The sequence below is a fragment of the Lynx rufus genome, unplaced genomic scaffold (assembly GCF_022079265.1).
Source record: "Lynx rufus isolate CCGP_SWC_20201006 ecotype Redwood Valley unplaced genomic scaffold, mLynRuf1.p SCAF_2, whole genome shotgun sequence".
Taxonomy (NCBI): Eukaryota; Metazoa; Chordata; class Mammalia; order Carnivora; family Felidae; genus Lynx; species Lynx rufus.
This window is the reverse complement of record NW_025814834.1, coordinates 110,355,318-110,408,100: the sequence shown is the minus strand read 5'-3', so window position 1 is coordinate 110,408,100 and position 52,783 is coordinate 110,355,318. Positions and strand designations below refer to the sequence as shown.

The window sequence follows — 52,783 nt, the reverse complement described above, 5'->3', positions numbered from 1 at the left end:
ATCCTTTACTCCTCTGTCACTTTCAATACCCAGTCTGTCAGCAAATCCTGCTCTATCTTCAAAATACATTCAGACTGGAACCACTGTTTCTCTCTCATCTTTATCCCCACCACCCTAGTAAAGCCTGCAATTTCTCAACTGGAGTACTGCAGTCATTGCCCTTGACCTCGTAAAGGCTATCTTCAACACAGCAGCTAGTGTAGACTGACTTTTTAATATTAAATCAGATTGTCATTTCTCTGCTCAAAACTCTCCAGTAGTTTCCTATTTTGTAATAAAATCTGTAAGTTTTTGCAATGGCCTATAAGGCTCTATATCAGTGGTTCTCATCTTGTGGATGACAAGACTGCTGTGCCCCTAGAGTTTTACCATTCAATAGGTCTGGGGTGGGGCCGGATACTTTGCATCTGTGCCTCTCTCATCAGTTTGAAGCAATTTCCGTCTGACGGCGATGCAGCCAGGGGACCCCACTTTGAGAACCACTACCTACATGTACAGTAGTGGGTCCTCCCTCTCTCCTTCCAGCCACACTACTCCCCTCTCGCCTTCCTCTTAGACGCCAAACTTGTATGGCCGAGTCCTAGGCTCGGACTGCTCCTCTCTTGGGGGACAGCGTCTGGCTGTTCCAGATCTTTTGCTCAAGTAATGACACTTCAGAGGGGCACTGGGGGGGGGGGGGTCTCTCTGTTTGGAATGGCGCTGTTACTCTGAGCCCTGTTTTCTTCTTAGAGTACAGAACGCCGTATACGTTTACTGCCCACATCCCTGTCACAATTTAGGGCCTTTACTTTGTTCACTATCCTACCGCAAGACTAAAACAGTGGCTGGACGCTTTATGCGCCTGGACGCATAAACATGCTCAATAAATATTTCATTGACTGACTACAGGAAAGAACGGCTGGGGAAAAAGGGCCTGCAACACGGGAACACAACAGACGCCCCTTAGTCTCCCGGCTAGCTCGCCCACCCAACGACCCGGCGCCCAGAGGCGGGACTTCCTGTGCGTTTGCCGGAAGAGCGTCCGGTGTGAACCGGAAGCCCCGTTGGGAGTAGCCGCCGCGGAGACTCGGCGGCACCGGCTGTGTGGTGCTGTTGCTGCCATGGGCAAAAGAGACCGGGGAGACCGCGGTGAGACGTGGCGCGGGCGCTCTGGGGCCTGCCTGCGCTCGCCTTCCCCGTCGTCCTGTGTCGTAGCCGCTCCGGGCTTCTCAGCGGCTGCCGGCCCCGCAGTGTCTCGCGGCCTGTTCATGCTGTCGCGACAAGCTGCTGGGCAGGGGGCGATCCCTGACCTTTGGGCCGCCTTGCGTCGTGGGCCGGGTGGGAAGCGTTGGAGGGAGAGGACGCCAGCGGCACGCAGGTGGCTCTTGGCTAGGGGTGCATGGCGTTGGTGAATGAAGTACGGCTGCTGCCAGGTTCCTTCGAAATGTCACTCAACAGTGCGGAGGGAACCTTAGGCTCCTGCTGCGCTCACTTCTGTGTCCGTCTCTGCAGATAAGAAGAAGTCTAAGAAGCGGCACTACGAGGATGAAGAAGAAGATGACGACGACGTCCCCGGGAACGACTCTCAGGAAGCGGTCCCCTCGGCGGCTGGGAAGCAGGTGGATGAGTCCGGCACCAAAGTTGATGAATATGGAGCCAAGGACTACAGGCTGCAGATGCCGCTGAAGGACGACCACACCTCGAGGCCCCTCTGGGTGGTAAGCATACCCTCCGCCAGGGCAGAGCCAAGCTGGTTCGATTTTTGGACCCCAAATGGAAATGCAGGGTACTGCCCTCCAGAGCTGGCTGGGAGACGGCTTTCACACATGCTGTTTGAGCAGCCTGAGAAGGAGCAGGTACCCAGGGCACACTAGCCTTCGTTTCTAGCCCCTCCTTCTCCCTTTCCCTTCAGTTCTACCACATGCGTGGAAATACTTTTTTATTTACTGAGCAAATGCCGTTTATTGTGTAACATTTTAATTACCCATCTAGAAAAAGTAATGGAAGCTATATATTTGCTAGGCCACTCTGTTGCTCAGCTCGAAGTAGGTAATAGTCTACGTTTGTTTGAAAACTAACCTAAAGGTACATTGAAGATAGCCAATAAGGTGGGCTTTCCCTGTGAAGAAGAGTGGAAACCGACTTCGGAAACCTGCTCTTCTAATCTCTCCATTCCTTGGATCTGATTAAAGTTACAGGCCCACAGTTGGCTGAAGGAGGGCTTACAAAAATATCCTTGGTGTTAAAGATCCCTTTTGGGCAGCTTATCTTTTCTGGGTAATGGTGTGGGAAAGAGTCTAATAGTCTCTACACTTCATTTGGCTTTTTTGTTTTTTGTTTTGTCTGTCATGTCCATTTGGTGTTTCTTAGGCTCCTGATGGCCACATCTTCTTAGAAGCCTTCTCTCCAGTTTACAAATATGCTCAAGACTTCCTGGTGGCTATTGCAGAGCCAGTGTGCCGACCAACCCACGTGCATGAGTACAAACTAACTGCCTACTCCCTGTATGCAGCTGTCAGTGTTGGGCTACAAACTAGTGACATCACTGAATACCTCAGGAAGCTCAGCAAGACGGGAGTCCCTGATGGAATTATTCAGTTTATTAAGGCAAGTGGGGAGCTAAGGCCAGCGCTTTTGCCTTCCTTGTGAATGTGTTAATAGTGGACAGGTACTACCCATTGTCAACCTGTGGCCATCATGAAGATGCCATTCAGATCTCGTGTGGAGAGACATAACTGATTCCCACAGCTGCTTCTCTTCTGGATCTCTTCTTGCTGAGGCCACACTTCTCATGAGCGCTCTGATACAATGAACACTAACACATTGGGGATACTAATTCAGGCCCATTCTGGCCAGGGTTATTTGGGAATGCAGCCAGAAGTGAATGGTGTTTTGGACTGAATTGTGTCCCCTCCAAAATTCATATGAAGCTGTAACCCCTAATGTGATTATATTTGTAATGAGGAAGTAATTAAGGTCAAATGGGATCATAAGAGTGGGGCCCAGATCCAATAGGATTAGCATCCTTTTAAGAATAGTCATCCAGAAAGCTCAGGTGCTCTCTTTGCATGTGCACAAGGAAGAGGTCATATGGGCACATAGTGAAAAGGTAGTCAGGAAGAGAGCCTTAACTAAAAACTATTCACTGGCACCTTGATGGAGGACTTCTAGAAATGTTTCTGTTGTTAAATCACCCAGTCTGTGGTGTTTTGAACAGCAGCTGAGCAGACTAATATAAGTGGTAAACTCTGTCTAAGGCTGAATTCCTGCACGGGACCAATAGTCAACACTTTCCATTAGGGAAAATCAAAAAGAACTTGCAAATGTTGAAGTGGATAGGGTTCCATATGAAGAGCATTGGACATGCTTGGGTTTGTCCTGAGAGACAGGTCCATGCCATTCAGAATAGATGACAGTGGCTTTTGTCACCTTCAGCTGATCTAAGGGAGTTGGATTCAGACCCCCAGATCTGGTGAGTGCCACAGACCGTCAGTACAGTGATGCATCCGATCTCAGGGAAGCTGACAGGAGCCCTGGTAGGAGTTCTGTCTTCTTGTGATATGGAAAGGTGCCCAGGGAGAAGGGCCTCACCTTGCTGGAATGAACCCTGCATTAGCACACTGGCTGTGCTCAGTCTTGGCCTGGAGCCGCCTGCAGGAATGTAGGTGTTGGTATAATGCAGCAGGGGATCCAGAAGGGCAGCAGCAGGGGCTGGTCACAGCCTGAGAGCTGAGCGGCAGATCTCCACGGCCACCACACAACCTCTGCTGCTTTCCGTCCTGAAGATTGCTGGGAACCTAGAAGATTTCAGCTGTAGTCTCTTCTGTCAAGAAGCTTCCATTCTGTTTTTTTAATTGTTATTTTTAAGTAGGCTTCATGTCCAGCACAGAGCCCAGTGTGAGACTTGAACTCCTGACCGTGAGATCAAGACCTGAGCTGAGATCGAGAGTCGGATGCTTAACTGAATGAGCCACCCAGGCACTCCAAAGCTTACATTCTAGTTGGGAGAAATAGGAACATTGGTGAGGAGGCCAGGGGGTTTTGCATTTAATTTACAGAGCAATTACTAAATACATGCTCTGTGCCAGTTTTGTGCTGGGACCTGTAATAATGCTGGTGTGGCTGGATGAACCATTGGATTAGGCTGGGGCCTGTGGGAATGGAGAAGAAAAGGGAAGGGAAAATAAAAGAAAGATTTTACGTAGCATTTTATAAATTAAGATGTGCATCAGAAAGAGCCAGGCAAAAGCAAGGTTTTACTCTCAAGAGTAGAGTTTAATAAGAAAAAGCTCACTTTTGGCAGACCTGACTTCTTTAGGATTGCACATTGGGTAAACTGAAGTCTTCACTTGGTAGGTAGTAAGACATGCCCACTAATGAATGTGTCCCTAGTGAGCCGAGTATTGCTAATTGTGCCTGTTGGATGTTGTCACTCTTTGCAGCTGTGTACTGTCAGCTACGGAAAAGTCAAGCTGGTCCTGAAGCACAACAGGTAAGGGATCCTGTGACAAGCCCCCCAAGGCACTTGTGCCCTGTGCAGAGCAGGTGGCAAGGAGCTGTTGTCTGTGGGCTGTCTGTCTGCACCAGCACCTGCTCCCCTGAGTAAGGGGATAGAAGGGATGAGCGAAGGGAAGTGACCAAAACTGGGAATTCATTTACTGGCCACCATGTTCCCCACTCCCGAGCAGTGACGCTGAGGCTCAGGCCACTCCTTATTTGACCTCAAAGCCAGATTTTGTCCACAACCTCATTTGTTATATCTTGGCCAGTAGCTCGCAGCTCAGATCTGGCCAAGGGTATGGGAGACTAAGAGATTGAGAGAAGCACAGAGCCACTATTTCCAGCCCATCTGATCAAATGAGCCACAGAACCTTCTGGAAATGGTGTACTGCTCAGTAGTCACCTCCTTCCCTCCCCTCTTTTAGGTACTTTGTTGAAAGCTCCCACCCTGATGTCATCCAGCATCTTCTCCAGGATCCGGTGATCCGGGAGTGCCGCCTGCGGAACTCTGACGGGGAGGCCACGGAGCTCATCACAGAGACGTTTACGAGCAAGTCGGCTGTAAGTGGGCTCCTGGGTCACCCTTGGTAGTGGGAGCATTGGGACATTCAGTTCAGCATTTGCATCTTGGGACCCTGCTGTCTTACTATTTTTTTTTTTAATGTTTATTTATTTTTGACAGAAAGAGAGAGACAGAGCATGAGTGGGGGAGGGGCAGAGAGAGGGAGACACAGAATCCGAAGCAGGCTCCAGGCTCTGAGCTGTCAGCACAGGGCCCGATGCGGGGCTTGAACTCACAGACCACGAGATCATGACCTGAGCTGAAGTCGGATGCTCAACCAACTGAGCCACCCAGGCACCCCTCCCATCTTCTTACAGCTGCAGTTGCTTGTTCAACTTTGGCTCTTGCTTGGTGGCATGAGGTTTGGTTGTTGCACAGAGGTTCAGATCCTGCCTTTCTTACAGATCGCCAAGACTGCTGAGGGCAGTGGTGGGCCTTCCACTTCCCGGGTGACGGACCCACAGGGAAAATCTGATATCCCCACAGACCTGTTTGACTTCTACGAACAAATGGACAAGGATGAGGAAGAAGAAGAAGAGACCCAGACAGTATCTTTTGAAGTCAAGCAGGTTAGTGAATGTACCCCTCTCCAAGCAGCCCAGCCCTGCATGGACTCTGTGGTCTGTGTGAGAGGAAGGGATCCCCGTGTCTTCCTGAAATTGCTTTCTCCTTTATGGTGTCTGTGAGCTGTGGCATCGTTCCTCCTGATGGGGTTAGATCTGAGTGTCCTGTGACTCTGGCTGCTGGGTCAGTCTTCACAAGTTCCTGGGAGATGTGGGAAGTGTCTGAGGGGCATTTTGGTGGTTTTGGTGGCATTTTGGTGATTGGATTTAATTTTGTCTGTGTCCTTAACTTGAGTTGCTTTTCTGTGCTTTAACCCAGCTGTTATCAAGCAGATATCTACTTGATATCAAGCAGATCAAGATCTGAAATTGTAAAAGCCTACATAAAATGCTGTCTTCTTGACCATTAACCCCCTTGGATTATGCATAGTTTATGAGCATGCTTTGGATTTAACAAGATTATAAATGTCTTCCATGCTCACTCCCCAGGAAATGATTGAAGAGCTCCAGAAACGTTGTATCCACCTGGAGTACCCCCTGTTGGCAGAGTATGACTTCCGGAATGATTCTGTTAACCCTGATATCAACATTGACCTGAAACCCACAGCCGTCCTTAGACCTTATCAGGAAAAGAGCTTACGGAAGATGTTTGGGAATGGACGTGCCCGCTCAGGGGTCATCGTTCTTCCTTGTGGTAAGTGACACCTGAATGAAGAAGGTGGCCAGACTCTTCTGTCATGGTCTGCCAGCTTTCTGTCGCTCTCCTTTGTGTGCCCGTCTCTAAATCATACCTGGCCAGGGAGCAGCTGAGGTCAGATGACGCCCTGATCCGTGACCTAACAGATATTTGAGTGCCTGCTGTGTGCAGGGCTTTGACCTCAGCAGTGGGGATACAGTGGTGGATAGAACAACACTTCCAACCTCGGGGAGCTCATTTTGTTTGTAGAGAGACAGATGGTAAACACATAGACTAAGCAATGTGTACAATCTTGGGCAGTGACAGTGATATGGGGCAGGTGCTGTCTTTTTTTTTTCATTTTATTTTTTATTTTTAAAAATTTACATCCAAATTAGTTAGCATATAGTGCAACAATGATTTCAGGAGAAGATTCCTTAGTGCCCTTTCCCCATTTAGCCCATCCCCCCTCCCACAACCCCTCCGGTAACCCTCAGTTTGTTCTCCATATTTATGAGTCTCTTCTGTTTTTATGTTATTTTTGTTTCCCTTTCCTTATGTTCATCTGTTTTGTCTCTTAATGTCCTCATATGAGTGAAGTCATATGATTTTTGTCTTTCTCTAACTATTTTCGCTTAGCATAATACCCTCCAGTTTCATCCACGTAGTTGCAAATGGCAAGATTTCATTGTTTTTGATTGCCGAGTAATACTCCATTGTATATATACACCACATTTTCTTTATCCATTCATCCATTGATGGACATTTGGGCTCTTTCCATACTTTGGCTATTGTTGAAAGTGCTGCTATAAACGTGGGGGTGCATGTGTCCCTTTGAAACAGCACACTTGTATCCCATGGATAAATGCCTAGTAGTGCAATTGCTGGGTCATAGGGTAGTTCTATTTTTAATTTTTTGAGGAACCTCCATACTGTTTTCCAGAGTGGCTGCACCAGCTTGCACTTGCAGGGGCAAGTGATATCTTGTACACTGGAGTTAGGGTCTCATCCTTTGCAATCAGCTTGTGAGTGTGTGTATTTGGAGACTTCATAGCAGAGAAGCTTTGCTCGTTCCTGGATGGCTTATTACATTGTGCACATCCAAGAAAGGAGAGTATAGCCTCCTTGGCACCTGTCTGATATCATTTGTCCTAAGTCATGTCAGGTCCTGGCTGAGGTTCTTGGCCAGAGGTCACTGCACATTCACTTGGGGGCCCTACCTCAGACTTGAGGAGGTTAGAATCTCCAGGGGAGAGGCCTGTGCCTCCATATTCTTTTTTTTTTAATCTCCCTGGGTGATTTTGATGCACATGCCTGGTGAAGGAGGAAATGCTGTTTAAAGGAATAGCTTGATTTTTATCTTGATCTTCAAATGGTGGAAGATAGTAAACTTGGAAGCCCTGGAATTTCGCCTCTGTCTTTGCCAGTAGTGTACACATCTCCCGTATGCCTGAATTCTCAGCCCAGCACGTTGTGCAGTCTAAGAGCTGCCTTGTACTGGGCCCTCGGTGTGGTCTGTGTGCCGGGCACACTTTTCCTCCAAGGCACCACCTTCCCATGGCGGGGGCCACGTGTACCTCCGCTTTCGTTTCCTCGTGTTCACAATTTCAGCAATAAGAGGGTCTCTTATCTCTGGTGAGTTTTGAGATTTCAACATTAGAACAAAATTCATGGAAAATGCCACAGGAGGGCCTGGTGCCTGTCTCTCTTAATTGTCACATTTGTGCGTGAGCTGGACGTGTCTCCTTTTTATAGAGAAGAAAACAGACCTTGGAGCAAGAAGTGCCTCATGGTATCGGCTGTGAGGGTTATTGCAAGTAATTCACCCAGATTTGTGTGTGGATTCTGTCTGTGTCCTTCAAAAAATTTTTTTAAATGTTTACTTTTGAGAGAGAGAGAGAGACCAGCATGAGCAGGGGAGGGGCAGAGAGAGAGGGAGGCACAGAATCCGAAGCAGGCTCCAGGCTCTGAGCTGTCAGCACAGAGCCCAATGCGGGGCTCAAACTCACGAATCGTGAGATCATGACCTGAGCCAAAGTTGGACGCTTAATCGACTGAGCCATTCAGGCACCCCTGTCTTTGTCTTTCATTGCAACCTGGCCTTGGGTGGCATTGCCCTTTGGTTTCACATAGGTGCCGGCAAGTCCCTGGTTGGTGTGACAGCTGCTTGCACCGTGAGAAAGCGCTGTCTGGTACTGGGCAACTCAGCTGTGTCTGTGGAGCAGTGGAAAGCCCAGTTCAAGATGTGGTCCACCATTGACGACAGCCAGATCTGCCGCTTCACCTCCGATGCCAAGGACAAGCCCATCGGCTGCTCCATTGCCATTAGCACCTACTCCATGCTGGGCCACACCACCAAAAGGTCCTGGGAGGCTGAGCGAGTCATGGAGTGGCTCAAAACTCAGGAGTGGGGCCTCATGATCCTGGATGAAGTACATACCATACCAGGTAAGCAGGCTGAGAGCCGAGTTACCTGCTCATTGCAGAGACAAAAATTGATTTCTATTCGTTGGGTGGAGGGAAGACTGCTGTGTAGTTCATCTGTCTTGCTAGAAAGGTCTGCTGGGTAAAGTTTTAAAGTAAGTCCGAAGCATGTGGGGGGGTGGGCATGAGAGTGGGTGGCAGACAGCTTCGTGAATCACTGGCCCACAGTAGTCATTCAGAAAATGGTTTTTCCCTTCTTCCTCAATCTTACTGTTGTAGTTCAGTTTACCCTTAACCGGTTGGCTTATGGTGCTGTGAAAACTGGACCAGCAGCACTGAAGTCCTTGCCGTAATGGTGTTTGTTTTATTTGAAGGCTGAATTGAAGTATTGATCCTTGATACGTTACAGAAGCCCAACTTCTCCAAATGTTGCAGGCAGTCTTTTTTTAAAAAAAATAGCTATATTGATACAATTTCCACCAGTAAAAACTACCTATTATAAATGTACAATTCAAGATTTTTCACAGGTTTATGGAGTTGTGCAGCCGTGACCGTGATCCAGTTTTAGAACCTCTCCCTCATACTCATTTACAGTCAGTGTTTTCAGCTCCAGCCCCAGAGAACCATGGAAGTGCTTCCTGTCTCTATAGTTGACCTGCCTTTTCGAGAAATACCATAATGTGAATCATATGATATATAATTCATATATGTTTTAAGGAATACATGTTATATATAATAGTAAATATTTCATTTATTTTCCAGACTCATATAATATATATTTTCTTAGATGTGGCTGTTTTTACTTTGCATGATGGTTGACCCATATAACATTGTATTGGTAGTATCTGCCCTTTTATTGCCACATAGTATTCCAGTATTCATTGATAAAACAAATGAAGGGGAAGCTCTGGTAAGTTAAATGTAAATTAGGGATTTCTCTGCATGAAATGAAATCAGAGGCATTTTCACGTAGTGTTCAAAATACTGCCTAGGTGGCCCTAGCATCATTCTTTTCAGTTAATGAGAACCCCTCCAGCCCTCCTGCATGTCTGAGGGTACCTATCAATGTTCACAGCAAGCCACGTAGGGATTGGGGGTCGTTCAGGTTGAAGGAACAGGGCAGCATTAGTCCCAAGGTGGGAGAGTACTTGACACGGTCCGACAGCAGCAAGATGACTATGCGGCAGGAGGGACATAGAGGAGAGCAGCCAAAGCCAAGGTTAGAGAGGGCCAGGCAGGATAGAGTGTGGGCCAAATCCTATACGTAGGTCACTGTAGGGTGTTGGGCTTGTACTATATGAGTAGGTGGGAAGCCATTTGAGGGATTTGAGCAAAGGGTAACATGATCTGATTGTCATGTACTATGAATGTACCACCCTGGCTGCTGTGCTGAGAATAAACGGAAGGAGGCAAGGGTGGAAGCAGCTGGATGGGCCCAACCAAGAGGCTTGAACCAGTAAGAATAAAGGTAATCTACTTCTGGATGTGTTGTGAGGGCAGAGCTGACAGGCTGGCCATGAGACCTGAAAGAAAGAGAAATCAAGGATGACCATATGGGTTTTGGCTTGAGCAACTGGAAGGAAAGCTACAGAACTGGGGAAAGCTGTAGAAGGAACAGGTTTGCAGAGTGCAGAGGTTCGGCTTTAGGCACGTTCATTTGATTGCCAGTTAGACATTCTGGCGGTGGCAGAGATGTTAGAAAATGGGCAAAAGACAAGAGTAGACATTTCACCAAAGAGAATATACAGATGCCTAGGAGCCTTTGAAAAGATATTCCGCGTCATTAGCCCTGAGGGAAGTGCACATTAATATCATGCGACGAGATGCTGCCACACACCCATCAGAGTGGCCACGATGGAAAATACTGACAATAACTGACGAGAGTACAGAGCAGCTGGCATGCACCGCCAGAGGAATCACAAAATGTACAGTCACTGTGGAAAGTTGGGCAGTTTCTTAGAAAATTGCCATGTGACTCATCAGGCCCACCCCTGGGCATCTGTCCTAGAGAATGAAAACTCAGGTTCACACAAAAACCTGTACGTGAATGTTCATAGGGGCTTTAGTCAGAGTCTCCAAAACCTGGAAACAACCAAAATGCCCAACAGCGGGTGACTGGATAGACAAATGGGAAGGTCCCTCCCCTGGAACTCTTTTCAGCCACAAAACAACACACTGTTGCTACATGCAACAACTTGGAGAAATCTCAGAGGTACTTGCTGAGCGAAATCAGCCCATCTTGGAAGGTTATATGGTGTATAGTGCCTTTGAAAAGACAAAACTAGTGATGGAGAACAGATCAGTGGGTGCCAGGGTATGGCTGTAAAGGGAGAACAGGAGGGAGTGTTTTGGGGGTAATGGGTTTGTCTGTATCCTGATTGTGGTGGTGGTTACACAGATCTTCACATGTGTTAAAATTTAGAGAACCAATCCCATCCACCCACAGCAAAAGGTCACTTTTTACTGTGTGCTAATTTAAAAACTAAACTCCAAAAAAAAAATTTAAGGAGCAGGAGGTTACTGGCTCTGATTGGATTGGAAATCGATGACCTAGAGAATCACATCCTACAAATGAGTTTGGAAGTGCTGTGCAGTGGTTCATTTGGAGTCTGTGTTTGAAACTTGGGAAACCTGAGTATGTACTTAGTTTATGTTGATGTTCGTTTTTAGCCTAGGTCCCAGGTTTCAGAGGGCGGCAGCCAGGCTTGAGATTGGTTGTCTGGTGATGAGGATACAGGGTGTACCCCACAAAATTTCATGCTTGCCATCTGTGTGTTTTCTCTTCCTGATTCACTGGGTCAGTTTGTCTCTGGCTGGGTAGGAGAGTAAAACCAAACAGCTTTAAATAGAATTCTGAGTTCTGTTGTGTTCTTGTGAGCTCCTTGGCCTGGCCATGCTCACTGGGCCAGAGAGCCAATGTTAAATTAGGGAATTCTAACAAATCACAGCAAGATTCTTTTTTTAAAAATTTTTTTTTTTCAACGTTTATTTATTTTTGGGACAGAGAGAGACAGAGCATGAACGGGGGAGGGGCAGAGAGAGAGGGAGACACAGAATCGGAAACAGGCTCCAGGCTCCGAGCCATCAGCCCAGAGCCTGACGCGGGGCTCGAACTCACAGACCGCGAGATCGTGACCTGGCTGAAGTCGGCCGCTTAACCGACTGCGCCACCCAGGCGCCCCAGCAAGATTCTTGATTGTTAAACAAGTATACCACGTTGGATGAGGTAGAATGATAAATCTTTGAGATTTATCTCAAGAGGTAAAGATGGCTGTTTTCTTTTAGACATCGTCCAAAAAGAGTCCTATTGTGTCACTCACTGTATTGATAAAATATCGGTAACTGCAGACTTGCATGTATTAAGTGTTTACTGCACTGTGCCACTTTCATTATTTTAGGAAGTATTTATTAAGAACCCACTATGTATCAAGCACTGTGCTTGGACTAGGGATGAAGTGGGAGACAACTGACACCTGTGACATGTACAGCAAAACAAATCACATCCACAGAATATGTATTGTGATTCTATTAATACAAAGTTTGGATGACAAGTGAGATGGTGATTCCTTTGAGGGGGGAGTGTTGGTATTGACAGGCGGGGTCAGAGGAGAGGCTTCTAGGTGCTAGGAACACTTGTCTTGACCTGGGTGATTTCACAGGGACATAGCTGTGTAAAAACTTAACCATCTGTACACTGTGTCATATGTGGGTTCCTCCTCCTGACAGCCCTATGGCTGTTGGAGAATGTGGTAGTGGGACGTGGCTGGTCTGTAGGACAGATGCCACAGCGGGGGCTTCTTTCTGGCTGCAGAGTATCCAGGCAGGGAGCGGACTCATGCTTCCCTTGGGTTGATAGCATCTCTGGGCTGTCCCCAGCGCTGCCTCCATGGCACTCGCATGAGGTTGCTGTCTCCATTGCCTTGGCTGCCATGCCCTTCTGACATGAGGAGCCTGGTCTGCGGTCCTTGGCTCCCCTTTTTTTGGAGCAGCACAGTCCTTGGAGATAACTATGCTGCTGGTCTTTGTCTTCAAGTGTATGTGCAAACCACCTTAAGCTTGGAAGACCTGGACACTTACTAGGGGCCCAGACAGTCCTCTGCTATCTCACTGTTCTTACGTTTTTGGTTTGTGTTCTGGTGCAGTCTGACCCTTCCTTCCTCAGATTGTTAACCTCTGTTTCTGCAGTATCACTAACCTCACTTTTAATTGTATTATAAGATAAGCGAAACACAAACATTTTAACCTTTTTTTGGAATATTAGTATTTTTTAAAAATTTTTAATGTTTTATTACTTATTTTTGAGAGAGAGAGAGGCAAATTGCAAGCAGGGGAGGGTCAGAGAGAGAGGAAGACACAGAATCTGAAGCAAGTTCCAGGCTCTGAGCTGTCAGCACAGAGCCTGACCTTGGGGCTCGAACTCAGGAACCGCGAGATCATGACCTTAGCCGAAGTCAGATGCTTAACTGACTGAGCCACCCAGGCGCCCCCGGAGTATTAGTATTTTTAAAGGATGAGCCCATGGAAATCCATTAATTGGTTCTTTTTGAAATTAGTATCTTAATCCCATTTATGTGTTTATTTAATTTGATAAACCAGAATTAGAACATTCCAAACAGAGACAGGAGGTTGCTGGTGGACCAGATGAATCTAATTGGAAAGCTCAGAGAAGGGAGTTTCCTAAGGAGGGTGCCTGGGGTTTCATGTCTCCCTGTTGTCTCCTGCTTTCTGGGAAGATGGTAGGAAGTCCAGCAGACCCGGCTCCTTTTGTTTCTCTGATCCCATGGTCACCCAGCCATCTTCCTGGTATCCTGGGTACAAGTTTTGGGATGAATACATTCCTTGCATCATTTGGAGCTCACTGGTGTTTTAAGTGTTACATCGTGTTTCAGATCGCCATTTGCGCTCCTGTTGGTAGCTTAGCTGTTACAAGGAAGGATCCTGGGGCTCACTGATTTGGAGCTTCCCTAAAGCCATTTCTCCCTTTTGTTCTCTTTTTCTTCCTTCTTTTGGACAGGTCTAAAAGTGATGATTAAGTGTTCTTGCCTAGTCATTCTGGTCTAGAGCCAGGTTCCTATGATTCAGAAACCCGGGGTTAGCCCACTTAGTGTCACAGGCCCGTGTAAAGTCGCAAGGCTGTGTGTGGTACTTGAGCATTTAAAAAAGTGACAGTGTTGAGGCACCTGGGTGGCTCAGTCGGTTAAACCTCTGGCTGTTGATTTTGGCCCAAGTCATGATCTCATGATTTGTGAGATGGAGCCCCACATTGGACTTTGTGCTGACAGTGCAGAGCCTGCTTGGGTTTCTCTCTCTCCGTCTCTCTCTACTTCTCCTCTGCTTGTGCTCTTTTTCAAAGTAAATAAGTAAACATTTAAAAAAATGTTAAAAAAAGTGACAGTGTGAATGCATTGATTGTTTCCCTAGCCAGGATGTTCCGACGGGTGCTTACCATCGTGCAGGCCCACTGCAAGCTGGGTTTGACCGCCACCCTCGTCCGGGAAGATGACAAAATTGTCGACTTAAATTTTCTGATTGGCCCCAAGCTCTACGAAGCCAATTGGATGGAGCTGCAGAACAATGGCTACATCGCCAAAGTCCAGTGTGCCGAGGTAGCTTTCCCCTTCCTGGTATGGCCTCGAGAGAGGGATTCCACCCATGGTTAAGGGGAAATGGTTCAGGTCCCCTCCCCGTGGGCAGATACACAGTCAGGACTTGAGCAGAAGTGTTGCCACTTTATACTGTTCCCTCAGTCCCCCTGTGAGGTGGGCAGTGTTCTACCCACTCCAAAGACTTGTGAAACAAAACCCCTTTCCAGGGGCACACAGTCAGTAAGTGCTCAAGTCGGGATGGTAATCCAGGCTAATTTGACCTCCACATCCACTCCTCCTTTTCCCTGGGAGTGAGCACCTCTGGATGGTCCTGCCCACCCTCACCTTTGAGGAGTTCCTGGGTGCTCCTGTGTGGGCCACCATCCAGGCCACCCCAGGGTCAAAGCCTCTTGGTTTTGGTGTCCCCAGAAGGCCCCTGTGGCCTACATCATTTCTAAACACATTGGGAAACACATTGTCCCAGTTTTGTTCCACAGTGAATACCTGCACAGGTAAATGTTGAAAATACGCATTCAAAGGTAAGTCTTCTCAGAAGGAACAATTGCAAACATCCTTCCTGGCAACTTGAAATGACTGTCACTCACTGGCTAGGGTCAGGTGGCCTCTGTCCCACAAGGGCAGAAGGGGGCCTCTTGGGTAACGGTGAGTGTGAGGAACCTGTGCAGGTAGACTTGCTCTGCTGAAAACTTCCTTACCCTGTAGTTGCCTCTTCATAATCAACACGCATCCTACGAAACAGAGCATTGCCGGAATCTCTGAGGGCCCTAATCCTCTCCAGTTGTGTCTCCCCTCCCCCACCAGGGGATTCACTGTCCCACGACAGAACTTGTCATCCTCTCCCTTTATTATTTTACCTCTTGTGTATATTTCCATCACCTACTTTGTTTAGCGTTGCCTTCAAAAAAAGTCTTCCTGTATATGAAAATAGAACCTAGTTTTGTGTGTTCTCGTATGACTTCTGTCCCTTGCTTGGTACTTTTATCCCTTGCGTAATGTATTACTTTTTTGATGATGCAGGTAGCTGTGCTCTGCAGTATTCCATTGTACAAATATACCACAACAGGATATATGATGAAATACTACACAACACTAAAAATAATGTTGACAGACACTTGGGTTGCTAAGTTTGTCTTTGTAACAGCTTTATTGAGGTGTTAAGTTGATGTTTCATAACATCCACCTGTTGTAAGTAAGTAAATTCTGTGATTTTAGTCAGTGTAAGGAATTATGTAGCTGTCCTCACCCTCCAGTTTCGAATTGCATTTCCCACCACCCCGTCACCACCCCAGAAATTTCCCTCATGCCCATTTGCCATGAATCCCTGCTTCTGCTCCCAGCCCTAGGAAGCCACTGATTTATTCTTCATAAATTTGGAGCTTAGTGTTTTGTTTTTGTTTCTGTTTTTTTTTTTGCTGTTGTGATAGTGTTGCTGCAAATATTTTTATATCTGTTTTCTGGGGCCTTGGGTCATTTTTTTCTAAAGCAGTGTTGTTTGTACTGTGGACTGTGGTCCCATAGTAGGCGGTGACATTACTTTATTGGGTCATTATCAGGAAAGAATAGAATCTGCCAAAATGCATAAGTACATTAAGGGTAGATGTTGTTTTTTGTTTTTGTTCTTGAGTATATGTTGTTTAATACAACTGTGTTCATGCATATGAATGTTTAGTTTGTGGCCTAAAATGATTCAACTGTGAAGGCCACTGCTCTGGCAGATACACCCAGAGGTAGCATATCTGGGTCAAAGGCTGTGTGGCTGTTCTCTTCACTAGTTGTGTCCTAGAAAACACTGTTTTCCAAAGTATTGGACCGGCTGACACTCTCATCACAGATGAGTGAGATTACTCCACATCTTCTCTAGTACATAATACTGAGTTTTATTTTCTTTTAATTGTTTGCTGACATACTAAGTATGAAAATGGTATTCCTTATGATCTTAATTTGTATTTTACTGTTTACTAATGACCTTGAGTATTGCTTCCTATGTCTGTGGACCATTCATGTTCTGTGAAATGCACGATTTTAAAGATTTTACTGTGGAAAAAGAATTGCTTTGACTATAAAGAACTAGAAATCCTAACGGAGTCATAACAGTACACAGCCCAGGGGGAACCAGAAAACAGTGGCAGCAAAACCTATGAATTCGAGTTCAGGCCGGTGGTAGGCATGGAGCGACAGCAGCTGAGTCCACAGTGGTTGCAGCATGAAGAAATGGTCTGTGGTGATCACACAGAAGTGGCACTGGTCACACCCCAGAATTCAGAGCCTGTCAGGATAGGCTTTGTGGCCTGTTCAGTGCAAAGTTTCCAGAGGGTCATTTTTGTGTGTTCACAGCCTTGAGACCTTTAAAACCATGGCACTTGAGTATATTTGTCTGAGTTTCCTTAAGCTTGCCAGTAGCCGATGCACAAGGGCCTAGCACAGAGGAGGCCCCAAAGAGTGTTCCTGTCATTCTTATTTGAAGGATCTAATTGTCTCAGATGTGACCAGTGGGACCCCTTCAGCCTGGCTCCTGTATCCATTTGACATGTCCCCATTCTTTGAGCACTTCCTTGCTTTCTGGCACAGCAAGGTATTTTAGGTTTATCTGGTACTTTCCCTACCTATTCTGGCCCTGGAAATCAGCCATTTCTCCAAGGTGCCCTTTTAGCAAAGAATGGAATTTACAAACCAAGATCTAGGTGCTAGGTGTGTTCATTACTCCTAGGATGTCATTGCTAGGCTAATTCAACAGACAGAGCTAGGAGGTATGTGTGCGCTTCTCCATAGCAGTGCTGTGTGTAGACTTGTGTGTGGAGGTGTGGTCTAAACGGGAGGGATTACTTGGACCACTGGTTGAGAATCTGGTTTCCTTTACTTACTTGGAGCTGGTGTGAAAGTAATTCCCCAGATATCGATGCATTTAAAAATCCATGTGTTTGGGGTGCCTGGGTGGCTCAGTTGGTTGAACATCTGACCAGCTCAGGTCATGATCTCGAGGTTTGTGAGTTCAAGCCTCACATTGGGCTTGCTGCTGTCAGTGCACAGCCTGCTTCAGATCCTCTGTCCCTCTCTCTCTCTGCCCTTGCCCTGCTGTGCTCTCTCGAAAATAAATAAAACATTAATAATAATAGTAATAATAATTATTATTATTATATCTATGTGTTAAGAGATAAATATGAGAGTGTCCTTGTTCAACATTAGGTACTTGATTTTGTTTTGATTTGTTTTAAAGCTAGTTCTGCTAAATTAATGGTCTTTAAAAATTTCCAGTTGTGTGATGTTTAAATTTGCAAACTGACCCTTGATTCTTACTGTGTCGCAGGTTTGGTGCCCGATGTCTCCTGAGTTTTACCGGGAGTATGTGGCAATCAAAACCAAGAAACGAATCTTGCTGTATACCATGAACCCCAACAAATTCAGAGCTTGCCAGTTTCTGATCAAGTTTCATGAAAGGAGGAATGACAAGATTATTGTCTTTGCCGACAATGTGTTTGCCCTGAAAGAATATGCCATTAGGCTGAACAAGTAAGAAGTGAAGAGTTGGAGTTGCCCCAAGGCAGCTTAATCTTCCCCCAAACCCGAGTGCAGAAGGTGCCTGGTTTTCCTTCTTTGCCTCTCAAAGTTCTCTTAGGGTCTGAAGGTCTGGTTCTGCAGCAGCCTGGTCACCCTCAGCCCAGGGGTCAGGGGCCAGAGTCATGCTGCTTTGGTGGGGCTCCATCTATGAGCTGGGCTCCGAAGGTGGGCACAAGTTGGTATCTGGAATGGCAGGCCGAGTGAGCACTCTGGTGGAGCTGAGGTCAGACTGTACAGGGGACAGGAAGGCAAGGCTGGCTGGGCCAGCATCCCAGCCAGCCCTGCATCTAGACAGAGCTTCTCAGGAAACACCAGCGGTGTCCTCAGTGGCCCCTAGTCCCACCTGGATGCTGTGTTAGCACTGCTTGTGTAGACACTAAGCTTAGATTGAGGGACATGGATTCAGGAAAAAAGCACAGTCCAGAAACAAGGAAAAAAGTGAAGGAGGAAATCCTGAAGAGAGTGGTGACCAGAACCTTGGCTGAGGGTCTATAGCCCCTCATTTTTATGGGCCTCCCTCTGATATTCTTGCATGGTGGAGGGCTTCCCGGGAGGGAGCAACCTTGCAAGAATTCCTTTTCCCACTGATGTTAATTGGGGGGTGATTCTGTGGTCCTCCTAACACACCTCATTCTTCTTTAGACCGTATATCTATGGTCCTACATCCCAGGGAGAGAGGATGCAGATTCTCCAGAATTTCAAGCACAACCCCAAAATCAACACCATCTTCATATCCAAGGTCTGTGTGCCCTGCAGGGTGGTGGTGAGGCCTCAGCACCCCCAGGGCTAGAGGGGACACTGGGTGATTGCGAGGGCCATGAATTCATGTTTGTTGAAGGGACGTCATGTGTCACTTCTCATTCCCATGTTTCCAGTGTCTGGTGACAGGAATGCTTTCTGATGGGTAGCAGAAGGAGCACTTGTGGGGTTGAATGTGTTGTGGACAATTTATAAAGTCTCTTTGCTTGACTGAGGTTTTCCCCACTTCTTTTGGGGATATAGGAATTTTAAATTGTATTTTCTCTATCCCAGGGGAAAATTTTCATTACCTATTCTGGCAGAAGTGGACATTTAGATGAGGTTCTCTTTGTGGAGTTTTTGCTTCCTGTGGGCTGTGGGCAACCTTCATCCTGACTGTTCGTGTGCCGTGGTGTGGTGGGCGGTGGATGTAGGCACGGTGCGAATGTACAAAGGCCCAGCTTGGTGATACTGTTGGAAGCTATGGCCGAACAGTGTAGAGCAGGCATTCAGATTAGAACAGGCCCAAAGCTCAAAATAAATGCGGTTTGCCAATAAAGTTGATCACAGCTGGGTTAGTAAGTACCATACTTAGATATGTGCTGGGAACCTCCATGGTTGGAACCCTCAAGCCAAGGCCGCTACCCTGACCAGATCTAGCCTGGTGTGGGCAGTGGGCCCTGACAGGTCCTGTGTCCCACATGTGCTGATGGTTTCATTGGCCTCCAGTCACGAGTGTAGATGGTTTTGTGCAGACGTGTTTCTGTAGCAAAAAAGAAGAGTAATCCTTTACGAAGAATCTCTGTTGATAGGCCCTCTTGTCTCTGGTCCCTAGCAGCCTGGCCTGGGAGCATAAATGAGATGGCCGGTGGGGACTGGGAGTCCTGACTCGCTTCTTTAGGACAGCTCTCAGGAGAGTTCACAGAAGGTCCTAGAGGCCTGCCTGCATCCGCAGGACCCTGGTGCAGAGGGAAGAGGATGGGTTTGTCTCTCTCAATTATCTTTAGAGCTTATTTAAATTCCAGGTCAACTGATTGTTTTCTTCTTGTCCCAGATAAAAAACAAAAAAAAAAAAATTTGTCAAACTCAACGCTGTTTCATTTCTGTAGGTGGGTGACACATCGTTTGATCTGCCAGAAGCAAATGTTCTCATTCAGATCTCATCTCATGGTGGCTCCCGGCGGCAGGAGGCCCAGAGGCTGGGGCGAGTGCTCCGAGCCAAAAAAGGTAAAGGTGGCCTTACGCCTTCTGCTCCAGCAAGTCTTTCCTTTTGAGCCACTTGGACTCGGAAGAGGGTAGGGCTGTGCTGCCTGCGTGCCCGTGGTGGTGAGCAGGCACCCCGGGATGCTGGGACCCCGGCTAAGTAGATGCCGCAGGGAGGGGTCCCAAAGCAACGACCAAGATCAGCGTGGCTCGTGTTCTTTCTCTGGCCTCGGAGTTCCTATGTGGGCGTTCTCCGTGGCAGCTGCCTGCTCTGCGTTGGGTGTCCTCAAAGCCGAGCTGTTGCGTTGGTAGGCCATCAGGGGCCAGGGAAGCGGTGTGAGTGTGCAGTGCTGTGGACATAAAAGGCAGGAAGCGGAGCTGGGCCGCCAGTGCCATGTGGGAGCTGGAACTGAACCCTGGGCCTTGAGTCAAGAGTTGGGGAGGGCTTTGGAAAGAGCAGCTCGGGCAGCCACACGGGGATACTTTGCGCGCACCCTGTGAAGAGTCCTGCCTTGGGTGGCAGCTCGCAGCAGGGGTGTTGTGCTTAGTGAATGAGGGTGCGAGGCCGGAGTCTCTGCTTGTTACCTGTGGTGAGAGGGCCCTGACCCTAATGGTGGGTGTGGCAGGGACTGACGCTTAGAGTGGCCGCGTCTCTCCTCCTGGGACCAGGCAGGCCCTAAGACCAGGACACAGGCCCTGTCCTCAGGGAATTCGCTTTCCTTAGGGGCAGCTGGACTGCTAGGGTGACTGGAAACAAGGGTAGGGGCATATGTTGGAATCGTGCTGTTGTAGAATGTGTTTAAGAGGCAGCTGATTGTATTTAAACTGGAGACAGGGCATGTTAGTAGAAATAGCATGAACTTGAGCACCAGACCACCCTGGTGACCTTGGGCAGGTGGTTTGCCGGTCTGAGCCTTGCTTTCCCATCCAGAGTGGGAGTGACAGTCCTCTTGAAGGACTCTTGAAGGACTCTTGTGAGGAGGGAGCCATATATAATAGAACAGTGTAAAAGGCTGCTGGAGAAACGATAGCTTTTATAAATTGACAGGAATATCATCTGGCTAGTATATGTGAATGTAGCTCATTAACTTATGCCTTACCCATTACCTCCCCCCAAAAGAAACAAATCTAATTTTAAAGCCCCTTTGAATTTGAGTAGAATTTGTTTTTTAAAAATACTATTTGATGTAACGTATTTGGCTGCTATCTTTGCATCTGTGAGCTCTTGTAAGACTAAGAAACAATTGAATTCAGAGGCAGTACACAGATATTGAACCTGCTGACATTTGGACTGTGAAGCAAAATGTGCAGATTTTCCAGAAGGATCAGGTTTTACAGGCTTCAGTATTTTCTGTCCTAGTTTCTGTGATCATTCTTCTGCTCTAGGTTTTTTTTCTGACCTGGGTTTTTGTTTTTTTGGGTTTTTTTTTCTTTTTTTTTTTTCAAGCAACTTTATTGAGAATTCACATACCGTATAGTCGGTCCACTGGAAGTGTATAGTTCATTAATTTGTTGTTTCTTAATGTTTATTCTTGAGAGAGAGATACAGAGAGCGAATGAGAGCAGGGAAGGGGTAGAGAGAGAAGGGGACAGAGGGTCCGAAGTGGGCTCTGAGCTAACAGCAGAGAGTCCAACGTGGGGCTCGAACTCACAAACTGTGAGATCATGACCTGAGCTGAAGTCAGACACTTTAACTGACTGAGCCACCCAGGTGCCCCAGTTCATTGGTTCTTTTTTTTTTTTAAACGTTTATTTTTGAGGAAGAGACAGAGTGTGAGTGGGCAAGGGGCAGAGAGAGAGGGAGACACAGAATCTGAAGCAGGTTCCAGGTTCCGAGCTGTCAGCACAGAGCCTGACACAGGGCTTGAGCCCACGAACCTTGAGATCACGACCTGAGCTGAAGTTGTACGCTTAACCAACTGAGCCACCCAGGCGCCCCCATTGGTTCTTAATATAATTGCAAAGTGTATAACCATCACCACAGTCTGTGTTTAGAATATTCTCATCACTGCAGGAAAGAAACCCTTTCCCATTGGCAGTAACTCTTCCTTTCTTCTTGCCTCCCAGCCCCACCTGCAGGCAATCACGACTATTTTTACCTTGATAATTGTGCTCATTCTAGACATTTCATATGTATGGAATCATGCAGTCTGGGTCTTCTGTGACTGCCTTTTTCATTAGCATGATGTTTTCACAAGAATCATCTTTATTGTAGTATGTATCAGTATTTCCTTCCTTTTTAATGCTGAATAATATTCCATTGTATGTCTTATTTATTCGTTCTTCTATTGACAGACACTTGGGTTGTTTCCACTTTTGGCTCTTAGGAATACTGCTGCTATGAAAGTCATGTGCAAATTTGTGTGGGCGTATGTTTTCAGGTCTGTTGGGTATAACTAGGAGTAGATTGTTGAGTCATGTGGTAACTCTGTTGAACATCTTAATAAACTACCAGACTATCCTCCAGAACGGCTGCACCATTTGACACTCTTAGCAGCAGTGTGTGAGGAATCCAGTTTCTCTACATCCTTGACAATAGCTGTAATAACCTTTCTTTAAAACTTTTTTTTATTTAAATGTTTGTTTATTTTTGAGAGAGAGAGCATGTGCAAGTTGGGGAGGGGCAGAGAGAGGGAGACAGAATCGCAAGCAGGCCCCAGGCTCCAAGCTGTCAGCACAGAGCCCAACGTGGGGCTCGAACTCATGAACCATGAGATCATGACCTGAGCCAAGTCAGACGCTTAAACCTTCTGAGCCACACGGGCACCCTGATCTTTTTTGATTCTAGCCATCCTAGGGAGTGGCAGGTGGTACCTCATTGTGGTTGTGGTTTGCATTTTCCTGATGACTAATATGTTCAATGCTTTTCATGGGCTCATTGGTCATTTGTATATTTTCTTTGGAGAAAGGTCTGTTCAGGGGCGTGTGGGTGGCTTAGTTAAGCCTCCGACTCTTAATTCACCTCAGGTAACGATCTTGTGGTTCATGGGTTCAAGCCCCACATCGGACTCTCTGCTATCAGTGCGGAGTCTGCTTAGGATTCTCTCTCCCTCTCTCTCTGCCTCTCCCCTGCTTGAACTCTTTCTCTCTCTCTCTCAAAATAAATAAACAAACAATTAAAATTTCTTTAAAAAGAAATGTCAGTTCAGATCCTTTGCTCTTCTTATAATTGGGTCATTTGTCTTTTCATTATTGGCTTGTAATAGTTCTTTATATAGTCCAGATATAAATTCCTTATCAGATACATGCTCTGTAAATATTTTCTCCCATTCTGTGGGTTGTTTTTTCACTTTCTTAATGGTGTTCTTTAACCAAACATTTTTAATTTTGATGAAGTAAGTGCCCACACAGAGTCCAGGCCATTAGCCCCTTGACTGCAAAGCTCTCCCACTGCATTGTGGTTGACCCTTGAACTGTAGTTTGAGCTGTGGGGGTTTTTTTGGATAACTACAGTACTGAGAGTGTACTTTTGTTCATGATTTTCTTAATGTGTTCTTTTCTCTGGTTTACTTTATACTAAAAATAGTATGTAATATGTATAACATGCAAAATACGTATTCATCAAGTATTCCATATTACTGGTAAGCCTTCTGGTCAGCAGTAGGCTATTAGTAGTTAAGTTTTGGGGGAATTAGACATTATGTGGGTTTTCAGCTCTGCAGGGTTAGGGGTTCAGCGCCCTAACTCTCACATTGTGCGGGGTCAGCGTACTTTTGAGCCCTGGAGCCTTGCTTCCAGGCATCGTAACAGCTAATGTTGTCCTTTTTCCTTCCCTCTCTCTTTTTATATATGTTACATATGTGCGTGTGTGTGTGTGTGTATGAAATAATAATATATATAAATAGTATTAATTATAAGAAATATATTTTATTTATGTTTATATATAACATATATATAATATTAATTATTATATATATATATTTTATTAATTACATCCAAGTTAGCTAGCATATAGTGCAAAAATGATTTCAGGAGTAGATTCCAGTGATTCATCCCCTATGTATAACCCCAGTGCTCATCCCAACAAGTGTCCTCCTTAATGCCCCTTGTCCATTTAGCCCATCGCCCCTCCCACAGCCCCTCCAGCAACCTTCTGTGTGTTCTGTATATTTAATAATCTTTTACGTTTTGTCCCCCTCCCTGTTTTTATTTTTGCTTCCCTTCCCTTATGTTCACCTGTTTTGTATCTTAAATTCCACATGAGTGAAGTCATATGATGTTTGTCTTTTCCTTGCCTCCCTTAAGGAATGGTGGCAGAGGAGTACAATGCCTTCTTCTACTCGTTGGTGTCGCAGGACACACAGGAAATGGCTTACTCAACCAAGCGGCAGAGGTTCTTGGTAGACCAGGGTTATAGCTTTAAGGTATGTATTCATTAAATGCATGGTGAGAATAGAACCGAGGCTTGCTTTGTGCCCGCACCTCCAGGAGAAGGGGGAGCCGCCATCGGCACCACTGGGGGACAGCTTAGGCAGGCACAGAGCATGAGGGCATTGGAAACCCCGCCTCACGTTCCCTGTATCTCTGCACAAATTGCCGGGGACTTTGAGGGAAAATATTGTGCAGGATCCCTTCCTGCCCCAGGCTTCCCACAGTGAATGGTTAAAGAATGGGGCCTCCGAAGTGAGGGGTCTGGAGTGTCTACTTGTTCAGATTTTACAGTTGTCTTGGAAGAAGAATGTTAGCTGTCAGCAGGAAGATGTGCTTCCTGGCAGGACTCGGGACACCTCAGAGCTATGGCCGTCACTGTGCCACCCTGAGCCCCTTGGGATTACTTTCCTGCACCAGCAGTGGCTGTCCACTGGAGCTCAGGGTTTCCCAGGTTGTTCACACACCTGATTTGTGATACAAGGTCGGCTCCAGTGGGGCGCCCCACTGGGTGCTGGGCGAGCTGTGCTGTCAGTCAGCCTCAGGGGCCTCACAGCACAGGTGTCCATGCGCTATGAACCCACGGTTGTGCAGTTTGGGAGGTGCTAACGTTTTGGCTGACTTCCACCGGCTGCCATGTTTGTGTTCTCTTCTGTTGACACAAGTGGAAAGGTTGTGTCACGATTTTGTGCCCCTAAAGGTTTTTGTTTGTGGGGGTGGATGGAGGGTGCTGGAAGCTGGGGACTAAAAGGACACCCCTAGAACATGTAGGTTCCCAGATTCTTGGTTCTCAGAAGACTGCAGGCTGCCTTTTCAGATCCTTTTGCTTGTGTCTTTTTCAGGTTGGCCAGTTTCTGTCATTAACCGTAGATAAGAGGTCAGGGCCGTCTGACCCCTCCTTTTTTAGCTGGAAGCAGTGACAATTTCAGATTTCTCATGCTGGGCTAGAGGACAGGATGCTTGACCGTATTTTGAAGGATTTGCATTATGACCTTTTTATGTGTCTGTGAAAAGTAGGTGGTGATAGTAACGTTCATACGTCCTGATCCCTGGAGAGTCCAATGAGAGAACATGTGCCAAATCAGGTCATGTCCTGGGCTTTTTGGAAGGTGCCCTTGGCAGAAAGGCACCTGGACCTGCGATTGTCTGCTGGTCGGAGGGGCCTTTGCCCCGCTTGCCTTCAGAGCTGCCTGCTGAGAGCAGCCCGGTTAGAGCTCCTGTGATCATGACCCTGGACTTCCCAGAGGGGTGGTCAGGCCAGGGCAGAAACGCCCGATGTTTATGCTCTGGGCCTGTGGCCCCCTGAAGGGCTCAGCCAGATCCCTACTTCTAGGCCTTTTTTTTCTCATTAAAATTATGAGAAGATTTAGAGGGGGGGGGGGAGATTTCTCTACGTCATCAGTCCTGGCTTTCTTCAGGAATTGGTAGGCCTCATAGTGAGTCACCTCCAAAGAAGGGAACACCACATCTCTACATGCTGTTCTCTTGCTGTCTTAGAAGAAAGTGCTGCAAACCCACCTTGACATGCTCTCATTTCTTTTTTTTTTTTTTTTTTTAATGTTTTTACTTATTTTTGAGACAGAGACAGAGCATGAGCAGGGGAGGGGCAGAGAGAGAGGGAGACACAGAATCTGAAGCAGGCTCCAGGCTCTGAGCTGTCAGCACAGAGCCTGACACGGAACTCGAACTCACAGACTGACATCATGACCTGAGCCGAAGTCAGAGGCTCAACCGACTAAGCCACCCAGGCGCCCCGACATGCTCTCATTTCTAAGTGCCGTCCTGCTGGAAGTCCTATGGGCCAAGCCCAGGGGTCTGAAGACCCTTCCTGAGGGCGGCAGGCTGTGCCCTCCATCTTTGGTCCCTTCCTTTACCTGGTGCAAGGTGGAATACTGCCACGGGGGCGCATTAGAGTTGTCAAGGTCCCGTTGGTCGTCTGTAAGTGATTATGGATTTGCTGTTCTGGGAGTAGGTGTCTCTGGAATTTCCTTCCCATCTCCTGCCCTGCAGTCATCAGTTAAGCTCCCTGTTACAGATGGCTCTGAAGCTGGTCTCTGCAATGCCAGAGAGGAGCTCTCCGTTTTTAGCCACCTGCTCAGCTGGGTCCGAGGGAGGCAAAACAGAAGGGGCCATGTGGCCTGCTGATTTTGGCTTTATAGGTGATCACAAAGCTGGCTGGTATGGAGGACGAAGAGCTGGCGTTTTCCACGAGGGAAGAGCAACAACAGCTCCTACAGAAGGTCCTGGCAGCCACTGACCTGGATGCAGAGGAAGAGGTGGTGGCAGGAGAATTTGGCTCCAGGTCCAGCCAGGTGAGTGAGCGGGTGAGGCCCCACCTGCCAGTTCTCCCAAAGGACAGAGTTCTTATGCGCTCGCATGCACTGCGTCCCCTGTGCGTGTGCAGGTGCGCGTGCGCACCTGTGCGACCTCCATAAAGACTTGGAAAGACCAGGAAGCTGTGGAGAAGAAAATAACAGAAATTACCCCCGTTAACCTTTCGATGCATCCTTCCTTCTGGACACGCTGTTTCATGTGGCCACGCCCATAGTCTGTGGCTGGCCCCCTGCTCTGTGCACAGAATGGGGGAGCCCAGGGTGGCAAATGTGGCCCCAGGCTGGCTCCCAGGTGGCTGCAGGAGGGGGTGTTGCAGGCCTGGGCCTGCCGTCCAGGGCCTTGCACAGGCCAATTCAACTCTGGCTTCCTCCTCAGTAATAGAGCTAAGCTGTCCAGCTTAGGTGGGTCTAGTCCAGTAAGCTGTCCAGTAAGGTGGGTCTAAGGATCCTCTCCCAGTTAGTTTCAGTATTTATCTTGAAAAATGTAGAGTTCTGTCTCTCTGTCTCTCTGTCTCTCTCTCTCTCACATTATAAAAAGAAAATTTAAATAAAAAAAAATTAAAAAGGAGCACCTGGGTGGCTGGGTTGGTTGAGCGTCTGACTTTTAATTTTAGCTCAAGTCAAAGCCCCATAGAGGCTTCACGCTGAGCATGGAGCCTGCTTGAGATTCTCTGTCCCCCCCCCCCCCCCCCGCCCCTCTCCTCAGCTAGTGCTCTGTCTCTGCCTCTAAAATAAAATTAATTAAAATATGTAGAGTTCTCTGAAAATAGTGAACTTTCCATTTATTCTACAAATAGTTACTGAATGCCTGCCTGTGCCCAGCCCTATATAATATGGTATAACTAATGAAAGTACCATTATGGGGAGTTCTTATCCGGCTCTTCCAAGAGAAAAGTATGGTGTAGTCAGGTGCATTGGAAGCTATATTGATATTAGAGCTAAGAGGTGAGCAGTGGTTGGGGTAAAGGAAGAAATACACTGTCCCCCGGGAGGTGCTGCCCTTCCTCTAGCCTGAGACTGGGGGACCAGACCAGCTCGGAGGTGTCTGAGCCTTCCCTCATGGATGCTTCAGGGAAACTTCTTGCCTCTCACTGTGTCCTTGGAATGCCTGGTCAATCCCACCAACCAGGGAGTCACCTAAGGTCAGGCTGGCATTGCTTGGTGCCTGTATGTCCCCAGGCTTGTAATCTGGTGCAAGTGGTGTGCAAGGCTCTGGGTCAAACCCTGCCTGTATGATTTCTGTTCACACCATGTATGTCAAGACAGATGTGGCTGTCCCCATTTTATAGATGAGTTCATTGAGGTGCAGACATTCAGTATTTGTCCACAGTGAGAGGTAGATCCAAGATTCAAGCCCAGGGCTTTCTGGCTTTCCACTTGATTCAAAACCTTATGGTGGAGTCTTGAGCTGTTGGGGGACCACTGTTCTCACTGTTGAAAAATTCTGTTCATAAATTGTTAGTAAGAGAGGCAGAATAGCATTATGGTTAAGAATAGGGAATCTGAAGCTGGCTGCCAGAGTTGAAATCCCGTCTCTTGAAGAGCTGTGCAGGGGCGCCTGGGTGGCGCAGTCGGTTAAGCGTCCGACTTCAGCCAGGTCACGATCTCGCGGTCCGGGAGTTCGAGCCCCGCGTCGGGCTCTGGGCTGATGGCTCAGAGCCTGGAGCCTGTTTCCGATTCTGTGTCTCCCTCTCTCTCTGCCCCTCCCCCGTTCATGCTCTGTCTCTCTCTGTCCCAAAATAAATAAACGTTGAAAAAAAAAAAATTTTAAGAGCTGTGTAATCTTGGACAAGTTACTTAATCTCTCTGTGCCTCAGTTTCTTCATCTGTAAAATGAGGATTATAATGATTGGGAGGATTGGATGAGTTAATAACATGTAAATGCATGTGAACTGTTTAGTATAATGCCTGAGACATAGTAGTCAATAAGTGTTCTAAAAAAAAATATTAAAAACTTTGAAAAACTTACTACAATTATAAATGTTCTAAAAGGAGTGTCTTTCCCCTTGTAAACTAACCTTGGGCTGGGTCCTCCCGCAGGTGTCTCGGCGCTTTGGCACAATGAGCTCTATGTCTGGGGCCGACGACACCGTGTACATGGAGTACCACTCGTCACGGGGCAAGACTTCCACGAAGCACGTGCACCCACTCTTCAAGCGATTCAGGAAATGATGGCCACATGGTCACCCAGGTCAAGCCAGGGTGCTCAGCACCAACGCTGGAGAGGGATTTTCCGTATCATAATCTTTCCTCTGGCATTGGCCAACATGATCTAGATGCAGTGTTTGTTAACTGTATTGAGGAAAATGCATCGAGAGCTTGGCTCTTTGTGAATCATCCAGGGCTTTTTGAAAAAGTTGGGAGACTATATTTTTGGGGGTTCCTAGACCATTTTTCAATATTGGGGAGTGGTCATTCCTGTATATAAATCTTTGTAATGTTTAAGGTGTATAAATGGAACATTTAACAACTCTTTTTTTTTTTTTTTTTGACGTGTATTTATTTTGAGAGAGTGCATGAGCGAGAGCAGGGGAGGGGCAGAGAGAGAGAGAGAGAGAGAGAGAGAGAGAGAGAGAGAAAGAGAGAGAGGAGAGGAGAGAGAGAATCCCAAGCAGGCTCCATGCTGTCAGTGCAAAGCCCAGTGCAGGGCTCAGTCTCCCGGTTGGTGAGATCACGACCTGAGCCGAAATCAGGAGTCAGATGCTTGACCGACTCAGCCACCCAGGTGCCCCAAGCATTCTTTATTACAGGTGTTCTTATGCCTTGTCACAGGCAGGGCCTACGTCTAGGTGACAAACCTCCATCAAGGCCCCCTTTGTAGTGGGCACCAGGGAGTAAAATGGGGGGCATCCCTGAGGAGCTACTGGGAGACACATCCCAAGATACAGAAGACTTGCTACTTGGTGTTGAGGTGTTGACAGGGAAGAGGCCCAGAGAGAGGGAGGAGCTCACGTGGGCTGCAGTGCTGCCTGGTCACTGTTTGGCCTCTGTGCCTTCCACGCTTGGCGCCCCTGTGTGCAGGTCCTCTAGGTCACCCGGGGGCCATCACATGTTTAGGGAGCCACCGTGCACACGGCTTCTCTGGTGGGTCTCTTATTTCTCTCCCAGATCCACTTTTGATATTGTTGGTAGTCTGGATTCCTCTTCTAATAGCAGTTTTAATTTTAATTTTAATTTTAATTTAATTTAATTTAATTTAATTTATTTTATTATTTTTATGTTATGTTGCTATTTTTTTTTTTATGTTGCTATTTTTAATTTACATCCAGGTTAGCATATAGTACAATAACAACTTCAGGAGTAGTTCCAGTGATTCATTCCCTATGTATAACACCCAGTGCTCATCCCAACAAGTGCCCTCCTTAATGCCCCTTGTCCATTTAGCTCATCCCCCCACCCACACCCCCTCCAGTAGCCCTCAGTTTTGCATTTTAAGAGTGTCTTATGGTTTGTCCCCCTCCTTATTTTTATACCTCTTCTTATAGCAGTTTAATGCCCTTGGGTCTTTAATTGCTAGTTCCTTTCTTCTGAGAAATGTCTTGTCTCTTGTTCCTGGTATGAAGGAAAAGCAGGAAGGACAAAAAAAGCAGGATTGTTCCATTAAAAAGACACACACACAAGGCATGCATAGGTCATGAAGAAAAACTTGTTAATTTGAGAAGGAGGCTCATCCTAATAGGTGACAGTGCTCACCTCTGGGAAGTGTTGAAACCCTGTGCTACAAAAGGCCTCTAAATTAGGAGTCCCTGTCCCACCTCCGGCTCAGCAGCAGCACTCTTTGCTGTGGCTGCTCTGAAGCGGCTGCAGGCCGGGCCTGGGAAGACCGTACGTCTTTGGTCAGGAGTGCTTTGAAGCGAGAGCCACCTTTCCGGAGTTCCACTTTTCTGAGCTGACCTTTTGGGGGCAAACACTCATAGTCTGGTCAGCAGCCAGCTGCTCTGCGCAAACCCCAGAAATGGCCCATAGCAGCCAGACATGAGGCCTGTGCTCAGGCCTGTGTGTGCTGAGGCCTGTACACCTGCTAATTACTCACCCTGATGGGCTGGCACCCAGATGTCTCAAACCTGATCATCAAACCTGACTGCCTATTTCCAAATTCTTCTCTCTGGTCACACCTTTATGCTTGAGATACTCAACTGATACCAAGCACTTCTTGTATTTGCACATTTCTGTCCTTGGTGCTCACTGTTTTCTTATTCCGTAACATGTCTACTGGTAATGTGGACCTTGACCCCAAGCCCTGTGATCCTGGAAAAAGGGGACTGTTAAAGAAATCCACCCTTTATGTTCTGGAAAACTGCTTACAGAAGAGAACCACCCTTCCACACATGATGTAGACAAGACTTGTCTTGTTTACCCTTTGTTTACCTGTAACAAGGCCAGACATCTTCCCCACTCCCATTTTTTGCCACCGCTGTGCTATGTCCTTTATGGTGGTGTTTTTCTTTGTTTTTTTACATGTCTGAACTCTGTCTGTTCCTCCGTAACTGGTGTATGGCAGGTGCCCAGGGAGTACTGAATGGGATTCTGAAAAGTGTTTATGGACTTTAAAAAAGTTAAAAAAAAAAAAAATCCTTGAAAACTTTAAAAAAGGGTTCATGTTCGTGGACTTAAAAGTAACACTGTGACCCTGCCTGCTTGTGCCCTGAGGGGAGTTGTGAGTGAACTACCTACTGGCAACTACCTACGCTGCTGTGCCTTCCTCCTGCCTTTGCCCTGAGCCAGCTCTCACAGCCCCGGGAAATGGGATTCGCAGGACAAAACCGGAGAGGACAGCTGCACAAAGAACTAGAGCGGTTTGCTTAGGGTTCCCTGACCTTCCACTGACCACTGGTCAGCATACGCGTATAAGGAACCACATGAATGGGTTGGGGGAGCTTTACCCAGGACCTGGTTGTTTGTGTTCCCGTCAGCCAGGGTGAGAAACCTCATAATCACAGGGCATCTAGTAGAACATTCAGCCGGGCTCTGCCTCAATAGTGTGTGAAGTTAGACCCAAATTCACACTTCCTCCATCCTAACAAAGTTTAAAACCGAGACCCAAAATGATCAAAGTGCACATACCTAACGGCAGTCCCAGAACAAAGCTAATTGTTGCAATACAAAAATACCTTGCAACTGATAAAACTCATGATGTCTGACATCCAATCAGAATCTACCAGGCAAGCAAAGAGCAAATAAAATAGCATCCCTAATGAAAAGGAAAATAAAATGGATCCAGAAATGACCCAGATGATACAATTAGGACACAGGCCATTAAAAGTTGTAACTGTACTCCAGATGCTCACAAAGCCAGAAGAAAGATGGAATGTGTTAACACAGAAGATATAAAAATCCAATAGCAGGGCGCTAGGGTGGCTCAGTTGGTTAGGCGCCCGACTTTGGCTCAGGTCATGATCTCACAGTTTGTGAGTTCAAGCCCCACATCAGGCTCTGTGCTGACAGCTCAGCCTGGAGCCTGCTTTGGATTCTGTGTCTCCCTCTCTCTGCCCCTCCTCCACTCACGCCATCTCTCTCTCTCTGTCTCTCTCTCTCTCTCTCTCACTCACTCAAAAATAAAACAAAATCCCATGGAAAACTTCTAGAGATTAAAACTACAGTGTCTAAAATGAAAAAAAAACAAAAACAAAAACTATGGGTGTAATCAATCCTCTCCCTTAAATGTGAGCTGGAAGTAGACTTGCTTCTAATGGAAAAAATCCATCAAAAGAGACGGCTATTGCTTCCAAGATCAGGTGACAAAAGACTTTGACTTTTTCTTGTTCCTGTACTGTCTCTGGCACCTCTTGGTTGTTTGCTCTGACCAAGCGAGCTGCTCCGTGGAGAGTTCCACATGGCATGGAACTGAGTGGGAAGGTCAGTGGAGGGACTCAGTCCAGTGAGCCATGAGGGACTGAATCCTACCAACCACTGTATGAGTGAGCTTGGAAATGGATCCTCCACCAGTCGAGCCTTGAGATGACCACAGCCCTAACCTACCCCTGATGGCAGCCCGTGAGAGACCTGAGCCAGAGGACCCAGCTAAGGCCCTGGATTCCTGAGGTACAGAAACTATGAGATAGTAAATGTCATTTGAATTTTAAATTTTAAAAATTTCCTATTGGTTACATATCTTTTTTTAATGTTTATTTTTGAGAGAGAGAGACACAGAATGCGAGCAGAGGACAGGCAGAGAGAGAGGGAGACAGAATCCGAAGCAGGCTCTAGGCTCCGAGTTGTCAGCACAGAGCCCGACACGGGGCTTGAACCTACTGACTGCGAGATCATGACCTGAAACTAGGTATTGGGGGGTCTCTTACACGGTGGCAAAACTTAGTAGCACTATCAACTGAGGTTTTGTGGAGAGCAGGACGTTCTAACGAACTTTGTGATCTAGGCTTGCAAGATTTGCAAGCAGTGTTCAAGGTGCCGCCTGATTTCTTCTTGCTGCTGAAGTAGTAAAATGCAAATGGAGGGCAGAACTGTTTTTAAAAAGGAGCCATTTCTTGATGGTTTAAAAAATTCTCAGCCTCTCCCAACTGCAACTGACAACTAAAACAGTGCGATTATTGGAGATCAGATATTGTGGAAGGAAAGATTGGTGCACTTGAAAACACATTAATTTAAATGAAATGAAACAAAAAAAAAAAGACTGAAACAAAATGAGCAGAGCCATTAGTGAGCTGTGGGGCGACTTCAGGTGGCCGGATATACGTTCGTTTGGAATCCTTGAAGCAGAATAGGGAGAAGGGAAGATAGGAAAAAAAAAAAGTGTTGGAGAAATAATGGCTGAAATTTTTCTAAGCTTGATGAAAACTGTAAGCTCCCAGTTCCAGGAAACAAAATGAACTCCAAGCACAGGAAATAACACCAAGGATACATCAAAAGCAAATTGCTTAAAACCAGCGATAAAGAGAAAATCGAAAAGGAACCAGAGGACATTTTGTGTACAGGGAACATGGATAAAGATATCAGCAGAAAGAATTCATCACTAGCTGACCTGCCTCTGAGTCAGGTTTAGGGAAGTTCTTTCTTTTTTTAAGTTTATTTATTTATTTTGAGAGAGACAGAGACAGCGTGAGTGGGGGAGGGAGAGAGAGAATCCCCAGCAGTCTCCGCACTGTCAGCACAGAGCCCAACGTGGGGCTTGAACTCATGAAATCGCGAAGTCATGACTGCAAACGACATTGGTAAATAGAAAAGATTTTCTTATTATTCACATCTCTTTTTGTAAAGAATTTATTGCCAAGTTCTGGAAAGATGGGTCATGGTCATTCTTGCACAACAACAGGACTGTGATTAATGCCATCGAACTGTATACTTAAATGTGGTTAAGGTGGTAAATTTTGTTATCTATCACCACAATAAAAAAATAACTGTTTAAAGCAAGGCTAATGTATCATGAAGTTCACAAAGGAAAATGTGTAACAATAGCACAAAAGCCAGGAGAGTAGAGATGGAAATATGCTATTGTAAGGTTTCTGTATTATATATAATGTGGTATAATACGACTTGAAAGTAGTCTGTGATTAGTTAAAAAACCTCTTAAGCAACCATGAAAATAGCACGGCAAAGGATTATGGCTTCTAATCCAACACAGGAGATAAAACGGAATCATGAAAAATACTACACCCTAAGAAAAGTGGATAAAGGGAATAAGAGGCAGATGGGAAAATCTAGAGTAAACAGAAAATGATCTGAACGCCCTCAATTAAAAGGTAGACATTGTCAGATTCTGAGAACAAGGACCCAGCTATGCTGCCTACAAGTTGAAATATTAGGATGCAAATAGGTTAAAAGTAAAAGAAGGAGAAAAAAAAATATATTGTCTTAACACTAAGCAAAAGAAAGCTGGAGTAGCTATACTATTGGGTGAAGTAGATTTCAGAGCATAGACTATTATGACCCAGGATAAAGAGTGTCATTCTATAATGATAAAGTGGGAATAACTCTAAACATTTAGGTCCCCAGTAACAGTTTAAAAATATATGGGGTGGGACGCCTGGGTGGCTTAGTCAGTTGAGCGTCTGACTTTAGCTCAGGTCATGATCTCACCGTTCATGAGTTCGAGCCCCATGTTGGGCTCTGTGCTGACAGCTCAGAGCCTGGTACCTGCTTCGGACTCCCTCTCTCTCTGACCCTCTTCTGCTCACACCCTGTGTCTCTCTCTCTCTCTTAAAAATAAACATTAAAAAAATTTTTTTTAAATACACAGAGCAAAAACTGATACACCCGCAAGCAGGAATAAGACACTCGTATTCAGAAATTTTAATACCTTTCTCTCAATAATTAATAGAGTAAGTAGACCAAAAATCAGTTAAGACAGAAGACAACGCCATCCACCTGGTTGACTTAATTGACGCTTCTGGAACGCCACCCACTAAGAGCAGAATACACATTCTTCTCCAGGTCAGACAGACCGTTTGCCAGGACAGACAGACCGTTTGCCAGGACAGATTCAATTCTGGGCCATACAGCAGGTCCCCATTAATTTAAAACGATTCAAGTCATACCAACTATGTTCTGTGACCACAGTGGAATTAAATTAAAAATCGATAAAAGAATGATCTCTGGGAAACCTCCCCGCCCCTGTGCTATTTGAAAACCAAGTAAAACAATTCTAAATCTAAAACCTCAAAAGGGAATTTAGTATTTTTGAATTGAGTGAAAATGAAAACCATGTTGTTTATATATTTTTTATTTCTCTAAATTACAGTGTTTTGGTGTCTTAAAAACCTTTCTGGCTGGGGAGAGACTGACCCTCCTAGGGCTAGCCAGTTCTGGAGGCAGAAGAGGTCCAGCCAGGAGCCTGTCTCTGATTTGCAAACTAACCAATCCAGAACCAGGCCTCCTCTATCTGGTTCATACTCCCCAAGAAGCAAGATTCTGCCACCTTAGTAGAGGTGTGGGCAACTAGGGACCATCCCTCTAGTTCAGAGCCCACTGAAATTATTCAAACTGGACACTCCTAAAGTGTTCATCCTGCCCTTCTTTGCCTGTCCCACAGAAATTCCAGTAAAGGTTCTAGCCCCAGCCTTCCCCCTCCACCCCTGCTTCTGCCTGCTGAGCACACCAAGATGTCCCCCCGTGGCCCTGTGTGGTGTGCTGTGTTGTGCCTCAGGTGTCTAGGACCTGTGAGTATCATAAACTTGTCTTCCTGAACCTCTCCTGTGTCTTCTCTTGTAGCTACACCTGACTGACCATAACATAAAAGAACATAGAACAGAAGCCAGCCTATCAAAAATTGGGACATGCAGCCCGTCCTGTCCTTAGAGGGAAATGTATAGTATTAACCTATAAGAGAAAAGAAGAAAGATCTTAACTCAGTGACCTCAGCTTCCAGTTTAAGAAACTAGAAAAGGAAAAGCAAAAGACTAAGCAAAACAAAGATTTTTTTTTAAAGCAGAAAATCCATGCGATGGGAAACAAAGCAATGCAGAAAGGCAACAAAACTGAAAACATGTTCCTTGAAAAAATCAGTAAAATCGATAAACCGTTAGCCAGACTGATTAAAAAAAATGCAGAAGACACAAATTACCAGTATCAGGAATGAGAGAGGGGACATTGCTACAAATTCTGCAGATATAAAAATGCAGGCATCCTATGTCCAACAGGCATCTGATCTAAGCTTTCTTTTTAGCTTGGCTGTGTTTCCTTCTGCTCAAATGAGTAAATACATGTATATTTTCTTATTTTTTCCTTCTTTATTATTATTTGTTCTTTCTTATACAATAGGTAGTATACTGTAGATCATCTTCTGCCCTTTGCTTTTTACAGTTTTTATTTTAGTAATTTCTATACCCAACATGGGGCTTGAACTCATGATCCTGGGATTAAGAGTCACATTCTCTATCGACTGAGCCAACCAGGTGCCCCTACTTTTTTGTTTTTTTTAACTTAATAAACTCTGGAAAACCATATCAATTCATAGAGATTCCCCCCCCTCTTTTTTTTAAACAACTGACAGTAATCTATTTTGTGAAGGTACCATGTTCTTTTAACCACTGATACTATGGACTGAATGTTTGTATCCTCTCAAAATGCTCATTTTGAAGTCCTAACCCCCATTGTGATGGTATTAGAAGGTGGGGCCTTTAGGAGATGATTAGATTTAGATGGGGGTGGAGTCCCCTAATGGGATCAGTGCCCTATTAGAAGAGCAAGACACAGGCGCTTTCTCCCTCTCTCCACAAGCTTGCACAGAGGAAAGGCGGTGTGAGTATACAGACAGGAAGCTGCCATCTGCAAGCCAGCAAGTGGGTCCTCACTAGACATCAAATCCACTGGCGCCATGATCTTGGCCCTCCCAACTTCCAGAACTGTGAGCCACCAGTCTACGGTATTTCCTTATAACAGCCAGAGCAGACTAAGACAACAGTCTTATGTGTGGCATTTAGATTATTAAAAATATTCTACAGCTGCAAACATTGCTTCTAATAAACATTGTGCAATGTATTTTCTTATCGTTGGAAGTATATCAACATGGTAAATTCTTAGAAATGGGATTGCTAATTCAAAAGGTAAATGCAAGTGTAGTTTTGCTAGAGACTGCCAAATCACTCTCTATGATGGTTGTTCTAATTCACATTCCCTCCAGCAGTCTATGAGATGCTTCTTTATCCACAGCCTCACTATCAGAATGTATTGTAATTTTAAAATTTTGTCAATGTGATAGGTGAGAAGCAGTATTTTAGTGTAGCTTTAAATTACTTTCTCTTAGGAATGAGGTTGAAAATCTTTTCATTTTCACATATAAAATTTTTATTTTTTTTATTTATTTTATTTTTTTATATATATGAAATTTATTGACAAATTGGTTTCCATACAACACCCAGTGCTCATCCCAAAAGGTGCCCTCCTCAATACCCATCACCCACCCTCCCCTCCCTCCCACCCCCCATCAACCCTCAGTTTGTTCTCAGTTTTTAACAGTCTCTTACTTTGGCTCTCGCCCACTCTAACCTCTTTTTTTTTTCCTTCCCCTCCCCCATGGGTTCCTGTTAAGTTTCTCAGGATCCACATAAGAGTGAAACCATACGGTATCTGTCTTTCTCTGTATGGCTTATTTCACTTAGCATAACACTCTCCAGTTCCATCCACGTTGCTACAAAAGGCCATATTTCATTTTTTCTCATTGCCACGTAGTATTCCATTGTGTATATAAACCACAATTTCTTTATCCATTCATCAGTTGATGGACATTTAGGCTCTTTCCATAATTTGGCTATTGTTGACAGTGCTGCTATGAACATTGGGGTACAAGTGCCCCTATGCATCAGTACTCCTGTATCCCTTGGGTAGATTCCTAGCAGTGCTATTGCTGGGTCATAGGGTAGGTCTATTTTTAATTTTCTGAGGAACCTCCACATTGCTTTCCAGAGCGGCTGCACCAATTTGCATTCCCACCAACAGTGCAAGAGGGTTCCCGTTTCTCCACATCCTCTCCAGCATCTATAGTCTCCTGATTTGTTCATTTTGGCCACTCTGATTGGCGTGAGGTGATACCTGAGTGTGGTTTTGATTTGTATTTCCCTGATAAGGAGTGACGCTGAACATCTTTTCATGTGCCTGTTGGCCATCTGGATGTCTTCTTTAGAGAAGTGTCTATTCATGTTTTCTGCCCATTTCTTCACTGGGTTATTTGTTTTTCGGGTGTGGAGTTTGGTGAGCTCTTTATAGATTTTAGATACTAGCCCTTTGTCCAATATGTCATTTGCAAATATCTTTTCCCATTCCGTTGGTTGCCTTTTAGTTTTGTTGGTTGTTTCCTTTGCTGTGCAGAAGCTTTTTATCTTCATAAGGTCCCAGTAATTCACTTTTGCTTTTAATTCCCTTGCCTTTGGGGATGTGTCGAGTAAGAGATTGCTACGGCTGAGGTCAGAGAGGTCTTTTCCTGCTTTCTCCTCTAAGGTTTTGATGGTTTCCTGTCTCACATTTAGGTCCTTTATCCATTTTGAGTTTATTTTTGTAAATGGTGTGAGAAAGTGGTCTAGTTTCAACCTTCTGCATGTTGCTGTCCAGTTCTCCCAGCACCATTTGTTAAAGAGGCTGTCTTTTTTCCATTGGATGTTCTTTCCTGCTTTGTCAAAGATGAGCTGGCCATACGTTTGTGGGTCTAGTTCTGGGGTTTCTATTCTATTCCATTGGTCTGTGTGTCTGTTTTTGTGCCATCACATATAAAATTTTTAATGGTCTGTTCTCGTCTGCTGCCAGTTTTTCCTTGTCTCCCCCCCCCTTTCTGTCTCCTTAATTTTTAAGTTACTTATATATATTGGCATATTGGTCCTTACTCTGTAATATATATTGCAAATATTTTTCCCCAGGGTATTGATGGTCTTAAGACTTTGTTTATGGTGACATTGCCATACAAAACCACAGTTTTTTGTTTTAATCAAATTTATCAATCTTTTAGTGGATTTAGTGTATTTGGATTTCAAGTCATAGTTAGAAGCCTTTCCCCATATGCAGGCTAAAGAGAAATTCACTTATTTTTCTTCTAATACTTGTATGGATTTAGTTTACATTTAGATCCTGACCATCTGGAGTTTATTCTTGAATATGATGTGGGGTAAAACTCAATCTTCTCTTTTTCTCCAAATGGCTATTTGTGCCAACATCATTTATTAAAAAGCCTGGTTTTGCCATAGAGATTTGAGTTGCTACCTTTATCATATACTAAAGCTCCATATATACTTGACATTATTTCTGGTTTTTCCATGATAGACTTGATAAACTGATAGACTTGCTTGTCTATTCATGTGTTAGCACTACACTTTTCTAATTATAAACATTTTACAGCACGTTTTAATGACTTATAGGGCTAGTCACCTTATATCTTTTCCTTTTAGTGTTTTCCTTGCTATTCTTAAATTACGTATATATTTTTCCATATGAAATTTAGCATCAACTTGTACAGTTCCATTAAAAAAAAAACTTATTGGGGCGCCTGGGTGGCTCAGTTGCTTAAGCATCCAACTTCAGATCAGGTCATGATCTCACAGTCTGTGAGTTTGAGCCCCGCGTCAGGCTCTGTGCTGACAGCTCAGAGCCTGGAGCCTGCTTCACATTCTGTGTCTCCCTCTCTCTGTGCCCCTCCCCTGCTCATGCTGTGTCTCTCTCTGTCTCAACAATAAATAAAAACATTAAAAAAATTAAAAAAAAACTTATTAGTATCTTTCTTGGGATTGCATTAAATTTATGAATTAATTTAGGGAGACCTGATATTTTTATAAATTTTTTTAATGTTTATTTATTTTTGAGAGAGATAGAGACAGAGTGTGAGCATGGGAGGGGCAGAGAGAGAGAAGGAGACCACAGAATCCAAAGCAGACTCCAGGCTCCAAGCTGTCAGCACAAAGCCCAACGTGGGGCTCGAACTCACAAACTATGAGATCATGACCTCAGCCGATGTCAGAGGCTTAACTGACTGAGCCACCCAGGTGCCCTTTTTTTATTTTAATTTTTTTCAATGTTTATTTATTTGGGAGACCTGACATTTTTATAATACCGAGTCATTTTGTTCAAGAACCAGAAATGTCCTTCCATTTGTTCAAGTCTACTTGTTTTACAATTTTTCCTCATGTAGTTTTTAACTATTTCTTATTATATTTATTCCTGAATTGTTAATTTTCTTGACATATACATTAGATTTTTCTGTATTATATATCGATACCACTTATTATTTGTATAGTTGAAGTCTATTGATTTCTATATGATAATGATGGCCTGCTAAATTATCGAAATGGTAGTTTTATCACTGATTCCCCAGGGTTTTCTGTGTACATTTATATCATCTGCAAAATAGAGATAGTTTTATTTTTCTTTTCCAAATCTCATGTCTGTACTTGAGTGTCTTGTCTTACTGGCTAACATCACTAGTAAAATGTTGAGTGGCAGTGGAGACCATGGGCAAAGTTGCCTTGTTCCTGATCTTCATGGAAAGTTCCTAGCATTTGCCCGCTAAATGAGATCCTGGTTGTAGCACAAAAGTTGTGTGTGTGTCCATGCACATGTGTCAACTTACATCTTAAGAAAGTACCCATAAGTTTCTATTTTCTTAAGTCTTTTTAATGAATTTTGGGTGATGAATTTTGTAAAAGACTTTTTCAGCAGCTGTGGAAATAAATGCAATTTGTCTCCTTAGATCGATCTATAAATATGGTGTGTTCATTTATTAATATTTAATCAACCTTGTATTCCTGAAATAAATCCCACTTGGTTATGTTGTATTATTATTTTCATAATGCGGTGTTGAATTCTATTCACTAGCATTTTATTTAGAATGTTTTCATGAATATTCATGAATGATATTTATAATCTTTTTATACTATCTTAATTGGGTTTTTACAGTATTCCTCTTTTATAAAAAGAGCTAAGAAATTTCCCTTCATTTTCAATGCTCTGGAAAAGTTGGTAAAGCACTGGGACTAGCTGAAGATTTGGTAGAATAACCCTGTGAAACTTTGTTCTTTGTTATTTTTTTTAACGTTTATTTATTATTGAGAGAAAGAGACAGAGCATGAGCATGGGAGGGCAGAGAGAGGGGGAGACACAGAATCCGAAGCAGGCTCCAGGCTCCGAGCTGTCAGCACAGAGCTTGAACTCACGAGCTGTGCGATCATGACCTGAGTTGAAGTCAGATGTTTAACCGACTGAGCCACCCAGGCACCCCCTTGGTTCTTTCTTAATGTGGAAGTTCCTTGATAATTTTTTGTACTTCTAGGGAAATTAGTCTGTTTAAACTGTCTGCCTGTAATGGGGTCAATTTTGATTAAATTATTAAATTAATTGATTAAATAAATTGATTAAATGAAGTTATCCATTTCATATAGGTTTTCAATATTTTCATAGAGATTCTGAGAAATGGTCTTTTAGTATTTTAAAAATATCTTTTGTCTCAATGGCTAATTCCCCACTTAATATTTCTTATTTTTGTGTATTTGCTCTTTCTTCTTTTTTTTCTTATGTAAATATAAATAACAGTTGGTCTGTTTTGTTAATTTTTTCCCAAGAAACTAGGCTTTGGATTTTCTAATTGGATCTATTGTTTCTTGGATCTTTGCCTCATTAATTTCTGCTTTCACTTTTATTATTTCCCTTCTTCTTTCTCAGCTTTCTGAGCTGCAAACTCAAATTCTTTCATTTTTATTGACAAAAATGTTCAGGGCTACAAATTTTCCTCTGCTCACTGCTTTAAATGAATTTGATGGAGTATGCTGTTAGTTTTCATTATCAATTTTTTTTTTTAGAAATTTCAGAATTTTGGGGGCGCCTGGGTGGCTCAGTCAGTTAAGCATCCGACTTCAGATCAGGTCATGATCTCACAGTTCGTGAGTTTGAGCCCTGCATCAGGCTCTGTGCTGACAGTTCAGAGCCTGGAGCCTGCTTTGGATTCTGTGTCTCCCTCTCTCTCTGCCCCTCCCCTGCTCATGCTCTGTCTCTCTCTGTCTCAAAAATATTAAACATTAAAAAAAAAGAAATTTCAGAATTTTGGTTTGTATTTTCCCCTTTGCTCAAGGAGTTTGATAGGTTATTTAATTTCCAGGTGGAAGGGCCTTTTAAAAAGTTGCTGGTAGTAATTTCTTGTTCTTATGTTCCAGCACCATTTGTGGAAAGACTTTCTCCAGTATTGCTTTTGCTCTTCTGTCAAAGGTCAATGGATTTTGTAAGGATCCGTTTCTGGGCACTCCATTCTGTTTCATCAAAATACTTGTCTACTCTTTCACCAATATCCTACTGTTTTGATTATTGTAGCTTTACGTAGGTATTAAAGTTGGGTAGCGCCATTCCTCTAATTTTGTTCTTCTTCACTATTTCATTGGCTATTCCAGGTCTTTTGCATCACCATGAAACTTTAGAATCAGTTTGTCAATAGCCACAAAATAACTTGCTATGATTTTTATTGGAACTGAATCTATAGATCAAGTTGGGAGGAACTGACATATTGACAATATTGGGTCTTCCTATCCATGTAATGGAATATCTCTCCATTTATTTAGATCTTTGATTGCTTTCATCAGAGTTTTGTAAGTTTTCTTCATATAGATCTTGTACATATTTTATTAGATGTATACTTAATATTTCATTTGCTAATGTAAATGGTATTGAGTTTTAATTTCAAGTTCCAACTCTTCATTGCTAGTATATAAGAAATACTATAGTATATATAAGAAAACCGTATATAAGAAAACAGACTTATATATTAACCTTGTATCTTGCAACCCCACTATAATTTCTTATTCATTCCAGGAGTTTGTTTCTGTTGATCCTTTGGTATTTTCTATATGGACAGTCATGACTTCTACAAACAAAGACAGGTTTATTTCTTCTTTCCCAATCCCTATGCCTTTTATTTCCTTTTCTTACCATATTGCATTAGCTTGGATTTCTAGTATGATGTTGAATAGGAGTGGCGAGAGCAGGCATCCTTCCCTTATTCCTGATCTTAGCAGCAAAACATTTAGTTTCTCACTATTAAGTGTGATGTTGGCTGTGGATGTCCTTTATCAAACTGAGGAGTTCCCCCTCTATTCCAGTGTTGAAGTTTTTATCATGAATGGGTGTTGGATATTGTCTACTGCTTTTTATGTTCCTATTGATATGATAATGAGTTTTCTTCTTTAGCCTGTTGATGTGATGGATTACATTAATTGATTTTCAAATCTTGAACCAGCCTTATATACCTGGAATCATTCTCCCTTGATTACGGTGTATAATTCTTTGATTGGTTAGAATCAATTGATTAATATTTTATTAAGAATTTTTGCTTCTATGTTCATGAAAGATACTGGTCTCTAGTTTTCTTTTTTTTTTTTTTTTAAAGATAAGTTTTTTTTTTTTCAAATTTTTTTTTTTTTTTTTTTTTTATTTTTGGGACAGAGAGAGACAGAGCATGAACGGGGGAGGGGCAGAGAGAGAGGGAGACACAGAATCGGAAACAGGCGCCAGGCTCTGAGCCATCAGCCCAGAGCCCGACGCGGGGCTCGAACTCACGGACCGCGAGATCATGACCTGGCCGAAGTCGGACGCTCAACCGACTGTGCCACCCAGGCGCCCCTGGTCTCTAGTTTTCTTTTCTTGTAATGAGTTTTTCTGGTTTTTATATTAGGGTAATGCTGTTTCAGAGAATGAGTTAGAATGTATTCTCTTTGCTTCTATTTTCTGGCAGAGTTTACAAAATATTGGTATGATTTCTTCCTTAATGTTTGGTAGAATTCACCAGTGGACCCATCTGGGCCTGGTGCTTTCTGTTTTTGAAGGTTATTAATTATTGATTCAATTTATTTAATAGATATAGTCCTCTTTAGATTATCTATTTCTCCTCATGTGAATTTGGTAGGTTGTGTCTTTCAAGGAATTGGTCCATTTCATCCAGGTTATCAAGTTTATGGGCATAGAATTGTTCATAAGAGTCCTTTATTGTCCTGTTCATGTCCATGGCTCCTCTTTTGTTTCTTCTTTTTTTTTAAGTGTAGATGGAGAGAGAGTGTGAGCAGGGGAGGGGCTGAAAGAGAGAGAGAGAGAGGGAGGGAGGGAGGGAGGGAGAATCTATGCTGTTAGCACAGAGCCTGACACGGGGCTTGATCTCACGAACCATGACATCATGACCTGAGCTGTTGAAATCAAGAGTCGGTGGCTTAACTGATTGAACCACCCAGGCCCCCCTTATTCCTGATATTAGTAATTTGTGTCTTCTTTCTGCTTATCAACATGACTAGAGGTTTATTAATTTTATTGATATTTCCAAAGCTCTTGGTTTTGTTTCTTTTCTCTATTGATTTCCTGGTTTCAATTGCATTAATTTCTGCTCTAATCTCTACACTCAACATGGGGCTCAAACTCATGACCCTGAGATAACAATTGGATGTTCTACTGACTAAGCCAGCCAGGCACCCCTCTGCTCTAATTTTTATTATTTCTTTTCTTCTGCTTGCTTTGTATTTAATGTGCTTTTCTAGTTTCCTAAGGTGGAAACTTAGAGTATTGATTTTAAATCTTTCTTTTCTGATATGTGAATCCAATGCTATACATTTCCTTCTATGCCATACTTTCACAGTGTCCCACAACTTTTGATGAGTTGTATGCTTATTTTCATTTAGCTTTAAATTTATCTTGAGACTATTTTGGTCCATGAATTATTTAGAAGTGTGTTGTTTAATCCTGCTGTGGTCTGATGGTGTACTTTGTATTATTTCCATTCTTTTGCATTTATTAAGGTGTGTTTTATAGCCCAGAATATATCTATCTTTGTAAATATTCCATGTAAGTTTGAGAAAAACATGTATTCTTCTCTTGTTGGATGAAGTCACCCAAAGATGTCAATTAGATTGCAATTTGATGGTGCTGTTTAACTTCAACTCTGTCCCTACTGACTTTCTGTCTGTTGGATCTGTCAATTACTGATAGAGGGGTGTTGAAATCTCCAACTATAATAGTTCATTTGTCTCTGCTTGCAGTTCTATCAGTTTTCACCTTGTGTATTTTGATGCTCTGTTGTTAGGCACATACACAGTAAGGATCATTGTCTTCTTAGAGAATTGATCCCTTTATTATTATGTAATGCTCCTCTTTATTCCTGATAGTTTTTTCTTGCTCTGAACTGTTTTGTCTGAAATTAATATGATAACTCCAGCTCTTTTTTTTTCTTTTTTGAGTGTTAGCATGGTATATCTTTCTCCATCCCCTTTAGTTCAATCTATCTATATTGTGATAGATAACTCACTAAATGTGAGTTTTCTGTGTACAACATGCAGTGGCTTTTTATCCACTCTCATGTATCTGTATTTTACCTGATGTGTTAGATCATAGATGTTTAAGTGATCATCATTTAGCAACTACAGTTGGGGTATTGTCTTACTGAGTGTGCTGCCATCTTCTATTCCTTGCCCTGTTCTTTCTTTCTTTCTTTCTTTCTTTCTTTCTTTCTTTCTTTCTCTTTCTTTCTTTTCTTTCTTTCTCTTTTTCATCCTTCCTAGTTTGTTTCTTTCTTTCTTCCTAGTTTCTTTCTTCCTTTCTTCTTTCTTTCTTTCTTTCTTTCTTTCTTTCTTTCTTTCTTTCTCTCTTCCTTTTCTACTTTTTTTCTAATGTCTCTGGTTTTAACTGAGCATTTTATAGAATTCCATTTTCTCCCTTTTCTTAGCATATCATCATAGTTCTTTATTTACTTTTTGTAGTGGTTGCCCTTTAATCTGCAATATACATTTACAAGTAATTCAAGTCTTTTTCAAATAACACTACCAATTCACAGGCAGTGAGAGTACTTTATAATTGCGGATTCCTAAGTCATCCCTCCTGCCCCTTATAGCATTGCGGTCATTTATTTCACTTCTCTATAAATTGTGATCACTGGATATTTTGTTGCTATTTTTTTGAATAAATTTATCTAGTAGATCAATTCAGAATAATACAAATAAAATATTTTATTCTATCTTCATTTATCCCTTTTCTAATATTCTTCCTTTATGTAGATACAAGTTCCTGACCTACATCATTTTCTTTCTGAAGAAGAATTTTGTTTACTGATTTTTGCAAAGTAGATCAACTGGTGACAAATTCTCTATTTTTTTTTTTTCTGAGAAAGTCTTTATTTCTCTTTCACTTTTTTTTAAAGGTTTTATTTATGTAAGTAATCTCTACACCCCATGTGGGGCTCACACTCACAACCCGTGAGAACTCATGACCCACACTTCTCTGACTGTGCCAGCCAGGTTGGTGGGTTGTCTTGTTTTTTGTTTCTTTTTTTTTTCTTCAATGCCATAATGTTTCACACCACTCCTCTTGCTTGCATGGTTTCTCGAGAGAGGTCTGATATAATTCTTATCTTTGCTTCTCTATAGGTAAAGTGTTTTTCCCCCTCTGTCTCATTCAAGATTTTCTTTTTGTCTTTGATTTTTTGCAGTTTGAATAAGATATGTCTAGGTATAGATTTTTTTTTTTTTTTGTATTTATCCTGCTTGATGTTTTCTGAGCCTCCAGATCAGTAGTTTTGTGTCTGTCATTAATTTTGGAAAGTTCTCTGTCATTATCGCTTCAAATATTTCTTCTTTTCTTTTCCCCTGCATTTTCATTATGCATATGTTACACCTTTTAAAATCATCCCATAGTTCTTATTCTGTTCTTTGTCATTCTTATTTCTGTTTATATTTCAGTTTTAGAAGTATCTATTGACATTTCTTCAAGCTCACTGATTCTTTCCTGGGCTGTGACCAGTCTATTGGTAAACCTGGCATTCTTCATTTCTTTACAGTGATTTTGATTCCTAGCATTAACTTCCAATTCTTTCTTAGAGTTTCCATCTCTCTGTTTACATTGTGTATCTCTTCTTTCATGTTGTCTACTTTTTTCCATTACAGCCCTTAGCATATTAATCATAGTTATTTTATATTCATAGTCTGATAATTTCTACATCTCTGTCATACCTGAGTCTGGTTCTGATGTTGGCTCTGTCTCTTCAAAGTGTTTTTTGTCTTTTAGGATTTCCTCATAATTTTCTGTTGATAGCCTGACATGATGCACTGGGTAAAAGGAACTGAGGTAAATAGAACCATTAGTGTGAAGCTTTATGTTTTCCTGTCTGAGAGTTAGGCTATATTTACTGTTTGCTGAAGCTGTAAATGTCAGAGGCTAAACTTCCTCTGGTTTTCTTGGTTTTGTCTCCCCTTGTTGCATAGGAGCTCCACTGATGTCCCAGTAAGATGTGTGGGAAGGGGAACATTCTCTGATCTCATGATTAGGTCTCAGTCTTTTAGTGAGCCTGTGCTGTGACCATCTCAAGTGCTTCTCAGATCCCCCACCCCCTTAGGTGGGTATTTCCCTTTCCCCAGGTTGGCTAGGCTCCAGTAAAATCTGTCAGTTAGGTAAAATAGCTTTTTGAAAGCTGGGCTAATTAAGAACAGAGTACTCTGATGTATTTCCCCTTGTTAGTTTGCAAATTCTTTGGGCGCTTCCTGGGTGAAATCTGAAACCAGCTCCCAGTTCACAGAGGGCAGGGAGAGACCAAAGTGAGAGGCAGAGCCCTCTGGATTGGTAGGTGGCAGGTTTCATAAGCAAGGGACCTTATGAGAGGTTTGTCTGGGGCAGCTGCGAAATGAGTAGATTTCCACACTGAAAGTTCATACGGGTGCCATAACTGGATCCAGTCATGCATACCATCCAGATAGTCTCAACACCACATTTCTATCTCAAGGGCATATCCTTGAGGCAGCTTCTGGGAATAGGGAAGGCAAGTGGAACACACATTTCAAAGGATAGAGGAGGGGCGGGGAGCCTCCAATTGCCCAGGTCCAGCTTGTGGGTCAACCAGTGGTCACATCTCAACAACTTCCCCCAACACCCCTCCCCATTCTGGACGTATGGTGGGATTTATCTCTGATCTGCATTGTCAGAACCTGGCGGGCTCCTGGAAGAAAAACTCACAAGTGTGAGAGCTTCCCTAAGAATGGACACCTGGCGTTTTAGTCTCAAACTCGTCCACCCTGAGTTTCCAGCAATTCACCAACTATGGTTTCAGTTTCCCTACTTTGGTGCTGCTTCCTGCAGAACTTCTGCCCTTGGGCTTCATCTCTGGTCGGCTGTGATTCTCTGTACCCACCTGTTGATCTCACCAATACATGGGGTACCAGCTTGCCCTGTGACCTCAGTTCTCTGCTGGATCTAAGAAAGTTGTTAGTTTTCAGTTTCGTGGGGTTAGTACAAGAGTGATGAGTGCAAGCTCCTTACACATCAGAACAAAACCTGGAGGTCTGGGTCGCCATTTCACTTTTCTTCCCTTTCTTTGAGGCACAAAGTTTAAAATTTTGAGGAACTGCAACTTACTTTTTTTTAAAGTAGGCTCTACACCCAATGTGGGGCTTGAACTCAAAACCCCGAGATCAAGAGTCACATACTTTGGCAACTGAACCAGCCAGGCGCCCCTTATTTTTATTTTGTTGTTTGTGCTTGTGCTTTAGGCATCTTATCTAAGAAACCATTGCCTAATCAAAGGTCATAAACATTTTCACCTATTCTTCCTTCTAAGCGTTTATTTTTTTTATTATTTTTTTTTTATTTTTGGGACAGAGAGAGACAGAGCATGAACGGGGGAGGGGCAGAGAGAGAGGGAGACACAGAATCGGAAACAGGCTCCAGGCTCTGAGCCATCAGCCCAGAGCCGACGCGGGGCTCGAACTCACGGACCGCGAGATCGTGACCTGGCTGAAGTCGGACGCTTAACCGACTGCGCCACCCAGGCGCCCCATTCCTTCTAAGCGTTTTATAGTTTTGGCTCTTACGTTTAGATCTTTGGCCAATTTTGGGTTACTTTTTGCAGATGGCATGAGGTAGGAGTCCAACTTTATTCTTTTGCAAGTGAATGTCCAGTCGTCCCAGCACCATGAATTGAAAAGACTGTTCTTTTCCCCATTTAATCATGTTGCCATATTTGTTGAAAATAATTGACCACAGATGTATGGGTTTATTTCTTGACTTCCAATTCTATCTCACTGATGTAGTATCTATCATTATGCCAATACCGTATCATCTTGATTATGCAGTAATCTTGATTATATAGTAAGCTTTGAAATGAGGAAGTATGAGTCCTCCAACTTTGTTTTTCTTTTTCTGGGTTATTCTGGGGCCCTTGCATTTCCGTACAGATTTTAGGATCAGGTTGTCAATTCTGTGTAAAAGGCAGCTGCGATTTTGATACGGATTTTGCTGAATCAGTAGATCATTTGGGGGAGTATTACCATCTTAATGTTATTAAGTCAGGTTTCCCAATTCATGTATATGGATGACTTTCTATTTATTTAAGCCTTTTAAAATTTCTTTCAGTAATATTTTGTAGTTTTTAACTGTCCAAATCTTGTACTTCTTTTGTTAAGTTTATTTTTAAGTATTTTAATCTTTTTGATGCCATTTTAAGTGGAATTGTTTTCTTAATGTTATTTTTGGATTGTTCATTGCTAGTGTGTAGAAGTACAACCAATATTGTATATTGACCTTGTGCCCTGGAAACTTTGATGAATTCATTTGTTAGCTTAAATATTTGAGGTGTGTGTGTGTGTATATGTGTGTGTGTGTGTGTGTGTATTCACAATTTGCTATATATAAGATCATGTTAGGCACCTGAGTGACTCAGTCAGTTGAGCGTCCAACTCTTGATTTTGGCTCAGGTCATGATCCCAGGGTTGTGGGATCAAGCGCTACATTGGGTTCTGCACCGAATGTGCAGCCTGCTTGGGATTCTCTCTTTGTCTCTCTGCCCTCTCCCTGCTCTTTCTCTCTCAAATAAATAAATAAATAAATAAACATTAAAAAAAAAGATAATGTCATTTGCAAACAGACATGTTTTTACCTCTTCCTTTCCAATATGGATTCCTCTTTTTAATTTTTCTTATCTAATTGCCCTGGCTAGAACCTCTAGTACAATGTTGAATAGAATTGGCAAGAACAGATATTTTTGTCTTGTTTTTGATACTAAGGAGAAAGCTTTAGTCTTTCTTTAGTAAATATGAGATTATGGATTTTCTTATGGATGCTCTTACCAAGTGCCCAGTTATTATCATCTCCGTTTTTCAGATGAAAACACTGGGGCTCAGAGAGGTTGACTGAGTTGCTGGACCACAGGGTAGGCAACTGGAAAACTTCAGGATTGGAACCTCATCAGTGGTCTCCAAAGGCTGTCAGTACTTTCCTCCTTTGCCTGGGAGTGGCCAGCAAAGGGAGAGCCCAAGAAGAGAGGGGAGGCAAGGAAGGTTCAGTGGCTAAGAGTGGATTTTCTCTCTCTGGAAATCCTTCATTCACATAACTTGCCTACATCCCACGGGGCTCTCCTAGCTTGAGACAGAAGCCAGTTTTCTCCGTGGCCTGTCTCTCTGCTGTGAACACTGGCAACATCAGCTCCATGTGAAGTGGGCCTTGTCCACTGTCTCTGTCTCCTCTCCTGAGGCTGGGGAGTCCCAGGGTAAAAACGCTGGCTAGGAAAGTAAGTAATGTGTTGGTTGCAAACAAATGATCTTTTGCTTTTTGCTTTTTCTTCTTCCAGTTTCTTTTCTGGAATCTTTGTCTTTTCTTAAAAGATTTCCATAGTAGATCTTCACTAGAAATACGTACTATTGCTCCTTGACAAATTTCTCATCTTAAAGAAGGTCTTCAGAAGTATATTAAGATTTCAGTTTAGAATTTAACTGTTTCTTCAAACCATCCTTTGCCCTCACCTAAAAAATGAGATAGACATATCTGATACAGGGGTAAGAGGTTTGGGTGAGTTCCCCACGGTCAAGTAGTAAGGTATAGGCTTGGCCCCAACTCAGATCAGGGTCTAGGATCTGGGACATTAGAAGTTGTCTACAATACTGTTTTTCCACACAATGTTGCTTCACACACACTAGGCCATTTTTCAGAGATCATTTACTGCTCATGCTTTGCCCTCTGATGCTATGGTGAAGCTTAGGAGAGCACACGGTGCTTGGCTACATTTGTGGGCTTGGAGCCCCAGGCCTGGCTTGAACCTTGATTGAACTGCTTACTTCTGGGTGGCCATGGGCTTATTGAAGTGAGTGTCTGCTCTGTGTAATGCCTGGCATATAGTGAATGTTCGATACTTTATAGTTATTATTAACGCTTTTCCTTCCACTGTTGAAGGGAGGACAGTTTGATTTTGAGTAGGTCTGTCTCACACAGAAAGCCTTGCTGGTGGCCTGCTTTTGTCAGGGTATATTTTGGTGCCTGGACTCCTCATATTTCAGGGCCTCTTTTACATGCTGAGAAGGCTTTCATGGACATTGGAAACCTGGGCACTCTTCTCACTAGACTGACAAGGGCCTCAGGAGTTGGGGTAATTTTGTGGGAAAATACTGGGATCTTCCAGGCGTACCTCCCTTTGCTAGAAAACCATCTCATCTATTGTGGGCCCCATGCTGACTGATTGCTTGACCAAGAAGAGACAAAACATGATACAGTCAGTCCTAAAGAGGGTAGAAGACCTTTGAGGGCAGAAAAAGGCATTGTGAATCCCACATTCTCATTCCTATCTATTTGTTCACACAAAAACCTGTTCATAAATGTTTAGGGTGAGTTGGTTCATAATCCCCGAATCTAGAAACAACCCAAGTGTCTTTAGTTGAGCAGAGTGGTTACCAGGCTATGGTACAGTCCTATAAAGGAATACTGCTTAGCAATAAGAAGGAACAAATGCCTGGTGATGGACCAACATGGGTGAAGTGATAGAAGCCTGACTCAGCAGGCTATTGTCTGTAGGATTCCATTTTTAAGGTATTTTGGAAAAGACAGAACTGTAGGGGCCCAACCCCAACCTAGTGGGTTGACTGTAGAGGAACCTGAAGATTTTTTTTTTTGAGGTGATGAGACGGGTACCTCCACTGTGGTGGTAGTTACACAACTGTATGTGTTTATCAAGCTGTACTCCAAAAAGAATCCACTTGGAATTGTACCTCAGTGGACGAAGGACATGGGAATTGGCATCCAGGCAGAGAGGCTCACATTTTGGTCAACTTGTCTTGGTGCCCCCCTCCCCCCCGCCCCAGCTCCTAGCCTACTGGTTTCCACAGAGAGGAACTCAACAATCGTGGGTCACCACAAATGAACTGCAGCCTCATCAAATTCTGGAGTTGATGAAATACATGAGTATGATATTTCCAAACCTACACTATGGCTGCTATCAGAGCGTGTGTGGGAAAAGGACAGGCAGGTAGGCAGAGAGAGAGAGTTGGCCTGCAAGTCGGAAAAAACAGAATTCTCCAGGCCACTGGCTGGCCACAGGGCTCTGGACGTGCTACTCAACTTTTCTCTGATGACCAGCCACTGAGCTGTCTAGACAAAGGTGTAGAGAGGGTTGAATGAAAATTCATGTGTTCAGATATTAGTATTGTTATTGTATTTTCAAATAAGGAACATAAGTAAAAGGATTTAAGTGACATATACAAGATAAGACTCCTCAAGTAAGGGGCGCCTGGCTGGCTCAGTCAGTAGAGCATGTGACTCATGAGTTCAAACCCCACATTGGGCATAGTGCTTACTTAAAAAAAAATTCTAAAGTGAAACTCCATCTTAAACCCTTCTCAAGTTATATGAGAAGTTGGTGCTCACAAAACAAAATGAAAAGCAAGCTTTGAATGAGCTATTTTAGGCAACTTAGAAGCCATAATTTAATATGATATTACAAGCTACTTAACCCGTGTTCACCTCTGTTTCTTATTTGTTACAAGGGAATTCATTCACTCAACAAAAATATGTTAATATATGAAGCTCCTGTGTCCTGGGTGCCACGGCTGCTGTGGGGTGTTGGCACCCATGCAGGA

At 43.9% G+C, this 52,783-nt stretch overlaps 1 protein-coding gene across 1 annotated transcript; it reads left to right on the top strand.

Moving 5' to 3' along the window:
- Positions 1-1,046: 1,046 nt before the first annotated feature.
- On the top strand, positions 1,047-28,979 carry ERCC3 (ERCC excision repair 3, TFIIH core complex helicase subunit). Its single transcript, XM_047084733.1, has 15 exons — positions 1,047-1,128; positions 1,492-1,697; positions 2,350-2,586; positions 4,422-4,471; positions 4,905-5,040; positions 5,446-5,610; positions 6,094-6,298; positions 8,414-8,728; positions 14,126-14,310; positions 17,615-17,817; positions 18,508-18,604; positions 19,713-19,830; positions 24,052-24,170; positions 26,334-26,486; positions 28,548-28,979. Exons 1-15 carry the CDS (start codon positions 1,101-1,103, stop codon positions 28,677-28,679), a joined length of 2,349 nt encoding a protein of 782 aa, XP_046940689.1. The 5' UTR covers positions 1,047-1,100; the 3' UTR covers positions 28,680-28,979.
- Positions 28,980-52,783: the final 23,804 nt, after the last annotated feature.

What these genes read in the sequence shown, in the direction of transcription:
- ERCC3 (XM_047084733.1), top strand. Translation starts at nt 1,101, where the DNA reads ATGGGCAAAAGAGACCGGGGAGACCGCG. An exon ending in AAGAGACCGGGGAGACCGCG is followed by an intron (nt 1,129 to 1,491) that starts GTGAGACGTGGC and finishes CCGTCTCTGCAG; the next exon opens with ATAAGAAGAAGTCTAAGAAG. An exon ending in GAATTATTCAGTTTATTAAG is followed by an intron (nt 2,587 to 4,421) that starts GCAAGTGGGGAG and finishes CACTCTTTGCAG; the next exon opens with CTGTGTACTGTCAGCTACGG.